Source organism: Juglans regia, chromosome 12, assembly GCF_001411555.2.
Source record: "Juglans regia cultivar Chandler chromosome 12, Walnut 2.0, whole genome shotgun sequence".
NCBI lineage: Eukaryota > Viridiplantae > Streptophyta > Magnoliopsida > Fagales > Juglandaceae > Juglans > Juglans regia.
Window position 1 is genome coordinate 27625032 of NC_049912.1, and position 70557 is coordinate 27695588.

At 36.0% G+C, this 70557-nt stretch overlaps 6 protein-coding genes across 9 annotated transcripts in view; 3 read left to right on the top strand and 3 right to left on the bottom strand.

The window, feature by feature from the left end:
• Nucleotides 1–215: 215 nt before the first annotated feature.
• Nucleotides 216–7677, top strand: LOC109011016 (aromatic aminotransferase ISS1). Its single transcript, XM_018992026.2, has 10 exons — nt 216–409; nt 494–623; nt 798–845; nt 1804–1932; nt 2189–2248; nt 3189–3345; nt 4345–4451; nt 4700–4758; nt 5993–6101; nt 6808–7677. Exons 2-10 carry the CDS (start codon nt 561–563, stop codon nt 7258–7260), a joined length of 1185 nt encoding a protein of 394 aa, XP_018847571.1. The 5' UTR covers nt 216–409; nt 494–560; the 3' UTR covers nt 7261–7677.
• Nucleotides 7678–8776: 1099 nt separating this feature from the next.
• LOC109011013 (katanin p60 ATPase-containing subunit A1) lies at nt 8777–15306 on the top strand. 3 transcript variants are annotated; one of them, XR_001999292.2, is made up of 10 exons: nt 8777–9092; nt 9394–9862; nt 10933–11130; nt 11588–11832; nt 12472–12630; nt 12774–12861; nt 13257–13560; nt 14219–14333; nt 14446–14522; nt 15005–15306. XR_001999292.2 is itself a non-coding variant. In XM_018992019.2 (8 exons), exons 1-7 carry the CDS (start codon nt 8971–8973, stop codon nt 13536–13538), a joined length of 1563 nt encoding a protein of 520 aa, XP_018847564.1. In that variant the 5' UTR covers nt 8777–8970; the 3' UTR covers nt 13539–13560; nt 14219–14430. The 3 variants fall into 3 exon arrangements, 2 of the variants coding, with proteins under 2 accessions (XP_018847564.1, XP_018847563.1); XM_018992019.2 differs by lacking the exons at nt 14446–14522; nt 15005–15306 and having other exon boundaries at nt 14219–14430; XM_018992018.2 differs by lacking the exons at nt 14219–14333; nt 14446–14522; nt 15005–15306 and having other exon boundaries at nt 8778–9092; nt 13257–13898.
• Nucleotides 15307–34294: 18988 nt separating this feature from the next.
• Nucleotides 34295–36087, top strand: LOC109011018 (gibberellin 3-beta-dioxygenase 1-like). Its single transcript, XM_018992028.2, has 2 exons — nt 34295–34991; nt 35305–36087. Exons 1-2 carry the CDS (start codon nt 34303–34305, stop codon nt 35954–35956), a joined length of 1341 nt encoding a protein of 446 aa, XP_018847573.2. The 5' UTR covers nt 34295–34302; the 3' UTR covers nt 35957–36087.
• Nucleotides 36088–45952: 9865 nt separating this feature from the next.
• LOC109011017 (probable 2-oxoglutarate-dependent dioxygenase AOP1) lies at nt 45953–47714 on the bottom strand. The gene is made up of 3 exons (XM_018992027.2): nt 47243–47714; nt 46830–47154; nt 45953–46346 (listed from the first exon to the last, which is right to left on the bottom strand). Exons 1-3 carry the CDS (start codon nt 47614–47616, stop codon nt 46104–46106), a joined length of 942 nt encoding a protein of 313 aa, XP_018847572.1. The 5' UTR covers nt 47617–47714; the 3' UTR covers nt 45953–46103.
• Nucleotides 47715–51689: 3975 nt separating this feature from the next.
• Nucleotides 51690–59521, bottom strand: LOC109011012 (pleiotropic drug resistance protein 1-like). The gene is made up of 24 exons (XM_035683505.1): nt 59000–59521; nt 58782–58902; nt 58611–58699; nt 58421–58505; nt 58144–58303; nt 57977–58053; nt 57640–57693; nt 57457–57547; nt 57070–57371; nt 56635–56913; nt 56231–56547; nt 55997–56157; nt 55770–55873; nt 55527–55683; nt 55349–55447; nt 55126–55274; nt 54530–54862; nt 53624–53914; nt 53351–53434; nt 53122–53255; nt 52801–53028; nt 52523–52694; nt 52177–52431; nt 51690–52054 (listed from the first exon to the last, which is right to left on the bottom strand). The coding sequence occupies exons 1-24, from the start codon at nt 59323–59325 to the stop codon at nt 51797–51799; spliced, it is 4326 nt and encodes a 1441-aa protein (XP_035539398.1). The 5' UTR covers nt 59326–59521; the 3' UTR covers nt 51690–51796.
• A 3898-nt stretch (nt 59522–63419) lies between these two features.
• Nucleotides 63420–70557, bottom strand: part of LOC108983866 (pleiotropic drug resistance protein 1-like) — a 7799-nt gene continuing 661 nt past the window's right edge. Inside the window, exons 2-23 of one of the 2 annotated variants that reach the window (XM_018955641.2) lie at nt 70397–70517; nt 70207–70295; nt 70028–70112; nt 69638–69797; nt 69446–69522; nt 69084–69137; nt 68882–68972; nt 68499–68800; nt 68041–68322; nt 67635–67951; nt 67396–67556; nt 67186–67289; nt 66944–67100; nt 66636–66865; nt 66197–66529; nt 65373–65663; nt 65201–65284; nt 64965–65098; nt 64589–64816; nt 64305–64476; nt 63965–64219; nt 63420–63844 (exon numbers count right to left, since the gene is read on the bottom strand). In XM_018955641.2, coding sequence (XP_018811186.1) covers nt 63575–63844; nt 63965–64219; nt 64305–64476; nt 64589–64816; nt 64965–65098; nt 65201–65284; nt 65373–65663; nt 66197–66529; nt 66636–66865; nt 66944–67100; nt 67186–67289; nt 67396–67556; nt 67635–67951; nt 68041–68322; nt 68499–68800; nt 68882–68972; nt 69084–69137; nt 69446–69522; nt 69638–69797; nt 70028–70112; nt 70207–70295; nt 70397–70517 — 3997 coding nt within the window. In that variant the 3' untranslated portion in view covers nt 63420–63574. Of the gene's footprint in view, nt 63845–63964; nt 64220–64304; nt 64477–64588; nt 64817–64964; nt 65099–65200; nt 65285–65372; nt 65664–66196; nt 66530–66635; nt 66866–66943; nt 67101–67185; nt 67290–67395; nt 67557–67634; nt 67952–68040; nt 68323–68498; nt 68973–69083; nt 69138–69445; nt 69523–69637; nt 69798–70027; nt 70113–70206; nt 70296–70396; nt 70518–70557 lie in introns of both variants that reach the window. The other variant, XM_035683503.1, reaches the window with a different exon arrangement.

Here is a 70557-nt window from a genome sequence, read left to right on the forward strand (position 1 = left end):
TTTATATTTAAATAATGATTAAATAATAATTAAATTTAAAATTTAAAAAATAAAAATTATTTTATATTTAAATAAAATTTGAGAATGAAATATTTAAAAATATATAATAATACCTCGGGGATCGCGTCAAAACGAAAAAGGCAACAGAAAAAAAAAAAAAGAAAGCAAAAAAAAAAACAAAAGCAAATGGCTTCGTGTTGTTTGGCTTATCTTTTAAAACATTGCGAGTGTAGTGTTGTGAAAGTGACGATTTTTGTTTATAAGAAGTCATCTAGTAATGGATACCCGTGGGTGTTGATGTGTTGTTGAAAGCGTGCGGAACTTGAGCTTTGTAGCTAAGAAAGCAGACGAGCTATCCTCTTGCTCCATTAATTTCTCTGAAAGGCACACAAGTTGGATGCTTGATCAGGTGGATCTTGATCTTTTAACTCAGATAATTTGTATATTACTTGATTTCCGGGCAAGCTTTAGCATTTTGCTTTGGGACTTTTAGGTAGGCGGGTCGTATAAAAACTTGGCATTTGAAGGATTGTAGCTGGTTGATTTGAGAAAAGGGTAAGATGGGTTCATATGGAAAGCTTGCAAGGAGGGCGTTGGAGACTGATGTGCCGGTCATGGTTCAGGTATTCAGGCTAGAATCCCAAATGGTCTTGACTTCTTGTTTTTCTCTCCTTCTTTGAATCCATTTGTATTCAGCTTCAATTTGTATTTGGATTTATGTATCATTTCATTTTCGGGTGCGGAACAAAGTTTTTGTTTATGGTGGTGATCGAGGTGGGAGTTTTTGGTTTTCGCAGATACAGGAACTGATCCGAGGAGCCAAAAATGCGGTGTCTTTGGCTCAGGTTTGTTTTTCTAATTCCAATGCTATGTTATGTTATTAAGGCGTTATCATGAAAGTTTTGAGAATTGAGATGAAGCACAGTATTTTAGTATTCCAACTTCCAATGTCTACTTGTTACTATATTGGTTTGGTGTTGATTTTGATGACCATGGAGGTACCGAGATCATTTTTATTTATTCTCGGAAAATTAGGGCGCGTCTGATGCTGGTTTTGAAAGGGCGTTCTTTGTTTGGTAAAGTGAAGACTACGAAAGGGCAAGAAAAACTTACTTGACATTGTATATATAGAAACTGTTTTTCCAAGTTGATCTAGAAAATTGGCTCTTTCAGCGACTTCACTTTTGTTTTGGGTTTTCCTCACTAAAGTTTGTTGGATAACCTCGAAGAAAATGGCATTTATTTTTTTATTTACTTCCAAATTAGTTTTTGTCACATAAAAAGCAGTTTGTAGAGAATGATAAGAAAAATTAGGAACCTTTTAATTTTTCCTAAACTGAAAACATAAAGCGGTAGAAGTGGCGTTACCTAAAAACAGGTTGTTTCAAAACTATTTTTAGAATGTGTTTCGTACGTCCTCTTCTATTATTTAAGGAGAAGAATACCAAACAGGCTCTAACAGTGCATATCCCAGTGTGAAGCCCCTTCAGAGAACCAAACAACAGAATTCTTTTTTGAACTTGAGAGACAATAGCTGCAAAATCATGTGTGGTGTTTTAAGCCACTTCTTCTTACACAAAAACTTGAGCCACTTCTTGGAGCTTTCATATTTAAGGTTCCAATTATGTATGCAGATTTGTTCATTGGTTGTAGAGTGTTGTATTTATTTTTATTTTTATACATTTAGTTTATTTTCTTTTCAGAGTGTATACAATCTTTTGAGAGCTGTAATTTTCGGTGGTTTTTGTCCCTCAGTTGCATCTTTATGTAACTCCTTATGCTTTTGGTTGAAATATGCTCTAGGGTGTAGTTTTTTGGCAACCACCCAAAAGGGCATTGGATAAGGTCAAAGAACTTGTATGGGAGCCATCAATTAGTCGATATGGTGCTGATGAAGGTATCCCTGAACTCAGGGAAGCATTAATAAAAAAGGTATCTATCTTCAAGAGTTATACATGACTTAACCTTTCAGCTAACTCTCCCTTGTTGCAAATGATGCTGCCCAACTTCTTGGAAATGAAATAATTTGAATTCTGTAGCTACTGCCATCTCAAGCAACCCTTCCAACGTTTCAACTTATGGCATTTCTCCCATCTTAAATTTGTTGTCAGAAATGGAAATCGATAGACGGCCAATATGACTGTCCAACTAAAAGTTGTAAGTTAATTCTTTTATCTCTGTTTTGCAGTTGCACAATGAAAATAAACTGTACAGATCTTCTGTGATGGTTACTGCTGGAGCAAATCAGGTAGCCACAAATGGTTTCTATTATTTTATTTTCTCTTCTTAAAAATTCTATCGAAAAAGACAAAATTATCTGGGTTTTGGAAGATACCAACGTTAAGTTGAGAGCCAATTGTTTCCTTTATATGTTGTTTTATTACTCAGCCGATGGGATGAGGGGGAGAGTCCATTTGATGGAACCCAATTCTTAGTTCCGCATAAATGCAAGCCTTCTATTGGTTCCTTGTGGTTACTAGTCTCGGTCACTTTATTCTTTAGTGTATTTTGCTTGCTTTCTTTTTACAACCTCATAATTGATGTTTCAATATTTGCTTGTAATTCTCACATCATTGACTACATCCTGCTTTTGGATATAATTTTGCTGGATTAGTTAATGAAAAAACTTCTTCATATGATGGAAGATGGAAATAGAATAATTAATTCTTCCCTCCAAAGAAACGAGTTGAGAAATTTTCCTCAACAGAAGGTGTGTGCATCTGTGGTTGTGTTTTCCCCTTGATTGGTATATCTGCAATTTTTTTTATCCAATACTGAAGTTCATGTGTTGAAAGTTATGATCTTTACTCCTTTAACAAAGTTTTACTTTCTAGTATGTTCAGGTGTCAGAAATAATGTATTGGTATCATATTTTGTGTTACTCATATGAAACGAGTTGAGAAATTTTCCTCAACAGAAGGTGTGTGCATCTGTGGTTGTGTTTTCCCCTTGATTGGTATATCTGCAATTTTTTTATCCAATACTGAAGTTCATGTGTTGAAAGTTATGATCTTTACTCCTGTAACAAAGTTTTACTTTCTAGTATGTTCAGGTGTCAGAAATAATGTATTGGTATCATATTTTGTGTTACTCATTCCATTGGCTTAAAACAAAACGATGTGATTTCCAACAGTCCCATAGGACTCATTTCGTGAATCTGAAGCAATTTTCTACCTATTGCAATGCAGGCATTTGTAAATCTTGTTCTTACATTGTGTGATGCTGGCGATTCTGTAGTTATGTTTGCACCATACTATTTCAATGCCTACATGTCCTTCCAGATGACTGGCATCACTAATATACTGGTGGGTCCTGGTAACCCCATGACACTTTATCCAGATATAGGTGAGAAGCTTATGACCTGCTCATTTTAGATTAGACGTGCAACCGTCCACATGATTGGACTTCCTCTTAATGATTGTGCTGCTCATTGTATGAGATTGGATACCATTGATGTTCAGGACTTAATCAGACAGGGCAATATGGGTATGTAAGGTCTCTAAGAATTATAAGTAGTATAATGGAATCAAGTCTAGACATGTGATTCTCCATTGCCATTACATAACAGACAAGAACCGTTTTCAGGCTCTCAATACTTTGTTCTCACGTCTCATGACACACCTTGAGGTTTACTAGGGGTTTAGTTATTTGTTTTACTAAGTGGGTTTAGTCGTTGGAAGGGTTGTGGTTTTGCTGTGGAGAATGAGTTTAGGCGGTGTTCTTGTAGTAGCGATTATATTTTAGGGGTAGATTAATTAAATTTCTTAATTGTGACCCAAAGTCGAACTTCTAGAAGGGTGGAATGTTGAACGGCCCCATCTTAATCTCCATCTTTTCAGTAGTTCCAAGAATTTTCAAATTCCTCACAAAGACACCCTTGAAGTGGCTGGTGGCTCTTATATGGTGCTTTTCTGGTCTCTACTTTATTTATGTGTTTTGTAATTTGCATTGAGATTAAGATATTTAAAGGAAAATAATTCCGGTAAACTTTCTTTGGCAGGATATATTTGCATGAGATTAAAAAAAAGCACGAGTTGAACTTAATTATTTTATGGAAAACTACTCCAGTGAGGTTTCATTGGCAGTATCATTATCTTCTTAGAAATGTTGGTTTAAATTTTTATTATTCACGATTTTATTTTATTTATTCACACAATGCTTATTGAAGAAATATATAATTCAATGCTTTCTGTGAATTATATCTAGATATAAAATAGTTTGTTCTTTTAAAAGAAGAATATTGGAGGATTGGTGTTTATTTAACATAAGGCATGCGGCAGTTCAGTTTTCCCCTCAATATTATAACTTTGTTTGGACCATTTGTCTAACTATATTGATCCTCAGACTGGTTAGAAAGAACCTTACTGGAAACTAAACCAGCTCCAAAGCTTGTTACTGTTGTTAATCCTGGCAACCCAAGTGGGACTTACATTCCAGAGCCTCTTCTTAAGGTCTCTCTCTCTCTCTCTCTCTCTCTCTCTCTCTATATATATATATATATATATCTATGTACATAGATACACACGGACGCTGGACTCACACACGAGTGGTCATGCATGTTTATGCCTGTATCCTTATCAGACGTATGTTGCAATGAATACAGTTGATCAAGCCTAAAAATCTTTTTGAAAACATAATGTTTTCTTGCATTTCATTTGTCATGAATATTCTTACAATGTGCTTTCTCTTCTTTATGTAGAGGATTTCTGATCTCTGCAGAGATGCTGGATCTTGGCTTGTGGTAGATAATACATACGAGTAAGTTTCTTCATATGTTTTTCCAGTAAATGTTTTAGGTATAACGATTATTTCTCAAATCATTCTCTCTTTCTGTTTCATATTTTTCTCTTTATTTGGGGTGTGAAATCCTAAAAATTGTCATAGGGGGCATAAAAATATTGTTGTGACATGAATTATTTGGTTCTCATCTAGAAATGGATATATAAAAGTTGTGACATGAATTATTTGGTTCTCATCTAGAAATGGATATATAAAAGCAGGCTTCGAGCTATGATATTGTGTGTGTGTGTATATACATATTTATAAATGTGTGTGTATGGCAATGACTATTTTCTTGTATTTCAACAACAAAGAATAAAAACCAGAATTTTATGAAAATAGAAAACGTTGAACTTTGAAAGGAATAACTTGCAATGCTTATCATTAAGAGAAGCACTATACTTTCGGAAGGAACAATGGTATCAATGATACCAAGCTAGCAGTTTTCCTATACTTGTCCACAGTTCAGCTGATACGGAGCTTTGCCCAAAGGAAGTTATTTCTAATAAATTGGTTCCCAGGTGCGAGATAATTAAGATATTTGGCTTTTATGGTTAGCTAACGTGTAGAAGTTAAAAAAAGTCATTACTCTGTTGGTGATAAAAATGAATTTATGGATGGAGATAAAGAAAAAATTGAGACGTACTTTCCTAAAATTTATGTCATGTATATAAACTTAAATATGTAAAAATCTTTCTTGGCTTGGCTTTTGTAGCTGCCATTATGCTTTCTTTAAATATTTTTTCAGTTAGATAATTAGGCCTGTAAACCCATAAATGTTGTCTCAATTCATCATATTTCATTAGATGCAGGATTTGATATGTTTCAAAGATTGAACTGGATATGGATAGTGTTCCAATATAATTTCAATCTTGGACAAAAAGCCACCTTTTTATCTATTTCGTTTATTTTGTTACTGGGACAAGGGAATGTGCATTATATAGTTTTTCCTATACATATATGTTATATTTTATGTGCACCTATCTTAGACTACTGCATTGATAGGTTATCTACTGCATTCGACTTGTGCCCCTACATGGTGTAAGGTGGGCAATGATGTAGTCGCTTGATATGTTGTTTAGTCTGGGAAATCTTATTGTTTCCATTTCATAGATTTTTCTCCAATTGTATCTGATCATATCGATTTGTCATTTGAGTAGGTTTCAATTTTTTTGGAGTACTGGCTCATGGTTTGTCTGGATTTTATTTTCAGATACTTCATGTATGATGGTCTAAAACACTCTTGTGTGGAGGGAGATCACATAGTCAACATATTTTCCTTCTCAAAAGCATATGGGATGATGGGATGGCGGGTGGGATATGTAAGTAATGCTATGGTCTCTGCTTTTGCCAAACTTAGAATGGAGCATTGGCTTACTTATCCAAAAAAAAAAGAAAAGAAAAAGAAAAAAGAAAAGAATGGAGCATTAGCTTGTGCAGAACAAATTGTGCATTTGCTATAACTATAAAGGGTGAGCAACATGTATCTCTCACTTGATTGGCAGTAGTTACTTTTATTTCCTAGTGTCAATTAATTGTCTTTCAAAAAACTTTCATCTCAATTTACTTATTATCCTCTGTGGCAACATCTTCTTCCTGTTTAGACAAAAAACCTTCAAAACTGGGGCTGGTACCTTACCTTCATTTTTCTTCATGTGTTATGATTATACTATTTTAAGCACGGATTAAGCTTGAAACCGTTGAGAGAGAAGCAATATGATATTCCAAAATGAAATCATAATCATTTTATTTTGGCGACTAAACAGTTATGAGACAGCAAGCTAACCTCCTTTCATAGGTTTATGCTGGATGTTTTGTTATGAATAAAGATTTTATTAATATCAATAGAGGAATAGGCAAAGTCCAAGTACATGGGAGCTATACAAGAGAAAAGACCTAGTTGGGACGAAGAAATAGATACAAGCAAATCATGAACGTTGAGCCCATTTATGCTGGATTTTAATTTGTTTTGGTTGATGAATAATGTCTTCCATCTGCTAGTCCGGGCTAATGATTGAGTGCATACAGATAGCATACCCATCAGAAGTAGACGGCTTTGCAGCTCAACTCCTCAAAGTTCAAGACAACATTCCCATCTGTGCTTCAATAATTTCACAACACCTTGCCCTTTACTCCTTGGAATCGGGACCTGAATGGGTCACTGATCAAGTAAAAGATCTTGTCAAGAACAGAGAAATTGTTTTAGAAGCGTTGTCTCCCCTTGGAAAAGATGCTGTTAAAGGAGGAGAAGGTGCTATATACCTGTGGGCAAAGCTTCCGGAGAATTATGTCGATGACTTCAAAGTTGTTCGGTGGCTCGCTCATAGGCACGGGGTGGTGGTGATCCCAGGAAGTGCTTGTGGGTGTCCAGGGAATATTAGGATCTCCTTTGGAGGCTTGATAGAGAGCGATTGTAAAGCTGCAGCAGAGAGGCTGAAGAAAGGGCTAGAAGAATTAAACAGAGATGGAATGGTGGAGTAACCCAAAAATTACAAGGTTAATTAAAAACCTTGACATTGGAAGTACATATGCTTTTGAACAATGAGCAATTGAAACCTTCATGATATTAGAGCATACTTCCGGTTACGTATATTCAGAACTGTAATTTCCAAAAAATACATTCCCGTACTTTTCTACAATGATGTCTGATACATGCAAAATGTTTATTGGTTTAACAAGGTTCACATCATAGAAATATATACGTGAACCAGTTTTTTGTTTTTACCCAGAAATTTGAAGTTGTGATATTGGAATTGAGAATGATCATCATGATCAAAACCCTCAAAGATAAGAGAGATGAAGGTGGGACATATACAGCCAGCTCTGGTTATGCCAGATGATACATCTTGGTTGTCTCATAAATGATGAATGATGAATGATAACATGAGTTTCAACCAACTCACTTGATGCCTTTCACAGAGAGTTGATCAGGTTTTTTGGTAGGGTGCAGCATCTGTAAAAAAAACTCAAAAAAGTTTGATGCATTGGCTCTTTATCTTTCTTGTTCCCCATCATCACCACTGCTGTAACAAGCTTCAGCCCAAAAGGAGCTTCTGTAATTGCTCACAATTGTGTAATTTGGTCTGTAGAAATATAGAAAATTACAGATTAGTTTCTCAGCTATTTTGTCCAAACTTTTGAATACCGTTTCGGATAAGGTACTGAAATGAAATATTTCGATACCGATACCGTTTTGAGATAGTTTATATATAGAGATAAATTAATTATTTATGTATAAATTATATTTCAAAATAAAATCAATGCAAGTCTTAAAAAGTTAAAACATATTTATAAAACTCAACAATACTTCTAAGTTCTCAATCCAACTATTAAAAAAAATAATCACTCATTTTTATCATGAAAAGGGGAGTAGGGATTTGATTTTTAGTTCTCGAGCAAATGAGATTAAAAAAAGTTAAAAAAATAGTCTTTAAACATGAGAATTGGAGTGAAAATTGTGAAAATACACTTAAAATATAAAAATATAAAATTTCAACTGGTACACTGAAAACTGACCGATACACCAAAAATTGGCCGGTATTGACCAAAATGCACCAGTATGATTGGTATTTGATCCGGTATGAAACACATACATTCCCTGTATTGGTGACTACCCTGGCACAGTAAATACGGTACAGCCGGTATGATATGGTATTTAAAACTTTGATTTTGCCGCGGAGAATGCCACCCCCCAAAAGAAAAAGAAAAAGAAAAAAAGTAAAGGAAATGACTTTAGGCTGAAATGGGTCCACTTATTTTGGGCCAGACTTTAATTGTCAAAATTCAATCTACAAAATGGGCCCTACATTTCCAACGGCAGCCGACAATCCATCCCAGACACAATCAAAACACCTTAAACGGCCAAACCCAAAAAGAAGCCCACCCATAAAAAGCACCCACTATTGCGGAAAATTTACATCTTAAAGGAGCCAGCTCAAGGACAATCTCGTCATTTCGTAACCTCTCCATCCTCTCCGTCCCTCGCCGTTTAAACGTCGCCCATGGGCCATCAAGCCCACTGCTCCATCAAGCTGACTGAGCGAGAAACTAGTGAAGAGGGAGAGAGTTCTAAAGAGTGAAGCTTTCGGACACGGCGAGCTTGCTTCTTCTTCTTCTTCTTGGGAAGGAAACTGTAAACTCTTCGGATTTGGTTTCTCTGCGGAAACCTAGAGAGAGGGATAGTGAGAGGGAATGGGAGGGTCTTCACTGTCGGGTTTGCAGGAACACCTGAAATTGGCGAGGGAGTACGCTCTGGAAGGAGTCTATGACACCTCCATTATCTTCTTCGACGGCGCCATTGCTCAGATCAACAAGTGAGTTTTCACTTTTCGAAACTCTGTCATTTTCTAGGGTTTCGGTTTGGCAATCTTTGAAGTTTCTGGACCAGTGTTACGAAATCTTGGGCATATTGGGTTCTGCTGCGCTCTCGTTGCTTTTGGGTTATCTTTTTCTTACTCATGGTTTAGTTTAATGCATTTCGATTTAGGAATTTTCTTTCTTTTTTATTTCCTCGAAGGAAAACGTTTTGATAGCAAAATTTCCCTGTTTCTTTCTGGTTTGTGCCTGAGTTCACTTAAAACCTTTTGAATTTTCTATTCTGATTCAACTTTCCAGGCACCTAAACACTCTTGATGACCCTTTAATTCGTGCAAAATGGATGAATGTCAAAAAAGCCCTTTCCGAGGAAACGGAAGTTGTAAAGCAATTAGATGCAGAGAGGAAGGCATTCAAGGAAAGTCCCGCGGGCCGACGCACTTCTTCACCGCCAATAAATGCTAAATCCTCATTTGTTTTTCAACCGTTGGATGAGTACCCAACTTCCTCAGGCGGTGCTATGGATGATCCTGATGTATGGCAGCCACCTAATCGGGATCCTACGAGTAGAAGACCAGCAAGGGCTGGTCAAGTGGGCATGAGGAAGTCGCCACAAGATGGGACTTGGGCTCGCGGTTCTACTAAAACTAATACAACTGGCCGAGCTCCAAAGGCTGGTGGTTCAAGCAGGGTAAATTCAGGTGTTCGAGCATCAACTACTGGAAAGAAAGGCCCTGGTTCTGGCAAATCTAGTAAGGGAGATGCGGCGGTAAGTTGCAGTTGGCAAAATACTTTAGGCAATACTTTTGGTTAACTACGGTTTAGAATTACTATAACTCAGCATATTTTTAGAGGACCCAATGGTTGTTATAAATAGGCGGGTAGTTTTTTATTTTCTGAGCACGTTTACAGTCATATAATTGGCTTTTACAGTCCTTGCATGAAGAAATGCTGATCCCAAGAGTTATAATACGCCTTACATTTTGTGTGGTACTTTACTCTGTGATTGCTGTTACCAAACTTTGAATTCTAGGTTTTTTATCTGTGTATCCTGGTTTCAAATGAAGTTGAATTCCAAGTGTCAAGGTTTTACTCGGAAGTTTACCTCTGATGTGGAAGTTTTATGGAGGCTTTAGATTCCAAGGCTGGAATTATTGACGTTGAAATATGTAATTGTCAAGGTTTTCCTTTGAGATGTGACCATATCAACTTATGAGGTGTTTTGGATTAAAAGTTTGGATCTGTTTTTCTAAGGAAGCTATTAGCTGGTTCCATTTTGTAATCAGGTTAAAGTAGACAAGGCCACGATTACCAAACTTCATCTTAACGAAGGTGTACTTTCCCATCTAAGTGCATTAAGTTGGTTTTACTGAAGTCCAACACTTCAGAGTATGGTGTTCCTCTGAGATTCTAATCGTTAGTCTTATCCTTGAGGTTTGTGAAGATATTTGCAAGCCTCGTTGTATTCAGGATTTTGCTTACCTTATAGGCAAGTTAATGGTGTATGCAGGTATTGTCTTTTTCATTTGTTTTCATTTATGATATTAAAACTATGAATGGGATCGATGACTTGATTTATATGTTATTGATATTTTTCCTTTACCTTTTTACTCTTATCATGTGAATTCTTTGGGTATAAAAAAGTTTGTAAATTTCAGCAATTTTTGGTTATATAAGGAAACCGCAGTCCCTACTCTACTCTACTTCAGTTTTTGGTCATAATTAAATTATGCAGCCCCTACTCTACTTCTGACTTCCTTTCTGAACTATGATTAATTATATAAGACTCAGGTTATCTATATCATGCTAAATGATGCATGTCTATGTGTGTGTTATTAGAATGGTGATGCTGAAGATGGAAAGTCAAAGAAGGGACAATATGAGGGGCCTGATCCCGACTTGGCTGCAATGCTTGAAAGGGACGTGTTGGAAACCAGTCCCGGAGTAAGATGGGATGATGTTGCTGGGCTTAGTGAAGCAAAAAGACTACTAGAAGAAGCTGTTGTGCTTCCTCTATGGATGCCTGAGTATTTCCAGGTACTCTTGATTGGTTAAAGCTTAGCTAGCATAAAAGCATATCGCATCTTCTTTTTAATGAAATTCAATAATACTTACAATCGGAGGTAATTATAGCGTTGGGACCTGATATCAGTCCATCTCTCACTTTGATTATACATAGGCCTATTAAGCCCATAGTATGTGCTCAGAAGCAGATTTCTTTATGCTCTACCACTGTTTTAACCTTTAACATTTTACATGCTGGGTTAATATTGAGTCCATTTGAATGAAGGACATCTCAACATAACAGTTGTATTGGATGTGACCACTCAAATTCAATCCTCACACTTCAATTGGGGTGGGAGGCTTTTACTATTTCTCTATCCCGCACTGCTGCATCTCCATGAGTTGAGCAATTTTCTCTCATGCAATTAGATGTAGTTTTTGCAGGCATAGATCATTGGTTGGGTTAAGCTTGCTGCTTCTTTAATTGTAGGGAATTAGAAGACCCTGGAAAGGTGTCCTCATGTTTGGTCCTCCTGGAACTGGGAAGACACTACTAGCTAAGGCGGTGGCTACAGAGTGTGGCACCACATTTTTCAATGTTTCCTCAGCTACTTTAGCTTCTAAGTGGCGTGGGGAGAGTGAGCGCATGGTGCGGTGCTTGTTTGATCTTGCTAGAGCATATGCGCCGAGTACTATTTTTATTGATGAGATTGATTCTCTCTGCAATGCTCGAGGGTAACTCTTTCACCATTGCTTGTGGATATTTGAAAAGCCTTTTGATTTTTGCTTCACTTCTTCTACTGTAAGATCTAAGTAATCTTAATTTTTTTTCTCAGAATCATTTTTCTCATGTGTTATCCCATCTTTTTGTTGTGTTACTGCTCGTATAAATTTGAGCATTTGTGGACATATACTTGGCACATATATCCTGTTGTTTTTAACCTATTTTTGACAGGTAAGCAAGAACTTTTATTGATAGCAATAGGAATAACCCATGCATGGTCGTATACAAGAGAAACACCTAGTCATGATCAACAATTGATACAAGACAGTTATGGATGCTCAGTCATTGAATTCTATTACAATTGACCATTGTAATAAAGTATTGAAAAAGAAATGGTCTGCGCACGATCTTCAGAACTTCAATCATTTATTTCCCTCCAAAACCATGTTGTTTTTAACCTCTCAGTTGAATGTTTAAATATGCATGTCTCTGTTTATTGTATGAATTTCCTTTCACTGTACATGTGCAAACTAGAACCAGATTCATGAATATGTTTGTTCTGCTTTAAAATTTATATCAGTTGAAACATTATTATTGACCATGTTTTGTATTTTTATTGAACCCAAATTCAAATAATTTATTTTCTTCAGGGCATCAGGGGAGCATGAATCATCCAGAAGAGTAAAATCTGAACTCCTAGTTCAGGTGGATGGCGTCAACAATAGTTCCACGGGTGAAGATGGTGCCCGAAAAATAGTGATGGTTTTGGCAGCTACTAACTTTCCATGGGACATAGATGAGGCGTTGAGGTTGGTCTTCTATTTGTTGCTTTTTTCTGTTGGTGTTGTTTACCCAATGAGTTGTCAACTATAATTACTCTCTTTTATATGTAGACATATTTCAAATCTTACCATTTGGAGTTTCTTATCTAATTTGGTGTAATCTAATGCAGGAGGCGGCTGGAAAAGCGTATTTACATTCCTCTTCCAAATTTTGAGAGCCGGAAGGAACTTATTCGGATTAATTTGAAAACTGTAGAGGTAAATTAGTTTACACCTGTATTTTTGCCATGTACTGGATTACAATGTTATGAAGAATTGAAGATCTTGCTTGTTTTTTGTACCATGTTTGATTTCGAATTTCCGTGTAGTATTACTCATAAAAAAAATTGTGGTGTTATATGAATTTCTTGGCTTATTTTACCTGGATTGATAAGATCAATGTAACTTGATTGGCATAGAATCGTATATACATGTTTACTAAAGAAGCCTACACTTTCAACAAGTCTGTCTTCTTGCTTGTGCCTTCACTCTGCATTTATGCTACTGTTATTGTCTTGATAAAGTAGTTCTGTCATGGAAGATAATTCTATTTTGAAGCATCAATATATTTTACGGTTTATTTTTTTCATTGAATCATATTTATCATATACCAGGTCGCTCCTGATGTAAATATTGATGAAGTGGCTCACCGAACAGACGGTTACAGTGGAGATGATCTAACAAACGTTTGTCGGGATGCTTCCTTGAATGGCATGAGGCGAAAAATAGCTGGAAAAACACGTGATGAGATTAAGAACATGCCGAAGGACGAGATTTCAAATGACCCTGTTGCCATGTGTGACTTTGAAGAGGCCTTAGGGAAGGTCCAACGAAGTGTTTCTGCAGCTGACATAGAAAAGCATGAGAAATGGTTTACAGAATTTGGGTCAGCATAAACAGGATCATGCCATACTGAAGGTAATAGATCGTCTTCCTAACCAGTCAGTTTACTTAATTGGCGATTGTCTTCCAAGTGTTCCAAGTGTTCCATGTTGTTTTATTGTTTCTCCGGCAGCCGATAAATTGTAGTCCCGAGTGTTGGAAATGTATCCAATCGTTGTGTTAATTTTGTGTCTGTAATCTCTCAACCTAATGTAATGTGAACATTATCGCAGAAGCCTTGTTTATTCACTTGACTTGTGGCAATCTCGAATTCCATCAAATCAGTTCTGAATCATGTAACAAGCTGTGGATGGAATGAATTATTATATTAGAAAGAAATGCTACCCACCAATATCTCGTTGCTTCCATGGCAATAGGGCCAGATAATTTAACATCTCTCATAAGAGTTTTTCAACATTTTTGTTGTTGATGGTATCCTATTGAGCTAAGAGAAGGCTCTAAAATGTCCAATTTTGGCTATTTTATTTTATTTATAGAAGATTACATTATCGACAACCACGTTCCTTGATCTTTATAACCGTCTACATGATCGTTTGTTCTGGTTTAACTTTTGACATAATTTTGTGACATTATCACTGATCACATGCTCATATATCTAAATCCCACTTAGGTTAATGTCTATTCATTATACGCTTTTGATATGCTTGGCCAAGTCATTATGTTGCTGCGACAGGATCTTGTGAAGCACCAAATTGCAGATTGCTTGAGGAGTCTCCACGCACTAACAACGATAATGTTGGCAGTGATCTCTGTCACTTTGGATTAAAGCGGGTGGGAGCACAGGAGAGGTCAAGACGATGATCCAACCCAATAGATTGTGATAACAATTATTTGATTCTTAGACCCATTAACGAACACTCTTTTTACATTATAACACAATTCTAGCTATTATATATGCAGTTCTATACAAAATCTTTTCTTGTCTCTCTGGAAGATGTTTTGGAATTGCACCTACCTTCTCCACCCAAGTTAGAAAAGTAAGTGATCACCCTTTGCTTCTTCCTGTATTATTAATTATCTGGTCAGAACTTTCCATTGGTTAAGAAGACCAGATGGGCTATTTTTAATATGACCTACCGAATGAGATGAGATGAAATGAGATGATTTATGAATATTAGTGAGATTACTGAAATATTCTCATAATATCTCACTATTATTTATTATTTTATTATTAATTTTTACATACTTTTTATTACTATTTAATATTCTATTATTTCTTTTTTATTACTATTTATAGAATATTTAAGAATATCTTACTATCTAAATGCAACTGATTTCTGCATCCAAATGAATCTTAAAGGGTTAGAAATTAGAATTTAGTCTAATATAGGTTAAAACAAGTCGACCTAATTAATTAGACATGCTTGGTAAAGGACTCACTTTCAGCTCAACCTGCTCGATTCATATACTTTAATTACCCCTAATACCAAGTAAAACGTTTATTAAATTAATTATGCAGATGATACAAAATAACCAGCATCAAGTGTACTCAAGATCGAGGAACTTCAGAAATTTGCAGTTCTCGTGCTTTTCACGGATTCCACAGTGAGACTGGTATTTTTTAACTCAAAAGGACATGTACTTTTAGGTTCACAGTTCATACTGTCATGCCTGATAAACTAGGTTGGAGTTTTGCATGCTTCCTATATTCAAACTGACAATGAAAAGATAGTAAAACTGAGAGCACAAGTACAGCTAGGGAATAGTAACAGATTGAATGATGTACATTTTGTTGTTATCTTGGGACGAGTTTTCAAGTATCCTTGCCCTGCCTAGTTTTTCATTTTTGTTCTTTCTATATTGTCTCATTCTCTGCTTCCTTCACTCTGCAGTCTGCAGGCCTCTTCTCTGTGCTATGATGCTACTTACTCATTATTTTGGTGTTTTTTTGTTCATTTTGTTGCCTTCTTTTCACGAACTTCGTCTCATGCATGCTTCATTTTCTTTTTACGTACGTTGGGATGTATCGATAAGTTCAACTGAAGCATCCTAACAAATCAAGATAGATATTGAAGTACACAATATTTCTTTATATAAATAATATTCTTTTTACTGTATCTGCAATTGCCCATTAACGTTCGAAATGCAGTAAAATAAACCCTAGTAGTCACATCCCATTTTTTAAATGAAAAATATTTTAGGAATAAAATGATTACGTAAAAATAAATTTATAAATTAATATGACTTGATGTGATACATCAGATTATAAAATTATTTTTATTATATAATAGATCTAACAAATTCTATAAAATCACATCAATTTATAAGTTTATTTTATATAATTCCTTTACGTCTATTACAATTTTATTTTCAAATTGAATTTTTCTTCAAATTTTGACAAACTAGCACTACTACCTCAAACTTCTCTAGGTCCCATTTCTTTAGGTTCTTCGCTTGGGGAAGAATCATGCTACTGTAGAACTACCATAACATGATTCTTCAACCAGCTTTTTATCTAAATTTTTGTAAGTGATTCTAGATCTAAAATATACTTCAATAATTCAATTAATTAAGAAAAAATTTAAGAACCCGATCATAAGAACATTGATAAAGTAGAAAGCAAAAGCTGCTATTTGCACCAAGAAATTAGAAGGATTAATAATTTAGGCAAAGAGAAGTGATACTCTACCTGAGTAATACTGCTCCATTTGACCGTTAGGTCAAATAGGTATTTTTTTCATTTTTTAAACATTTTAAAGCATTTTTTAAAAATATAAAAAAATATCAATACACTAATAGCCAATTCCTTAATTATTAAATAAAGAAAAAAAATATAAAGTGTCAAAATAAAGGAACAAATTGAATGGATAAAATAACATGAGTCGGTCTACTCTGCCGCTCAGAATAGTCACTCATTTTGACCGATAGTACTTTTTCAATCTTTTTTTTTTAATTTTTAATTTATATTTTTTAATATATTTAAATATTTTTAAAAAATAAAAAAATACATCAATACACTTAAAAATTATTTTCTTTATCACTAATTAAAAAAAAATTTTTTTATCAAACGATCAATTTGAACGGTCAAATTAAAAGACAAAATAGTTTTGTCCAAATAACATTTCTCTTTAGGTAAAAATTCCTCGTTGCTGCCCTACTCCTCAGTACTACTCCACCATGGATAGCCTCGATCCCTACCCCAAACTCACAAGTACTGTGTTTAAAAATACTGGCCTATGTTTTATTCTCTGAACATTTTTATATTATATATGCATGCCTCGTACTGTATACTGTTGAGTATTCCTTGAGCTGCCAAAACAAAATATTTTTATAGATTTGTGTGTACTTCAGCCACTTTGATTTGTCGGACATGACTCAACCATGGCTAGCTGATAGCTTTGCCTTCCATTAGAGAGAAGCGTGGGGGATTTGAACAAAGAAAAAGATCATAAATTGGAAGAAAAAGTACAAGATCAGTGCTGCAACCAATGTCATGGGTGTTGCTTCCCGAGCAAAAGGACAAGCATATGTAGCCAAAATCCCCATTTTTCTCATTGATGGATCAAAGTAGTTTAAATTAAATGACGTGCTTTCTGCAATTATTGTTCCTTCTATTGTCCATAATTACCATGGTTCCGAGAACTTTTCTTTCATCTATGACCAGGAATTGATCAGTACAACCCATCCAGCTAGATGATCAGGTTGTCGAACGGAAAAGAAATTAAAGAAAAAAAAAGTTAATTTGTCTATTCAATTTGTTCTCTTATTTTAATACCTCATATATTTTAATTTTTTTTTCTTTTACTTAATAGTTAAGAAAATGATAATTAGTGTATTGATATTTTTTTATATTTTTTTAAAATATTTTTAAATGATAAAAAAATTGAAAAAAATAAAAAGTTTAAATTTGACCAAATGGTCACTTGGAGAGCGAGCTACTTTAAGCAGCAGAACAGCACCGCTCATTAAAGAACCAAAGATATGCTATTTGGTTGATCTCTTGGCATCCTACTAAGGATTTGGGATTGAATCTGTTATTCTTGTTTGGAAGGTTAATAATTTATTTATGCTCATGATGAGTCATACTTATAACAGCACGGTTCACTTTGACTTCACGTTTAAAGCATTTACAATTACATGTGTAAGGTGATTTTTCTCTCCTATCGGCCCTTAAAAGCAAGTCCATGAGAGACTGTTGGAAAAGTAAGATAGAGAGCCCGACTAAGCCCAACGACCTTCCTCTAAAAGGAGTCAGTGGGCCTCGACAGAGCACTTGGCCCACGGGCAAAACCCACCCTCAAAGTAGCCCACGCACAGGAAAAGCGGACTGTAGGGGTAGATAGGACTCACCGTCCTGACACCACCCCGAGGACACCCTACCCTCGAGAACCTGCACAAGCAGGTGGACGGAAAATATGGAGAATCTTTAATCTCCTGACAGCAGGTATGGAAAGGCTTAACAGGGAGGGAATGCCCGCAGGGTAAAGTGAGTCAGGGAGTCACACTCATTAATGACGTCACTCTTCGAACTCCATGCCGCATTAATGATGTCGTCCTAAAAGCCACGCTGCATTAAGTGATTCTGACTAAATGAATAGTGGAAAGGACATAGGCTCCTCAAAGTCAGGGATGAGTTGTCCCCTCCAGAAACCTAGTATAAAAGTTGATCTCTAGGTACGAAGAACTTTTTCTGATTTCCTATAAGTTTACGCACGAACTACTAAAGAGATATATTGACTTTAGCGTAGGAGACTCCCCAGCCACCATCAACGCCCCCCACTTTTCGTGTTTGCTTAAGTGTGCATATGAAAGACCAAAGATCCGAGTTGCTAGAACCCGGCCCCCAAAGGCATGCGAAACACGATGTTAACAGTGGCGCCGTCTATGAGATCTCTATAGAGTTTACATGTCCTTCGTATGCTTGCGACAACCTGTTCTCAGACAACTTAGGAACAAGAAGAAGTGACATCAACAAACATGGAAGCGAGACTCGCCGTGATGGAACAATTGGTAGAAAAGTTAACTACCGAGGTGGAGACCCTCCGAAAAGAGAATGAGACGCTCAGAGTAGCCACCAACGAGCCGGAAAATGAAGCAGAACCAAGTAACAGCGAGCACGTAGGATCTAGAAATGCAGGAGGGGGAGGCGACACATAGGAAGAAATAAAAAACATGCAAGACGAGCTTCGTAACCTCAAAGGGAAATACGAAGAAATGACAAGAAAGATGGGCACATCGTCATTAGTGGACCAATTGCTCACAAGTACGGGCCTACCCTACAACGAGAATGTGATGACTGTGCCCCTACCACCAAAGTTCCGGATTCCCCTCATGGACATGTACGATGGGGCTAGAGATCCCCATAAACACTTGGAAATCTTCAGGGCTCATAAGACCCTGCATGGTTTCCAGGAAGAAATGGCCTACATAGCTTTCTTGCTGACTTTGAGGGGGCTGACGAGAGTATGGCTTGAGTCTTTGGCACTTGGGTCCATAGACGGCTTTGGGGAGCTGACCCGCTTGTTCCTCACACAATTTATGGCAAGCCGGAGAAGAAGACGTCCCACGGAGTACCTCCTTACCATCAAGCAGGGGGAAGATGAAAGCATGAAGACATAACTATCTAGGTTCAACAAAGAACGAATGGCAATAGACGACCAAGACGAGAAGATAACTTTAGTAGTGCTTTTAGGAGGAGTGTGGCCCCGATCCCAGTTCAAGGTAGAATTGGCAAGGAGAACTCTCGCCACGCTATGAGCATTCATGGACTAGGTTGACAACTTTATTAATGCCAAGGATACACTTTGGACCCTGACCGAGCCAAGGATGAAAGAATTGGAACAGGCAGAAAATAAAGGGAAAGCACCGGCCAGAGGCAAGGCTCGCGAGAAGCTGGAAAAGGGCTACGCAACAACAAGAGATAAGAAGCCCCTACGAAGGGCCTGAGGCTTCGATTTGACTGGTCGGCGCTTGCCATCCAGAAAGATGACTGCCAACCCGCCCAATAAGACGACTACAAGAGGACTAGCCGCCTCTATTGCACCTACCATTAGCCCAACACCCATAAAACAGAAGATTGCCTTTCATTGAAAGATGAAAAAGAACAAGCTAGACGGCCGAGGCCGTGGTACCCTCCCACCCGGAGGCCAGAGCAGTAGTGGAGGAGGAGGTCACAAGAAAGAAGTGCAAAGAGAGTCAGAAGGCTAAGAAGGGAAGGGAGCCCGAGGCAAAGGGTAGTTGTGCAAGGACCTCCGCGTGATCGCCCCCACACACCACATCAAGAAGGGTTGCCGCTGGGAGACATTAGAACCATCGCAGGAGGGTTCACTGGCGGGGGCGTAACCTCATCCAGGAGGAAGACGCATGCCAGGCGAGCGAGATACCAAGAAGTGTATTAGGCTGAGTGCCGCCCCACTAAGTACAGGAGAAACGACCCAGCCCCCATCATTTCCTTTGGATGGAGGAGGGGGTCCTCTATCCGCACGACGGTGCCCTAGTGGTGACCATATTGATCACCAACTTCACCACTAGGAGGATCCTTATCGACAACGACAACTCAACAGATATCCTATTATGGGAAACCTTTACATGGATGGGGATATATGCCTTCTCCCTCCAACTAGCCCCCATGCCACTGAAAGGTTTTTCAGGGACATGGTCAAGCTAGTCGAAACCATCACACTATCCGTCTTGGCAGGAAGGGCCACCTCGATGATCTCTGTCATGGTCGACTTTTTGGTGGTAAAGATTCTTTCATCATACAAAGCCATAATTGGCATACCCACCCTTAATAGTCTAAGGGCGGTAACATCTACCTACCATTTGAAGATGAAGTTTCCAACCTCCTAGGGCTGGAAAAAATTCGAGGAGAACATATCCTGACGCGGGAATGTTACACACAAGAATTGAAGTCGAGGGATGGCGGGATGCATATGGTCCACACGCCTAGAATGCCAAGCATCTGCGGAAGTGTTATTGCAAAATAACTCTATGACTTATAATTTATATTTTCGTGTCGATAATGTAAATTCTGTTAATGAAAATGTGGTTTCTTAGGCAAAAAATACGTCTCGCCTATCTTAGCTCCTTACTCCATCAATCTACATCAACGTAATCTCCATCAATGTAATCTACATCAACGAAATCTAAATTGAAGATTACTTATCTCCCCGTGAGGCACCAAAAGGATGAGTTACTCCTAAAGCTACTTTATCCCTCTTGTGGCGGAGAATGGACCAGTCTTCAGCCACCCGACATTTACCTTCCTCGTGAGCGTCAACAAGCGGGAGCGGGTCTAATCCTAAACTACCTGGTAACTTACCTCCCCACGAGAGGTAAAGGGCGAGATGTGCCTTAAGACCATCTTGTCCCTCCCGTGATGGAGAGCGGGTCCAACCCTCGGCTGCTCGACAACTTACCCTGACTTCCGCCACGACAAATAGTGGGATCAGTGCCAGCCTGACCCAACACTTACATTCTATGTGATGTCAACAGGCAGAAGTGGATCCAGTCCCAAATTGCCCGACTACTTACCTCCCCATGAGGGCTAAAGGTGGGCAGGTGACCCAAATTCCTTCACGAAGAGAGCGGGTCCAGCTTCTCCACTCCCCAACAACATACCCTGCCTCCATCACGGTGAAGAGCGGACCGACTGCTCAGCTGTCCGGCATTTACCTCCTCGCGGGGTACCAAAGGGATGAATTACGCCTAAGGCTGCTTTATCCCTCTTGTGGTGGAAAGCGGGCTAGCTCTCGACTGTCTGACACTTACCTTCATCGTGAGCGTCAACAGGCATGAGCGGGTCTAGCCCCAAACTGTCTGGTAACTTACCTCCCTAAGGGAGGTAAAGGGAGAGATATGCCTCAAGGCCATCTTGTCCCTCCCGCGACGGAGAGTGGGTCCATCCCCTTGGCTGCCTAACAACTTACTCCGACCTTTCCTGTGATGTGAATGGGTGGGAGCGAGTCCAGTCCCAAACTGTCCAGGAACTTACCTCCTCGTGAGGATCAATAGGTGGGCAAGCGGCCCAACCTCCCTCACGTGAAAGAGTAGGTCCTACCTCTTGGCTGTCCGACAACTTACCCCACCCCCCATCATGACGAAGAGCGGACTAGTTTCTCAACCGACCAACAAATTACCTCATTGGGAGATCAAATGGACGGGCTTAGCCTAAGGCATCCCAACCTCTCCCCCGGTAGAGAGTGGGTTTAGTCATTTGATTACCCAACATTATGCTATCTCCAACAACGGAATGCCAAACGAGCAACGCCTCAAATTCCTCACCATGCTCATTCTCTACCAAATGGAATGCTAACCGACTAGTGCCTCACGGCTCCGGCAAAACAACCCAGGTTTTCATACTTCACACTCATAATTGTGGGTGAGTTATATATTAACCTGTTAGTTTCTCCTGCACTATTAAACGTCTCCACTACACTGCGACGCCTTAGCGTAAGGAATCCCAGTTTCTCTCTATGGAAATATGGACCCGTTCTCTCCACTACATAGTGTAGGCTCCCGAGGAGACCCTTTCCCCTCGAATCGACGGTAGCAAATCGAGACAACCCAAACAGCATCACCCCTACACTCCTCACTTGGTGCACTCCCCGAAGCATGCGAATGAAAAGCTGAAAACGAATAAGAAAAAGAATAACCCAAGAAAAAAGAAAAATATGTCCATAGAACTTCATCAATATTATTGCAAAGTACGTTACAAACTGAAGAAAAAAAAAAGAATACATTGATATAAGAGGGAAAAGTAGTTAGTTTGTGGGGTTGACACTGGTGGGGTTACCTAAGGGTGCGCTCGGGATCAACTTCTTCCCTATCAAGGCCCCACACCTCAACACTGCCAGGTTTCGAGGGAGTCCTCACACTCTCAGTGCCCTCAAATTGTTTCGGGGATTCAGGAGCACGTGATCCCTCACTCTATCCAAACCTTACAGTAAATGTGTCTCCATGGACTTGCTTCCACCCTTACCTTAGTCTACGAGGCTGACAAGAATATTAGGGGAGCCAAGTGCCATGTATCCACAGACTTGCTTCCACCCTCGCCTCAAATATATGAGGCCGACGAGTAGATCAGGGGAGCCAAGTGTAGTGTCTCCATGGACTTGTTTCAACCATTGTCTCAGTCTACGAAACCAACGAGAGGATCGAGGGAGCTAAATGCTGTGTCTCCACAAACTTGACTTATCCCTCGCATCAAGTCCGCCAGGTCGACAGAAGAAGAAAAAAAAAGAAAGGAAAAAGAACATTAAGGGAGAAACAAACATCCAAGGCCAAGCAACAAAGGAACAAGACAATTGTGTTGATAGTTAAGCGTATACAAAGCGCGAGCAAATGGCCGCAAGGATGTCTAAAGATACTTGGTCGAAGATCTTTACAAGGAAAGGAAATAATGTATACAACTTTACAAACATAGTAACATGAACAAAAACTAAGGCGTGAGAGCATCATGATCCATCTTAGGAGCATTAGGGTCTGGTGCAATTGCATTAGGATCTAGGTCAGGAGCATCGGAATTGGGAGGGAAGGCGTTAGGAATCATGTCTCTGCCCAGGGTGCAACCATTCTCGAGCACGTCAACGTCTAGAGGGAGGTCGTGGGATCAATGGCTCTTAAGTGTGCCTCAAGGGCTCTTGAGTCTGCCTAAGGGTTCTCCAAAATGTGGTCTTGCATCCTCTTGAGGCCTTCAATATATTTGTACGACCAAGTCTTGCTGCAGACAAACACAACGGACCTTAGCTGCCCCTTTAGGAGGGGAACAATCTCTTGAACTTGAGACAGGTCGCTCTGCATATCTTCAATGACCACCCTCTGGGCGGCTAACATTTTCTCGGCTCCCTCTAACTCCTCATAAATTTGTTCGGCCCTTCTATTCTTTTGGTCATTAGCGGCCTGGGCAACCGGTAGAGAATCTTCTCGTCCTTTCAAGGGTTCAGAAAATGGATTGGCAATCATTGTCCTACTACTTCAAGCTGCTGAGCCTTAGAGTCTCGACGGCCCCTTAAGTCAGCATTCTCCCCCTGCAACTAGCTCAATGACTCCTCAAGGGCCGCCACCTTCGTAGTCAGTTTATCAGCTAACTCCACAGTTGAGATCCTCACCACCGACTTAGTCAAGATGTCATTGCTAGCCAACTTGGCCTGCTACCGACTCTTTTTGAGAGCAATCTGAGCTTTCACTAGCTCTGCCCTCAGATGCTCCTTCTCCTCCCTCTCCCATTGGGTGCATAGTAGGGCCTATCATGCCAGCAACAGAGGGCGTAGCTCTCCCCTTCAACGCTTCTTGGTCATCTACAATGAAAGCGACCAGTCGAGATGCGCCCTATAGCAAAAAAAAAAAAAAAAAAAAACAAACGTGAGAATAGTTAGTATAGGATTCCTAATCAATAAGGTAGCAGAAAAGAATAAACCAATGTGAGAGATCTTGGAGAAGAAGTCCATCAAAGACTTGGTCACCCGTTCAAGGGACTCTACTCGAGCTCCTCCCTGATTCGATCGAGGAATGGCCTCCACTGGGCTCTCTTTGAGGGATGACTGGGTAGCCGCCTCCACATCTTCAACTGCGCATGCAACCCTCTCTGCAGGGTTGAGGAAGGGCTGTGAAAGAAGGTGGCCCTCGATGGCAGAAAAAAGTTCCTCACCAGGACTTTGAGGCTCCCCTCTCTCACTGTGGCTCCGTAGATTCTCTCTCTCGGTCTTTGCCTCCATGACCATCTTAATTTTCGTAGTAGGCGACCTTGCAACAAACATGGGGGAGATAGCATCAGTCATCTTCTCAGCAGTAAGGTCAACCAACCTTGGTTCTACCCGTTCCCCTCCAGAAGCTCTCCCAACAAGTTCCTCTGCTGAGGCCACTGTGAGCTTGACAATGGTGGTGGCAGAAACAGGTCCCTCTCGTGACAGCTGGGCACAAGGAGACTCGGGGGAAGACGTCCTTTTCACCAGCACCCTCGGGGCACAAGAGACTTGGAGCCTCTTGTGCAATCCTCAACAGCACCCTCGAAGACTTGACCTTCAATGCCTGATTGCACTGTGGATGAAGAGTAGGGGATCATCTCCACGTTGAACTCAGGAGGAGATTCTACCAGAGTTGACCTACGAGAAGCAGGTTCCGAGAGGGCCCTATAGAAGTGTGTTAAGAGCATGTTAGCCCCCGGTGAAAACCTACTCGGGCCCTTTGGCATGACGGGTACTGCATGGACCGCAATCACGACAGGCTTTAAAATCAAAGCAGCCGTGGAAAGAGGAGCCGTCGGTGCGTCTGGGACTGCAGGACTCTCCGCCCTTGCCTTTTTGGTGGATTTGAGGAATGGATAGATAGGGCTGGCTGTGCAGCTGGCACAAATGGAGGGGGCGTCGTACCTCAATCAGTGCCGAGGACTGCCCCAAAGGAAATTTAGGAGGAGACACTGGGCTGCTGTCGGCCCTGGCCACTTCTATGCAGAGTTTCTTCCCCTTGCCTGCAAAAGGAGGACTTAGGGAATGCTTCCGAGTCGGGGTGGCTTTGGGCTGCATGTGAATGATGCAATTGTAAGAAACAATGTGGTCAAGGGGAGGTAAAAAGGCCCTTATATTTTCCTCCCCAAGGAGAACCTCCGAGAAGACATCGGATGGGTGATTATGTACCCATTGTTTGACCAGAGCAATGCGACGTAGCTTATTGTGAGAGGCCTTTGGCCGTATCACTTTGTCATCAGGAACCACCCCCATATGGTCCAAACGGGGAACTCATGGACCCATGATGATTCACCTGCTTGACCAACTCCCACCCTCGACGGGACAGAAAGAAAGATTTGGGGGTCCAATATTTGACTTTGAGATAGTGCGGTCCCAAAGAAATGAGGGCGTGCATCGCCTTGAAACTAGAAATGTTCCCCTCACATTTTATAAGGTTGTGGGTCAGGAGAAACTCGCGGCCAGTAAGGTCAGTATGCTCTAGGTTTTACTTCAACAAAACTCGTGACGGTCTATAGGTCATGGATAGGACGAAGGGAGGCCAACCTCAGCCTACAAGAGAACATGTTGGGGAAAAGGGAAACCTTCGAGGCATAACCATCATCGTTAACAGCCCCCTCCCGTGGTCCAAAAACCTAAAAAACCACATTCTCTGGGACATGGAAGGTGGAAACCAGTGATGGCAAGAACTCAGAGGTGAGGTTCGAATGTCGATTGTGGTCGATATAGAATTGCTTTGTGGTGCAAACCTTGGGTTGGTCCAGTTCTCTAGAAATCTTGGGTTGAACGGTCTTCTTGGAAGCCATAGAAATTGAAGTTGAGAAAAACAATGGTGAGGAAGAGGAGCTGAGCAAAAGGAATGAGAGGATTAGAACAGAAAGAGACGAGGATGTGGAAAATGGGGGAAAAAGGGAGCAGAGCCATGTTTATATAAAGGGGAAGTGACAATTGGCCTTCAGTACCCATGTGGTAGACGGGGGATGCAAAAGGGTTGGAATCTTGTAAAACCTGTGACACGACGCAACGTGAAAAACCAAATGGTGCCTCCAGACAGGTTTGAGGAGTCTAGTCGTTAGACTAGGAAGGGTAGAAATGCAAAAGAAGGAAAGAGAAGGGCAAACAAGAAGGCTCCAACAATGAAATAGAGAATTTAAATAAATGACAGCAGCAGTTAGCATCCCAAAGTCGTAGAAACGCACGCGCCCAACGAAGTTGGCAAGACGTGGATGCATCCCAAAACACGTACTGTATGATGCGACATGGAGAAAAGGAGCCGTCTAACACCATCAATACTGAGAGAACTAGAATGATGCAATCAAGTGCAAAATCCAACTGTCAGAAAATGTGCCAATAAAGTCGGGAGGAGAATTGTCTCCCGTCATCATTAAAATAATGAAAAAGACATACGGGCACAATCTTGTACCCGAAATCCTAAAAAAAGAAGAGTCGAGAGAGTAATAGTTGCCCACTTCTAGGGAAGATGATCTCGACAACGGTGTCAGCGGGAAAGCATATAGCATGCAGACGAAAGCAACAAAGAATTCTCATCGGGCTAGTCTGATAAGAATTGACGGGATAACTATAAGGGGGAGTTTTTCCCCTTATCGGCCCTTAAAACAAGCTTACGAGGGACCGCTAGAGAAGTAAGACAGAGAGCCCAGCCAAGCCCAACGACCCTCCTATAAAAGGATTCAGTGGGCCTTGGCAGAACACTCGGCCCACGAGTAAAACTCACCCCTGAAGTAGCCCACATGCAGGGAAAGCGAATGATAGGGGCAGATGAGACTCGTAGCCTTGACATCACCCTGAGGATACCTTACCCTCAGGAACCTACTAGGCAGGTGGAAGGAAAATATGGAGAATCATTGATCTCCTGACAACAGGCATGGTGAGACTTAACAGAGAGCCACACCGCATTAATGGCGCTACTCTCCGGAGTCCACGCCGCATTAATGATGCCACCCTAGAAGTCATGCTGCATTAAAGGATTCTGACTAAATGAACAGTGGAAAGGACATAGGCTTCTCAAAGTTAGGGACAAGTTGTCCCCTCTAGAAACCTAGTATAAAAGTCGATCTCCAAGTACAAAGAACTCTTTTTGATTTTTCTGATCTAAGCTTACGCATGAACTACTAAGGAAATATGCTAACTTTAGCATTAGAGACTTACATGCCACCACCAAGACCTTTCACTCTCTACTCTTCGTGTTTATTTAAGTGTATATGTGAAAGACCGAAAACTCAAGTTGCTCAACTCGGTCCAACAAAACACGACTTTAACAACATGCGTAATAGGGGGAACGTAAGAGGTGATGCAGATAATGACAAAAACAAGAAAGAAAGAACAACAAAAAGTTTACCATATCGTTCAAAAAGGATCTCGTGGAAGAAAATTGTTGTGAAAAGTAATAGGCCTAACGACGGTACTCTGCTCTTGATCACAAAGTTTGATAACTGGTGTAGTTTATTTTGAGTGAAATGATATTTATAATTTTATAACGCGTAAATTTTATATATTGATTTTTTTTAAAAAAAGGATAAATCTAATGCCTATATGAAAAAATTAGTTTTTTTTTTTTATGGTGGATTACAATTTTTTTCAAGTGGAATATATGAGATTTATGATGCTTTATAATTATATCTAGCATTACTCTTACTTAAATAATAATCTTGAAATTTGATAATCCACAATGTATTTTAAAATAAACGTATCATTAATTCGTATAACTAAAATTTGTGCATTTATGGGTTCAATGAGTCTTCTAACAATATCAATTTTTTGCATTTTTTTACTAACGTCATTTAGGAAAGAAAAACTTTATTTTTAAATTGGTGTATGGAGTACACTATTTATATCACTTAAATATTGATAATATTTAATTTATAAGATTCAAATTTTAAAATTTATCTTTTAAATTAAATTATACTACGTAAATACTTGATTATATATACTCTACGTCAATTTAAGAATAAAATAACTATTGTGATTGACCGATTGTCGATATTAGCAATGTAGAAATTACTCTATTGCCAAAATTATGAAATAGAGATGAAAAGAAACAACAATTTAAAAACAGTCGTGCTAAACCCACTGACGGTGTAGCCCGACAAATTCTTTCGATAAGGTCATTTGATCTTTTTTTTTTTTTTATATCTTAAATATTTTAAAAAAATTTATAATATTATTAAAAAAAATACTTTCTTAATTATTAAGTAAAAAAAATTGCATCGGGACCCATTATTGGTAAGGAATCTCTCAAATAGTTTTATTTGAAAGTCTTTATATAATATATTATTCATATAATTTAATTTAATTTAAAAGATAAATTGTAAAGTACATATAGATGATATATAATGTAAAGTGTAGTTAATAGTGTACAAGCGCCGTGCATTCATTTTGAAAAAAATAAATAAATATGATACTCACATAAAAAAAAATAATTTCTTTAATAAGAAATTTATTAGATATAAGCGATTTGATGTACCAAACTGCATACTAACTAGCACTCACGATCGATCGAGCAGATTATAGTAGTGGTGGGGAAGACAGAAGAAGATAATGTCTGATGTGTTGGTATATATAGTACTGCAATTATAGTAATGAAGTATATGATCGATCGAGCAATATTTTTGTCTTTATAACTTTTATATATCCTCTCTTGTAGGAACTCATGCAACCGAAGAATAAACGCAGAGCTATATATATAATCATGATCATTTGAAGTGCTTTGAACAGTATTGGAGATGGATTAGTATGTTTAGGACTGGGATGAGATACAAAATTTTCATCTTATCTTATTATTATAATTTTTTTAAACTCTCACATAAAATATATAAAACAATTTAAATTTTTTAAATCTCAATTCAATATTTTCAAATTTTAAAATAATAATAATATTTTAAAATAATATTTTAAATTTTTATCTAAAATAAAAAATTATCATCCCATCCCAAAATGTTAGGTCTGTTGCATTCATTCATCATATATTAATATATATATATATATATATATATAGATAATACTAAAACTACTGCTTGGGGCTCCCACTGACTCTAATACTAGAACCACCGCCGCTGGGGGCTCCCACTGGCTCTAGTATGCATGTGTTTTTTAATGTGTTTTTTTAAGTTATTTTTTACACAAAATTTTTTAATACTTTTAAATATTTTAAAAAAATAAAATAAATTTAGAACATTATTAAGGAAATATTTTTAAATAATATTATGAATTTTTTTATTTTTTCAAAACATTTAAAATTTTAAAAAATATATATATAAAAAGTATTATAAAAAACACATACTGAAATCCAACAGTGGCTCTAGAATTATTCTATATATATAGCCACCTGCCACCCTATACTTTATTCCAGATTTATTATCGGCCACCGATCTCGACTGCCTATAGCTCTTGACCATTTTTTTTATTGGCGCGTACGTGTACTGAAAAAATATGAATTATTTTTTATGTTTTATTTAAAAATTTATAAAAATTAAATAATTAGATTAAAAATTAAAAATTTAAAATTAAAAAATATATATTTAAATAATATTTAAATATAAATCAGATATAATAATAAAATAAAATGAGATAGGATGATACATCTCCAACGTCCAAACAAACCCTAAGATCAGCTCCATGTGACACTCATTTTGATGAAGTTCGATCTTCATGTCCATTTCCTTTGAATGAACTTGAATTCATCCTAGCTGTATCTATTCTTTTGGAGTGTTAATAATTCATTATATATATATATATATATTTATATATTGTTAGCAGTAGATAGCTAGCTAGCTAGCTAGTGTGACATGTGGCATGATTGTTATGTATCAAGATCATGATGTGCCTGATGATCTGTTGCATGTGGAGTGTGGACTTTTCCGTTGGTTCGCTGCTACACATCATGTATATGAAAAAGATAAAAGGAAATTCTTAAGTGCAAGAAACTATATATTCTCAAAAATAATGATCAGTCCAAAAGGTCTCAAACTTTAATCTATTTTTTAATATTTATTTTTCGCCTTTATGGACCCCGGCCAACAACAAAAAAATGAAAAGATACAGCTATATATATATATATCACGTACATGTACGTACGTATTAAAAATAAATTAATGCAATTTAGTTGTAAAAGAATCGTAAGTATATTGTTACTCATCGTCATCTTAATATTTTGAAGATATAATCAAGCGATGCAAGTAATTTATAAAATCTTCTTAGAAAACAAGGATTTATAATGTCCTTTTTTTATTTTTGAGTTTTTAGCCTACTTTGATATGAAAAATTCTATTCATCATCTTTACATATCATATTTTTTTTTCTTACCAAATGTGTGATATATAGATAATGAGTAGAAGAATTTAATTAATTTAAAAAGAATAAAAATTAAAAATTAAAAATAAATAAAAATAAATATAACATATAGTATGTACGTAGAATGATGAGTACTAACAAAACTTTTTTGACATATAAGCCTGGATCGGAGAGAAGCTCATGCCAAAGTACGTACTAGCCGGCCACTTGATAGATCGAACAAATGATCAGGGTTTTGTAGCAAAATACATCAAGCATATAATATATATACATATATCATAACTTAATTGCCTGATTGATTAGTGAAGGACGGCCAATTCCTTTGGTTGATTTAAATCTCTAGCTAGCTAGCTAGCAGTGAAATGAACCGATGAGAATAAGGAATTAGAAATAAAGATATAAATAAAATAAAATGCTAAATGTACTTAAAAAAAATTTATAAATTTTTTTTTATAAAAAATGAAAAAAAAAAATCTTTGCTAAATACGTAATATTTAACGTCCTTAATTAATTCAAATTTATTGCCTGAAATTAATAATCCTACGTACTGGGCTGCATGCGCGCACCTTGTGAATATTCTCGAAATTACTATGACATGTTCTGTACTGTTTATAACTTAGAGCTAGCTGATCAGGAATTCCACCATTTTAAACCAAAATGCACGATGAGAATACAAGTATATATATATATATATATATATATATATATATATATATTTATATGCATGATTACCATGGCTTTTTTCTTCCTTTTTTTTTCCGCCCATTTTTGAAGCAACTGTGGTCTTAATTATATATTGTCTATATATAAATATATATATATATATATATATATATATATCTTGGAGCTGGTTGATGATTTCCACTGAAACCTTATCTCGTGTCATTTTTTTAATACCAAAAATTTTGAATAATTTGATCACCATTAAAGTTTATTTATTAAAAGCAATTAAATGTCTGCATCCATTTAAAGATGCTAAAGAATAGCATACGCATTTTATGAATGAAAATGATCATGCCATCCAATAAGGTTGAAACCAAATTAATTTATAATAATCTTTTATCTTTTCTCATGCAAATATTCATTGTTTCTCCAACTAGAAAATTAAAAGAAAAGTTAAACTAAGTGGGATATTCCAAATTTAGTATAAAAGAGTTGAAAATTATGAACAAAGTGGGATGTTCCAAATTTAGTTATGTCTACCACATTCAATATTTTAAACACTTATGTTTATATTTATTGCTTGATCTTTTGTATACACCTCTAAATCAAACATGGAGGCTCATCTAGATAAGACTCAAATCAAAATTCCAAACGACACTAGTGCAAATATATTTTATGTGGAGCGTGAATCAATTTTCCCACGCAAACCACATGCATTTAGAACATTAATAATGCATGTGGACTCCCCCCCCCCTCTCTCTCTCTCTGATCTCTCTCATCAATATAGAATAAGAGTTTTGTTATGAACAAATAAATTTGCGTACCAATCTGCATATTAATACTGTTGTCTTCATATTCTAAATTCAAATTAGTACTGTTTTTAATAAAATCTACTTTATGACCAATCATATTTAATGAGTGCGCGTATTAGTGTGCAGAATCACTTACAATTAAATTTTTCCATAGAATAAAAGGATGCATGTGGCTAGCTCATGTGATCCATGTACATGACTGAGAGCGAGTGATCTCTCTAAGGACTTGGGTTTTGAGATCATTTGCCATGATCATCTCATATAAATATATATGAGATATATATATATATATTTATATGTGTGTGTATAGTCGACATGCCTAGTCTTGGACACTTGCAACATCAATAATGCATGCGTGCATGCATACGTACACGACCCCCCAACGCGCGCCATGCATGATAGGTATGTGAAAACAAAACAAAGCAGCCTGCAGCCCTAGTTTGGCGTACTCCTGGCCACTAATGCCAAAACAAAAGCTTTTTAATAAAAGTCATGGCAGGCATGGCCTTTACGAAAAATTAACTTTCTATTAATTTCTTAGAGGAAATGAGAATGTTTTCGCTCTTTACAAAAACCATGATTTTTTTGGGCTTTAACTAAATTAAATATAGTATATTTTTTTTATATATACTTCAATAAACTAATTTGCACATAATATGAAGAAATATCTCAAGCTGTGGGCTCATCATGAGGTATTCCACCATATATATATATATAGAGAGAGAATAATATTCAGCATGCATGCAGTGTGGCAAAGAAATAAAAGAAAGCTGAAAATGAATGCAGCATACTGAGCAGCTGACCAAATTGATCACCCCAAAATCATTGTTTCTAACTTTCTGCTGCAGCGAGCTAGGTAACTGGCAACCGTCTTTAACGGCCCGACCTCCCCATGTGTCGTGCCACGTGAACTGCATATTCATGTAGATTGATATTATTAGCTAGCTAGGCATGTATATATGTGCATGCGCTCGTGCTCACGGGCCAATGTCTCATGTATGCGGGTCATCTCGTCGTGGAAGGGGCAGCCCATGTCTCATCATGATGTGTGTGTGTGTGTTATATATACATACACACATATATATATATATATATATATATATATGATGGTCATCATGTATCGTATGATCGATGATGCATTAATGGAGGCGAATGATCAGTAAATTTATGATCATATCCTTGCTTATTATTGGTGTGTGACATTGGCAATTACCACAAACAGAAGAAATAAAATTTGAACGTACATGATTCTAATTACTTATTGTCCAAGGATAAAAAGGAGAAATTTCAGGGGACAGTGGAAGGATCGATATGCGTTGAGTTAATCAAAAGAACAAAATGACGCATTGAGCAGTGTTTTTCATTTTATAAACACAACACCTGAAAATGATGAGTAACGAAAGGTTGATCGGTGGCTTTTGGGACCCCATGCACTTGGCCGGTTCATATGGGATCGACAACTAATGATCAAAACAAATCTAGCCGCAAAATACCAAAATAAACTTTACTACTTTTTTTTTTTCCTTGGAAATGACCAAATGTATTGAGTGAAAAGCGTAGGATCATGAGTTCTACTCATCCCACTTTTATTCTTGAGGAGCTGTTGGACAAAAGTGCCCTTCAACATGATCTACGGATCCCATGCATTGATCACAAAAACATACCTCCTAACAAGTTGCAATGAATCATGTACGTACAGCTCCCGGCCCCCAAGCTGCTAGCTAGCTAGGCATCAAATTAATAGATTCAAGAGAAGGCATCCATGCACCGTGAATTTAGCGCATGCAACTTGTGTAATTGGGAAGTCGGTTTTCGTCGTCAATTTACTTTTACGTGAAGGCAGGCCAGCATTGTCCCTATTTGATAAAAGATTAGGACCCAAATTAGTAAAGTTGGATATTGTCCTATAGCTCAGAAAGATTAGGAGAAAAAGGAAAGGGAGGGGGAGGTAGTGGGGGGGTCTAGTGATTTAGGTGTCTCTCTACTTGAGGACAAGACACAGGCACATGGAGATCGAGAGCAAGGGCCCTTCCCTTTCATGTAATACCTTTTAGGGTTTTTGAGAGGTTGCATCTCTCTTTGGTTCAGTTATATGTTGCATAATGTCTGTAAGGGACAGGATAGTCCTTTCTTATTTTGTTCTTTTCCCTGTCCAATACAAAAACACTTGCTCCCCTTTCATATCTTGTCCCCTTCTGTCAACACCACTCAACCCTCTTTTAAGAAACTACCAATCCCTCCAACACACTAATAATCTCATCCCACCTTTCTAAAAATCCAACCGGTCTTCAAAGAATTAGACATTGAAATGGAAAAAAAAAAAAAAAATCTAGAAAAAAATAAATAAATTATGACTGCTGAATGGATACAAAGTAGTATTGATAATTATTAATTATATAAAAATAAATATAATAAATATCTTGATATTATGAAAATGAAATCACTTAGATTTTATATTTTTATAATTAAATTAAGTTCGTGATTTGATATTATCCGCCAAAAAAGCACTCTTGCTGTCTCTCTATATAATAAACTCAGCTTCGATCATAGTTATCATCTCAGCTTCATTCATGTTATCCCATGTGTTCTCGACCACAGCTAGCCCAAGTACTTGTGCCACTGTACGTTCCCCACTACTTCCAACTTCTTTCAAACTAGTTTCTATAGTTGATTGCGACACCCATTTCTTCTACATACAAACATCTCTCTCTCTCTCTCTCTCTCTCTCTTGTTATCTTCCTCGATCTGGCACAACTTTCACGATGCCTTCAAGACTAATATCAGATGCCTTCAGAGCCCATCCTGTCCCCCTATACCACAAACACCCGGACATCAACTCTCTACAAGAATTACCTGACTCCTACGCATGGGGACAGCTAGATCACGAGCCCCCTAATTCCAGCAGTGATCAGTCATTTGGCTCCTCAGAAAATTCCGTGCCAGTTATCGATCTTACTGATCCGAATGCCCTCGCCCTTATCGGCCATGCATGCAAAACTTGGGGTGTCTTCCAAGTTACAAACCATGGCATCTCCAACAACTTGCTTGATGACATTGAGAGCACTGCTCGGAGCCTTTTCTCTCTTCCCGTCCATCAAAAGCTCAAAGCAGCTCGTTCCCCCGATGGTGTCTCCGGCTATGGCCACGCTCGGATCTCTTCCTTCTTCCCAAAGCTCATGTGGTCCGAGGGTTATACTATCGTAGGCTCGCCATTCGAACAATTCCGCCAACTTTGGCCCCAAGATCACGGCAAATTCTGGTACCATCTTATAACATGCTCATCATGCACGCGTAAAAGCGCATTCTTGTTTGCTTTTTTCATGGTCGGATTCTTCCTTCTTTCTTCTGTTTTTGGGTGTGTATGTGGGGAAGTACTAAAAGCTAGCTAATTAAATACAAAACCCATTTCTTCTGATCTTAATGCAATTAATTAGCAAAGCTGCTTACAATTATAAGAGCCATAATTGCTACTGTTTGCCTAGTTTCATATCCATAATGTTTGTTAGGATCTTAATTAATTTCCTATCATAAATGGTGTTTCTGATCGATATTTCCTTTTTCTTTCATTTCAGCGACATAATTGAAGAGTACGAGAGAGAGATGAAGAAGCTTGCAGTGAGGCTTATGTGGCTAATTCTAGGCTCGTTGGGCATATCTAAGGAAGATGTCAAATGGGCTGGCCCAAAAGGTGACTTCAAAGACGCATCAGGTGCCTTGCAATTGAATTCATATCCGGCTTGTCCGGACCCAAACCGAGCCATGGGTCTAGCGGCGCACACAGACTCGACCCTGCTCACCATTCTCCACCAAAACAACACAAGTGGATTGCAGGTACACCGGGAAGGGACCGGGTGGTTCACGGTTCCACCACTTCCCAGTGCACTGGTCATCAACGTCGGCGACCTCCTCCACATACTATCAAACGGTTCGTACCCGAGCGTCCTCCACCGGGCAGTAGTGAACCGGACCCGGCATCGTCTCTCGGTTGCTTACCTGTACGGCCCACCGGCCAGTGAGGAAATCTCACCATTCTCAAAGCTTTTAGGACCAAGTCAACCACCACTTTATAGGCCAGTCACTTGGAGTGACTACCTTGGTACCAAGGCAAAGCATTTCAACATGGCACTTTCCTGTGTCCGGCTTTGTTCCCCTCAAAATGGAGGAATATTGGTTGATGCAAATGATCATCATAAGATCAGACTACAAGCATGGCTAGAAAATTAATTTGCTTTGATTTGATTTGAATTTTTTTTTTTTTTAGGGTTTATACATTTTTCATGTCTACCCTTTTGTTTTTAATGCTAGCTGTTTTTATTTGGACATGTTATCATTGGTAATCAATCTCATTTTGTTAAGGATTCTGGGGGGTTTAACAACATTGGTAGATAGATTATCAAAAAAGACCCATAGAGGATAAAGTTAAAAGACTAAATTGCATACAAACATGCAAACAAAACAATCGTTTGGCATCTTTTGCATGCTTACTTTGTAATGGAAAAGATAGATCAATTATAAAGTTGTTCAATTTGAATATTCAAGCCGACAGAATTTGTCATTAATTAAGTGAACAAACGATGGAGATTGATTGTGATGAATAAATTTAAAAAAAAAAAAAAAAAGGCTACAATCACCGAGTGTTTGGTTCTTAATTTTTTATTTATTTAATAATTAAGTAAATATTTTTTAATCGTATTTTTTTTAAATATAAAAAAATAATAAATAATTTTTTTTTTTGTTTTTATCAAACTGACATATTCTATAGATGCAGCATTATTCATAAATAAATAGTTAGTTTTTTTTTTATGAAAACAAAAATGAATGATAGACCATCTTTTCAAGGTTTTCCATCGTCATGACTCCGGTCATCTCCGGCCTTCAGCTATATATTTTTGCCTTTTATATAAAATTTCCCCTACACGACAACTGAAAAGAAAAAGCGCAAGCAAATTAACCCATATTACAATACGATTACAATACGAGAGAGTACTGTAAACTATGTATGATTGTTCCATTGATTTGACTTCCGAACTTGGATTGATTCGGTTTCGGCGTCATTGTAAAGGGCCAAAGGCACAAGAAGTGTCAGTCATTTCAATGCTTTTTAACAATTGTATGTCCTCTATAATCCGAAGATGTGTTGGCTTCTGCAACCACGTGCACCTTGACATTGGCCGGCCGGCCTAAGCTCCTACATTCAGGCTACGATTTTAAATATAATAATAATAATAACAATAAGATAATAAATAGTACTTAAAAATAATAATAAAATAATCTCACTCGTCATCAAACACAGCCTCAAACTCGAGTCTCTACCTTTGCTTTGCTTTGCTTTTATCTATGATTTAACGCTTCCTTTTCCTGACAATTACAGGCTTAATTTCATTCAATTTATTAAGCTTCGTTTGTATTCATCGACGAGTTGAGATTATGATTTCTTATTATTATTTATAAATTTTATTATTATTCTCATCTCAATTTATCTCTAAATTCAATCGAAGCTTAACAATATTTTCTTTCGATCTATTGAAAAAGTATAGAGACCTTAATCCAAAGAGATTATAATGCGTAATTTCAAGGAACACCATGAAAGCAAAATGTGTAATTTTCTTTTTCATTGATGAGCAGAAAGATGCCCATTTATCTTCTGTAGAGAGACTTGGATGGCTTCCTAATCTGTGGGGTTCTCAGAAAATAAAGAGCTCATCTATGACGTATCCAATTGATTTGTTTACCGGAATGGATGCTTCATGCTTATTACAGATTTCACATTCATTTGGACTTATAATGGCCTGATCTAGACATGATTGATCAAGTAGGACAAAATCATTCTGGATCTAGATCTTCATTTTCGTGCTGGACAATTATTACCAAAGAAATTATGAAATCACCAAAGGATTTTATAAAAATAAAAGACTTCATATAACATATTAAATTTAATTTATAATAAAAATAATTTTATAATTTAACGTATCATATCAAACTACGTCGTGAATTTATTTTTATAAAATCTCCTTGTATTTAAAAGATTTCTCTTATTATTAGCATGGACTTCAAAAATTTGGAAGAGCCACAACCCTATTTTCAGCTGTTATCTATGACTAGTGAGAAGTAGATCATCAGAGGTTGTTCTAGTAATATGATAAAACTTGGTGTTGTACTGTTCCACTATCTGCCGAAGTTTGCAGCTCTAAATCTTGCTTGTATTGACTGATTTTGTCATTATTATCTGCTAATAATGCAATGACATGCTTCATTTTCATGGTTTTGATCGATCTGTGGGTATGTTCATGAGTCATGTCTATCAAATATTAGAAATAATTAATTAGCCCCTTAATTAATTCAGGCAATATTAGAATCAATCACAATCATATCATTAGAAACTAGATTTTATTTTATTTTATTTTATTATTATTTTTTTTTTATGTCTGATCTAATTTTAGCAAGCCTATTAATTTAGGCATAGTTGCTCCTTAATACTACATATACTTACAGTTTTATTTACAAAACTTATTTTCTTAGTTTTTTTTTTCTAAATTCAAATTTTAAATTTTAGATTTTATGATTTTCAACATATCAATAACTGACACGTAGAGAAGTAAATTTTTTATAAATTTTTCTTAAGTATATTTAACATTTTTCATTCATCAAATGGCCTGGCATGCCCTAGCTAGAAATTTCTGAACACCCAAAAGAAATTTCAAGACGGTGGATCTCTGAAGTCAATTAATCATGTCTTTTCAAATTATTCAGGTACCTTTTCCATGCCCCTAGTTCCTTCCATGTAGTGCCAACTCCTATGCATATATAATCAAGGACATCAAGGGCCTCCCTCTTTACTTGCAAATCTAGATCTCCTAATATATATATATATATATATATATATGATCAATTTCTTCGTGCATATAATATATAATTACGTTAAATGCATGGGTCACACCCAACAATATTATTAGAAGCATGATTCTGATCATGACCCCACATCGCATAATGGATCCAAATTAGCTCATTTACGACCCCACTGATCTGTTTGGCCTTATAAATCCTCAACATATATATATATATATATATATATATATATATATATACACACACACACGAAACTTATTTTGTTGACACGTCAAAAGTTGTGGAGATTACGTAATAAAATCATCATACATTTTATTTTTCTTATCTTAACTCGCACTGTTTATTGTGATATATTCTAAGTGAAACTTAACTGATGATGATGATCAATTCAACTCATGTACGTATACTCGATCCCGATCGATCGAACAATGCTTTTGCCTGAGTCCAAAGTACATTTCTTTATATATATATGCAATGCAATGCATGCCTTGGTTTTTTTGAATGAGTAATTATATTTAAAAGTACTCTATCCACGTGGCATAACTTTTTGGTGATCTTCCTTTTAATCCATGATAAAACACCACACCTAGAAAATTACCACACGAGATTCTAAAGCTTAAGATGTTAATTGAATCTTGATTGTTGAAGAAGAACTTGACGGCTGGCCTCATGCATGATCTATGCATGAAATAATATTAATTATACATGGAGTGACCCTTTAATTTACAAGATCATATATTATATAGTACTTACTTGGAATGATTTGAAAGCATATATAATATGCATGCTCGATCTACAAGTTTACTTTTTTTTTTAAAAAATTTTTCTGTAGAAATAATATCTATGCTAAATCTTTGCATTAATTAAATTGCCTTTTTATCATCTCTATATGATCTGACTTGAAAGCTTGATGCAAATTCTTGGCCGTATTAAATTATATATAAGTAGCTGGCCATTGATCAAGATAACGTTCAAGTCCATCCTATCATCCTATCATTGCTCTGTTTTGAGACATGATTTTGATTGTCCTTCTTGGGCATGCCCTTTCTAATTTCTTTGACGAGTCTCGTGCATTGAAAAACTTGCGCTGCACTAAACGACAAGGGAAATTGCAAGCTGTTGATATATGATCATCATATATAACAAACCAAAGAGTGTGTCGTCTAACTGATGTAACCCGTCAATAATTTCTAAATTAATTTCAATATATATATGAAGTTACTAAAAATCTCAGTAATAAGGAATTTGAATCAAGATTAGGCACCATAAAGTTTAAAAATGAATATATTGTTCGATCTTATATAAAAGGAAGAGTACATATCAATTACAGGTGTAAAATTCTATAATATGTAAAGCTTGAAAACATAGGCCGATTGTATAAATGGAGACTTGTATAATTCTCACTACTTTCGTGAAGATAAAAGACTGTACAAAAGATCTATTTATACACTTCATTTACCCAAACATAAATGTAATAGACTTAACTAACTTAACTGTTTATTTACAATTTATAGATGAAGCTCTCTGTTTGGCTTCTAGAGATTTTAACTCTAATTTCTCTATATGATTTTCTATATTCCAACACCCCCCTCAAGATGAGAATGTATATTAATCATTTCCATCTTGTGAATAAGATGATGAAAATTGAGAAAACTGAGAACTGAGAGGCTTAGTTAATATATATGCTATTTGAAATTTGGAAGGAATGTGGATGATCTTTATAAGACCTTCCTGTAGCTTTTCTCGAACTAAATGGTAGTCCAATTGGATATACTTTGTCTTCTCGTGGTGTACTAGGTTTGATGCAATCTCAGAGACAGGTTTACTGTTTGTGTATAGCAGTGCAGCTTGAGTATGTTCAATGTTTAAATTAGACAACAGGTAACTTAACCATTGAAGTTCACAGGTAGTTGATAACTTGATGCCAATGCTCGTTACTCAGACGCTGCAGAGGACCTACTAATTGTAGGTTATTTCTTTGATTTCCAAGATATGAGAGAATCTCCTAAAAATATTGCAAAGCCAATGACACTCTTTCTGATATCAATATAGCCGCCCCAATCATTGTCTGAGTAAGCCTTTAGATGGAATGGAGACTTAGCAAATAAGAAAATTCCTTGGCATGGAATTGCCTTGATGTATTTGAGGACTCTCTCGACTGCCTTGAGATGTAAGGTGCTAGGATTAGCCATAAATTGACTCAATGTCTGTACTGAATAAGGCAAGATCATGCCTAGTAATTGTTAGATACAACAATCGACCCACTAGTCTTCTATAAGATGCCGGATCAGGTAAAGGGTCTGATTTGCAGTCAGTTTCAAGGTTGATTCCATAGGAAAAACAACTGCTTTGCATATAGTAAAACCATTATCTTGTAGAATATCAAGGGCATACTTTATTTGATATAAAGCAATGCCTTTGGCTGACCTAGCTACCTCAATCTCCAAAAAATACTTAAATTCACCCAAGTCTTTTATTGTAAAAGATTTATGCAGAAAATCCTTCACGGCAAATATAAGCTCTAAGTTGTTGGAAGCAACAATAACATCATCAACATATATCAATAGAGCAATGAAACTATTTTCAATTTGCTTGAAAAAAAGAGATGAATCTGACTTTCCTTGAGTGAAACCAAAGTGAAGTACTGAAGTGGACAGTTTTGAAAACCACTGTCTTGAGGCCTGCTTTAGGCCATATAAACTATTTTTGAGTTAACATACTCGAGGGTCATTAGGTGTAGAGAAACCAGGTGATAGCTGTATATATACTTCTTCATTTAAGTCTCCATGCAAAAAAGTATTATTTACATCAAGTTGATGTAAAAACCAATTGTTTATGCGGCTATAACTAGCAAAATTCTCACTGTTGTCATTCTAGCAACTGGTGAAAAAGTGTCAAAAAAATCAAGTCTCTCTTGTTGAGTGTAGTCATTTGCTACCAACCTAGCTTTATATCTATCCAATGTGCAATCAGCCTTAAAGTTTATGCAATAAACCCATTTGCAACCTATTTCTGTTTTGTTAGGAGGCAAAATTACAAGTTCCCAAGTTTTATTTGTTTCAAGGGCTTTAATCTCATCTGCCATAGCTTGTTGCCATTGAGGTTGTGAGATGACTTGTTTGAAAGTTCCAGGTTCAAATATAGAGGAGACAACATGTACAAAAACTTTGTGATTATTGGAAAGTTTAGAATCATAAATGAAAGACAGAATTGAGTAAGGTTTACCTAAAGAAGGACATCCAGGAGGTTCATGAGCTGCTGAAGATCTTTTAGTCAAGTTACCACAATAATAGTTCTGCAAGTATTGAGGAGAATGCCTAATTCTTTCAGATCTTCTCAGATTTGTAGGTAATAGATTTGTAATATTAGAAGATGGTAATGAAGCAAAATTTTATGTAGAAGGTGAAGGCGAATTTTCTATAGTAGGACAGTTATATATTTGGGGAAAATTAGGAAAGACAAATGGGGTATGAATAGAATTAGGAATAGATGGAAAAATGGATTCATGAAATATGACGTTTGGTTACCAAACTCACTTCAACTCATTTCAACTCATCATTACAATTTTTTCAAATTTCAACACAAAATATAATAAACAATTCAACTTTTTCAAATCCCAAAATAATAATAATATTCTAACAATATTTTATTATCTGAACTCAACTCAACTCAACTCAGTTTAACATCTAAACACAGAGTATATCAAGTACTTTGTATCCTTTAACATTTGGTGGAAAACCAAGAAAGATGCATTTCGAAGCTTTAAATGAAAACTTCCCTCAATTATTTTTAAGTGTGCTTGCAAAACACAAACATCCAAATACTTTGAGGTATTTGTAACTTGGCTGTCTGTGGAATAAGAGATAATATGGTGATTGATTATTTAAGATTGAAGAAGGAGTACGATTAATAAGATGGGTAGCTTTTAGAACACAATATGTCCACTAAGATAAAGGTAAATTGCTTTGAAATATAAGGGCTCTAGCAACATTTAGTAGGTGTTGATGCTTTCTTTCAACCCTACCATTCTGCTATGGAGATTCAACACATGATAATTTATGTATTATTCCATGCTCTTGATAGAAAAGATGCATGTTAAACTCCTAACCATTATCTGTTCGAAGAGTTTAAATAATTGTGTTGAATTGAGTTTGAGCATATTTGATGAAGCTGATAAGTATAGATCTTGTATCAAATTTTGCTTTCATGAGATATAGCCAAGTAAAACGAGTATGGTCATCTATGATTGTAAGAAAATAGCTATATCCAGAATAAGAATAAGAAACTGTAGAAAAGGGATCCCAGATGTCAACATGAACTAACTGAAAAATTTTATTTGATTGATTGTTTAATACAAGATAGGGAAGCTTATTTTGTCTAGCTAAGGAGGATATTTCACATACATGATTTTGAAAAGCTTTTACAGAAGAATTAAGATTACTAATTATCTGTAATCTTGCATATGGAACATGTCCTAATCTAAGATGCCATATATGAGGATTGCTATTACATGATTGAACTAAGGCAGTAGAAGAAGAACCAATCAGATCAGGCATTTCACTCTTATTTAAGGCAGGAAAAGATAAGTGGTATAAATCATATTTGACATTAGCAAGCCCAATCATCCTCCATTTGCTCAAGTCCAGCAAAATGCATTTGGATTGAATGAAGAACAATCTAATAGAATTATCTTTAGTCAATCTTGAAGCATAAATCAAATTAATATTGAAAGAAGGAACAAACAGTGCATTTTGTAGGGTTATGTCAGGAGAAAGTGTGACATTTCTAGAGAAAATGATAGGAACAAATTGTCCATTTGGTAAATGGACTTTAGAAGGTTTGCTAAGTAAGCTTTTGAAATAAAAAAGATGAGGAGAACGAATCATATGATCTGTTGCTCCCATGTCAAGAATCCAAGTGTATGAATTATTTGAAAATGAAACAGTATTACATGAAGAAAATATACCTGAAGTGGAGACAACATTACCTGTGGAATCAATATTGAGATTGGAGTTGGATAAGTTATTTGCTAGAGTAAGCAGGTTTTTTATTTGCTCTTGAGAAAATATCATATTGGGAATACTTAAATTTTATTCCAATGAAGATACATTATTTGTAATGGGTTGTGCATATGATGAATTACCAGATTTTACATTGAGAGATCTTTTCCCTTTATGACCTTTCCATCCAGGAGGGTATCCAATGAGTTGAAAACATTTGTTAGCAAGATGGCCATAATAGCCACAATGAGAACATACCAAATCTGTTTTTCCTTTCTACTTTGTGTATCTAGCACCAGTAGATGATTGTCTTTGTGGTTGAGCAGTAACCATAGCATGAGAATCCAGGGAAATTCCAACACTGTTAGACATAGATCTTTGACTTTCTTCTTATAGTAGCAAAGAAAATACTTTGCTCATTGATGTTAGAGGGGATTGAAGGAGTAATTGACTTCTGATGGCCTAGTATGAATCATGTAATCCAACCAAGAATTTGATACATAATTAGACTGTTGTCGATCTGTGAGATGTTTGAGAATATTGCATGTGCACCTACCAAGATTTCCATATTTACAACTTGGAATAGGTTGATAGCTGATATATTCATCCCATAAGGCTTTAAACTCATTGAAATACTCAGTAACAATTTTAGAACCTTGAGAAATAGAACTAAGGGATTTTTGTAGAGAGAAGACTCTTGAACTGTCACTTCTAAGATATCTTGTCTTTAGCTCCTCCCAAATATCTAAAGCATTTGTAAAATAAAGAAAGCTGCCCCGAATTTCTTTGGAAATTGAGTTCATTAACCATGATAGCACCAGACTATTGGCTCTTAGCCAAGCAATTCGAAGCCTAGGATCAGTATCAATTCTAGGTTGAAGTAGAGTTCCATCAATGAAGGAGATTTTATTCTTGACAGTGAGTGCAATTGAAATCTATCGACTCTATGCAATATAGTTCTCACTTGTAAAGATCTCAGATACAAGAAGTGCTCCTGGATTGTTAGAAGGATGAAGATAGTACTAGCTCGAGGAATCATCACAGGGATTGGCCATAGAAGGATTCGCCATAAAAGCTCTCTTAGAAGAATTTTCAGAAGGTGTTTCAGAGGTTGCCATAGAAACAAGAGAAAAAAAAAATCAAGAACAAAAGAATGAAAGAGTTCAGCGGAAGACTTTTTTTTACTCTTCTAATACCATGTAAAATTCTATAATATGTAAAGCTTGAAAACAAAGGATTGTATGAATGGAGACTTGTATAATTCTCATTACTTTCATGAAGATAAAAGATTGTACAAAAGGTCTATTTATATACTTCATTTACCCAAGCATATATGTAACAAACTTAACAAATTTAACTGTTTATTTACAATTTACAGATGAAGCTCTCTGTTCGGCTTATAGAGATTTTAACTCTAATTTCTCTATATGATTTTCTATATTCCAACAAAAGGCGTGCACTACAAAAAACTCAAAAGAAAAAAAAAGATTAATTGGATTAGAAATACCGCGAAATTAAATTGGACGATTAATTCATGTAGACGCATCGAATGATTATTAATGAAGTCCTTGAAAAAGTCTTTAAAATATATGCTATTTTTTAAAACCAAAAATACATTTGGTTTTTTCGTAAAAAACTTGAACATGTAGCCGCAGCATAAAGTGAAAATATTGCATGTGTACCTTCAATCGTATTTGTATTCTAATCTGAGTTATTATATTTCAAGTTGGTGGGTAAATTAGAACACCATTTACATCATTTAAACTGTAAGATCTGATTAATTTAACTTTTAGGCCCGACCGTTTGGATAGTGAGATGATATGAGATGATTTTAGATAAAAGTTAAAATTTAAATAAAATATTGTTAGAATATGACTTTTTAATATTATTATTATTTTAGAATTTGAAAAAATTAAATTATTTATTATATTTTGTGTAAAAATTTAAAAAAATTGTAATTATAAGATCATAAGATGAAATAATTTTTGTATCCAAACGGTCCCTAATTTGTCTTTTAAATTATGTCATGTCATGTAAGTAATTACTAGATATGTTATCCAACAGACTTATAAATATGATAATTTTTCAACCTAAATATGATAGGAAAGTTTATCCACTTTCATCAGATAAGAGTACATAGATTTGTAATATTACAAATCAACAGCCAACACAACCTTAATTTTTTGAGCAGTTATATATCCTTGTCTCTTACGTACCCATAATTTAATATTTTATCTGCATATATGCATGGGTACTCACGTTTAGTCTATTAATATAAATATATATATATATATATATAATAGGTCGTCATGTTTCTTACATTGTTTCTAATTTAATTTAATATGTTTCTTAGTCATGTGTATTGCGTAAACGATTTCTTTCTTCAAATATATATATATATTGATATTATTAGCCATGTAATTAGTACATGGCAACAAACCATACAAACAGCAAATTAAACTGCAACGTACACAAACTTGACGGATAGAGTTGATCATGATCAACATGCAGAAAATTAAAAAATTTCAAACACCACAGAAAACTTTGAGAGGACTCTCGGCATTCCGGCCTTCCTCCGTCTCAAAGAAACGAAGGAACTTTTGATGATGAAAGGACTTGAAACGTACTGGATGTTGTTCATCGACAAGCTCCTCAGGAACTTGTATCATTCCTGCACTGAACGAAAAGAGCCCCATTGAGTATCTCACTTCTTTTGTGTCGAGAACCACTCTATGTTTTGCTGAACGTATTCTGCCATTGCTCCATCCCTGCATGCAAGCGCGCGTACATCAAACACATTAATGCTCTTCTCCGGTACTCTAAGTTATATACGTATACTATACCATGCATAGATGATCATCAAAACAAGATGCTGAAACATTTTCCAGGCTGCCAACTCCCCCAAAGAACTATTAGATTTTAGCCCTTAGAGTCCCACTACCAGCATGCGTCATGCCCATCTCTGCTTCTTGGCGATGAAAAAATACTCATTAACAAAACCTAAAGCTAATCAAATCGATGAAAAGATGTAAATTTATTAGTTTAATTTAATTAAATGGGAACAAATCATGTGGAGCGTTATGCTCTTATATATACCATATAATTAAATCATCAATTAGTAGTGCTCAATTAATTATCACAAAAAGTTTGATTGATAGGCAAGAGGGATAAATTATTTCTTTCATTCATGATTATATATATATATATATATATATATATATAGAAAGAGCTATATAGCTAGGATGGCATACCATGAGTACATCTCCAGCCAAGAAAACAAAGGAATGTGGCAATAAATCACAAGCAATCCACTTGCCGTCCTTTGTTTCTATCTCCAATCCGTCAATATAAAGTTGCTGGATTATTGCTGCGAAGCTCTTGTCCGTATGAGCACGAAAACCCATATTATTCTCATTCGTCTCAGGTACTTTATATTTCATGAGCCGCAGAAGATAATATTTGGACGCTTCGTGAGATTCAAAGTGCTTATCCAGTACTCCATAACTTTCGAAAATCATTCTCTGTATCATTTCATCTAATTCTGCTACCAGCTTTGAGTATGTTAACACGGTTTCACTGGCAAATTAGTAGAAATATCATTAATATATACATCTATAATCCTAGAGTGAGATATATATGACTAGATCAAAACCTGAGATTTTACCTGAAATTCTCATTCCCGTTGGGCCACATGAGATTTGTAAATTTCTGGGTCCCTTCTAGGGTTGTTGCGTTATCGATTCCTGTGCTTTCATGCAAAGGGATGACGGGGATATCGCCCACATAGCCATGGTAAGTCCTCTCCGCAGTGTTTTTCATTTTGGTTTCTATTGGAAGATCGAAGAACTCTTTTCCTGCATCGTGAATGGCTTTTTCAAGCACTTTTGTAACTTTATCGTACACTGCTATGAAACTGCCATACTCTTCTAGTGCGCGCCTAACATCCTTGCATGTCGAGGACCAAGAATTGGTTCCAGGCTTCAATTTCTCGTTGGAGAAGTCAATGATGGGAACCTTTGGAAGTGTTTCAGAGCTCATGATGTAGTCCTATTACTTTTTTTTCTTCTTCTAAGGTCTCCCTGAAAGTCGGATCGATGCTACGTATATATATAGAGATCAGGTCGACTAGATCTGCGTTTGAGTTTCAGATGGAAGTACGACGAACGAGTAATTAAGGTGCGGTTTAGATAGTCAATAAGATGAGATTGATGAAAATAATTAAAAATTAAATAAAATATTGTTAAAATATTATTTTTTAATATTATTATTATTTTAAAATTTGAAATAGTTGAAATATTATTTATTATATTTTGTATAAAAATTTAAAAAAATTATAATATTAAGATAAAATAAAACGTAACTTTTAGTACCATCTAAACGGAGTCTGCAATATAATATACTAATAATCATAAATCAATATATCATCAATCGTTTGTGTATGCGTGTGTAATTTTACTCCACGATATTAATTTATCCGTATAAATATTTGAGCAGTATTAAATAATTAATAAATATTGTAGAGTTTATTTTATTTGTATGTCTAGATCTCTCACTTAAGACATTAAGTTCGAATAAAAATTTAGAGATCTTAATATATATATATATATAGAGTTTTTATTGATAAAAATGGTATATATGTCGTTTGCATTAAATCACTATTTATATTAATTATTTATCAATCTCAGCCACAAAAAATAAGAAAAATAAAATGAGAAACCTCGATGGGGGCTTGGCTCTTCTTCGGTTCAAAATACTCCACGTGCGTACGTAGCTAGCGGCAAAAATTAAAATGAATGCTTTAATTTCCCAAGTCGGATTGTGAAATAAAGTAATATTGATATACACGCAAATTTTTTTTTTACAATTTTTTTTTATATAATTATATTTTAAATAAAAGTATTTATAAAAAATAATATTAATTTTATTAATTATTTTATAAAATATCTCTTATTTAAAATATAATTGTATAAATTAAGATTATAAATAAAAATGATTATGCACGTTATATTATTTTCTATTGCCATGTTGTAATTGGCCCTTTGATCTGAATCGATTGACTTACGTATGATAGCTAGAGCGCTAGCTTTCGATCAATAATATTGATCGAATGAAAGGGGTTCGATCCGATTCTAGAGAGCGGAAAATAAGGGTTCTAACTCATGAATTAAACCTTACGACACGTCATATATATATATATATAATATGGATAGATATGTTTTTTAATTATGCATGCAGTTCCACGCATGAATATATAGTTTAATTCCTTGATCTGTACGTTATATATATTGAATAAATATCAAATTAAATTGTTAAGAATAAGATGTTTGTCCTAACTAGCAAATTAATGTCCTTGATCTTCTCGATCGGCCGATATCTCTGGTACGTACTACAAAACTAGTATGACATTGAGAGGTTCATTCAATATATTTAATATTGTTGTGTCGTCATCACTAAAGCTAGCATGACATTGAGAGGTTCATTCAATATATTTAAATTTTGCTTAAATTATTGCCATCCATGATATCATAATAGATGTACGGCCATTAAAAAAACAAGAAAAAGATCGAGTATATATATATGCATGAGTATTTAGATATGTCTTAATATTGATAATGCATAGAGTAAATCTATACATCAGTCATTGTTTACTAACACCACACATCTAATGTCACTTTTTTTTTTTTTTGCATTCACCCTCCCTCAGCCCAATGACTAGCCTCCCCCTCTACGTGGGGTGTGGAGTGTAAGATAAAAAAATCGATTATGAATAGATTTTTTCTTATATATAATACCTGGCCTTAAGAGTCAGGATGATATATAATATACATATATGTACATATATATGTATATATATATAGCTCCGTTATCTCCTAGAGCTCTTAAAAATGTGAATAATTTCAATGGTAATTTCTACCCCAACTCTAGACCTTTTAGAGACCGAAGTTCTATGTGATCCTGATCTTTTTTTTTTTTAATAAGGTTTTTGTTCTTATATGTGGGAAAAATATGAATTTCTCAAATTGACTGAAAATAAATGAAGGTTTTCGAGTAGAAATTAATAAATGTCTAAGAATATGAACTACATCCAAAGAAAAAACAAAATGAAAATACAGGTCTTATATATGGAACAGGATAAAGCTGGGTGCATGACTGGCTAGGCCTAGCTGTTCCGACAATATCTCAGGCTCTCGACATATAAAAATTAGAAAAATTATTACCAAAATTAGTCTGAGGCTTGAGCCAGGCCAATTACATTATATCAATCATCGGTCTTTATAACTATTTTATTTTTCACGTGGGATTTAAAAATTCGTCTTGATAAATATATATATATATAAAAGAAATGATAGTTATAATCGTGAGTATACAAGTACCGTATAATTATTTTTAAAAAATAAATAAATATGAGATCTTAATTAAAAAAATAATAATTTTTTAATACCCACTTTTTTTTAGCGATTATATCGTGCTTGTATACTTCATGACTGCATGTAGCATTATTCATATATATATATATAATAGGTGTATATAGTAATATACTTGAACGTTAATATTATATTAATATCTGATCTCATGTGTTCCCTTAAAGAATTAGATCGTACGTATTTCAAATAAGAAATAATTGTTGCGCTTTCGTTTGATATCATAATCATAATATATAAGAACTATCAACTATATATTATTTATGAAAAAATTGGAGGAACAAGACATACATACATATATGTATGTATGCATGCATGCATGCTAGATAGGATTGAGGGAGTAGTCAAAGTTAAAGGCATATATTTACATATATGGCAACAAAGAGAGTATGGATTTTATGTTTGGTTTATAGACCATGCATCCATGGATGGGTAGCTGAAGCTCTATATGAATCAAGATCGATCCTATATATGTAATCTTCTTCTCTCAAGATTGACGCAATTTCGTACAGCTGATTGTTAAAATATTTGTATTAATTAGGACCACTACTTTAAGTACGTAATATATATATATATATATATATATATATATATATATAAATTAATTCTAGGACCACTCCTTACGTACGTTAAAAAAGTATTTTCTTTCGTTTTCACTGGTTTTATTTCTAATCTTTTGTTCTTTTGCGTGTCATCAATTTGACTTTTACATGCCTATCAAGGATTTAGACCCCGTTAAGGGATTTAGCATATTTTAATATATTTGTGAATAGTAATTAGTAAAAATGTTTGAATTAAGATATTTTATTTGATTTTAAAAAATAAGAGAGAAAATTTTAAATAAAAATATTATTTGAATATAATTTTTGTTGTGAAACTTGAAAAAATTGGATTTTTTTTTTTTTTGAGAGTTTAGAAAAGTTATAATGATTATGCAATGGTTAAATGAAAATTTTAAAAATCTAAAATTAAAAAGTGTTTTGAGTTTTAGTGATATTTGGTAAAGGAATATCAGATGTGAAATTCTTGAGAATAGTTGTATTACCAAACTAGTATCTAGAATTGGACACAAAAGATACATTGTAATCCCAATTGCAGATATCTAATTAATTTATAATAATAATAATTAAAAAAAAAAGGTTGGAAAATACTATTTTGGGATTTAGATCACATAAAAAAGAGATCATAAAAAGGATCAAATGACATGATTTAGAATTTGGACAAAAAAACTGAGGAGATCTGAGGCCAGGCCACCGGCCAGGACCACAAGTTTCATAAACAGCCGCTGCCGAATCTTTTGAAATCTTCTATCTTGTGAGTTAATGTTTATATATACTTTGTTTAATTGGCATTATATGTCAATTTAGAAGACTTTGTGCCCTGCTAAATCATTATAAAATAATTCATCACATGACCAACCCAATTTTGTATATCTTATATGAATATCCTTTTGCTTACATCTTAGAGGAGTAGTAATATCATTTTTTTATTAAGCGACTTGCACATCTTAAGACTGTAAATATTATTTTTCTATATATGTTGGTACCCGAACTTTAAAAAAAAAAACGATATAGCATATTGAAAAGAAAATGAAAGTGTATAATTGATGATGTGTGGGCTGGTCCGGTTCAGTCTAAAATCAATGACTCTTATTTTAAAATTCATTACAATTATATTTAGTATGTCAAGCTTGCAAATAAATTTTTTTCTTAGAGAAATTTAATTTCCACCAATCTTGCAGGAAGTGAAAAGCATACAGTCCCCACAAATCATCAGTCTAGTTAAACGCATGTTGATCAGCGCTTTTGGAAGTTCAAAGTCTTAATAGAAATGGCGAAGATGAACGCAAAGAGCACGGGAAACCCAACGATTGCAACTGCAACCACTCCTACAAAATCATGTTTGAAACCAAAAAAATCTCTAAAAAACTCTTCGACTGTTTCACCTGTATCAAGCGTGTCTTTTACATCACCAAACTGTGTCGCAGCCAATCCATACAAGGTCCATGATAATGGACAACCCCAATAGTACCATCTCCACCACACAGGAATCCTCTGTTATTGAGCAGGGTGAAAAAAAAGAAAAAAAAAAGACATCAAAGAAGAAGTTAGTTGTCGGGATATCTTCAAAGAGATCGGGAATTCAGGACACAAATTATGGAAAAGCCAAAACTTACAGTTCTTGGGACCACAAATCCGCAAAAGAGGCTCCAAATTCCATAAAAAAAGGTGGAAACAATGGAAGCAATGAGGTAATTGGGTGTCAAGCCCACAAGCATCATCCCATAGAAGGTGCAATACAATAAGGTGAAGTACATGAAGAAAAGATACCAAAAGAACTTAGCAGCACTCCTTTCAAATCCCATACATGCATAAACTATGACACCATAGACCACAGCTTGTGAAAAGATATATGGGAGTTCAACCATGACCTGTGATGAAAGACAGAAAGGTTATGAAGGAGCCATTGTTAAATGAATTGCATCAATGGTAAAAAGCTTGTAGCATGTGAAAACTAGTTACCTGTGCTAAGGCATATGGCAAGGCTGAATACATTCCTGCAGCTCTTTCTCTGTAGTAGACTGTTCTTTCAATGGAAACTACCGGCTGAACACCCCCAGAATTTTGAACCCCAAGGAAGAGAGCGGCAGTGAACATTGAACCCAATGAATTAAGCAGATCTAATTGGTTTGACCTGCAAGTAAAATGTTTAGAACTTGAACATATGCTGATAAAATAGTGTAACATGTATATATAACTACTTTTGTTCTGTAAATTGTTTTCGTGATCTAATGACTCACTTTTTGGAGCCAAGGTCCCAAAACATTGTCCCAAACATTATGGCTACGACGGCTGTGGAAAGAAATCTTATGGCAGTATATTGTGGATTGCGCCAGTACGACCAACGTTGTTTCCATAAGCATGCAACGCATTGGGTGAAGAATGGTTGTGAGAATTTAGTCGAAAAATGGAGGTCAGTGGAACCAGGAGCAGGTTCGCTCATTTCTTGAATGAGTACTTTGGTTCTCCTGAAACACATGCCACAAAGTCGTATTATTCTTTACCAGTCTTTAATTATTTCAGTCTCCTAATGCTATCATGTGTTTTGAAATGAAAACAACCTGTAGAGTTCTGAATTTTTGTACAATTCGGCAAAATCAACTCCCAAAGCACTTTCTTGGGCTGGCGTGGTTACTTCCAACATCCAAGTTGCTGGATTATAACCTTCTTTGATTTTACTCACTCCTTCGATTCCCTGGATCAAATTTCAATGATACATGTTCTTACAGGTATAATACATATATTAACAGCTCAGATTAAATGTTCAATAGATTGTCCATCACATCGTACCTCAAAATACTCGATAAGACAAGAAGAGTGCCAACCCAGGGGTCCCACATATATTTCTCCTCCTCCTCTCTTCAACAGAAATAGCTGCAATCCATGTTCATTGAGTTATACTAGTACATGAAGAAAACTGAAACAAATTGCTATCTGTTTTATATTTCTCCTCCTCCTCTCTTCAACAGAAATAGCTGCAATCCATGTTCATTGAGTTATACTAGTACATGAAGAAAACTGAAACAAATTGCTATCTGTTTTAAACGAATGAATAATTATCACCTCATCAAAAGCTTCAAAAATGTCCATGCTAGGCTGATGGATGGTACAAACAACTGTTCTTCCAGTGTCAACGGTGTTCCTAACAGTTCTCATGACAATTGCAGCAGCTCTTGCATCTAGCCCTGAAGTTGGCTCATCCATGAATATTACAGAAGGGTTTGCTACTAGCTCCACCGCAATGGTTAACCTCTTGCGCTGCTCAATGGAAAGACCGTTCACACCTGGCAACCCAACAATTGCTTGCTTCAATGTGTTCAATTCCACCAGCTCCATGACTTCGTCAACGAAGATCTGCAAAAATAAATTTCACGACTGATAAGATGTTTTAAGTGGTTGTGTTTGATTCAACCTCTGTTCAGTATCAGACTGTTAAGTACTTACACAAGCTGAGCTCTAGCTTTCTAGTATAACCTGTTAAGGAGCTCAGCTTTAGCATTATCATGCCTGGGTACCAAGAATCAGATCTCTCATAACATTTATGGAGATAGTATATTTTACACCCTACCATCACAGTTTTTGAAGTTCAACCATAAATTTGCATCTCAAGCTACCACTTTAAGCAATTTGCACTCTCAATCAAGATCTTTCCATCTAGATTGTAACATGTCCTATTTAGTGCAAGTTATAAAAAAAGCAATGCTTTGGAGGGCAAAATGTGCTTTCTCCGACAATTCACGAGCTTTAGTAAACAATGCAAAAGGCTTCACTGAGCTCGAAAGTACTCGTTAACTTGTCAAGTTGTCAGCTTGGCTTGAACTCTGTGTAGCAGCCAAGCCAGGAGAAGACAAATGCAAGTATGACAGAATTCAATTTAGCCCAACAACTATTATCACAACCAAGGTTTCCCAACCAATTCTGTTATCATCTTAGTTTTCTGCTTGACATGAATTGGGTTTAGGAAGCAACCTTTCTGGTTTCAGTGTCAATTTCACTGGATAGACGGAGCCAAGCCGAGTAGAGCAAGGACTCATAGACAGTAACATGAGGAGAGTGAATATCATTTTGCTCGCAATACCCTGAAATTCGAGCAAATGTTTCTTGCTTTTTTGGGTAACCAGAAATCTTTATGTTCCCCTCAATATAGCCACCAGTTTTCCGTCCGGCTAGCACATCCATCAAAGTGGTTTTACCAGCACCACTAACACCCATGAGAGCTGTGAGAATCCCAGGCCTAAAAGCACCACTAACGCCATTCAAAAGCACCAATCTATCCTCATTGACACCCTGATTCTTCATTTCCTGCACGTTTAATTTAACAAATTTGGTCTTTTAAGTTGAAAGTCGAAACAGAGGCTTTGAATTCCAAAAACTTAGATCATATCATTAATGAGAAGTACTACAGCCACAAAGAGATTTTACAAACTTACATGGCTCTATGTCATGCATTAGATTTACTTTATAATAAAAGTAACTTTACAATATGACATGCCACATCAAACCACGTCAATCTGTGATTACTTTTGTGAAATTCTTTTGTGGCCAAAGCATTTTTCATATGTTACCTGTGGCATGTCAACAGAGTAGACAATGTTATCAAAGGCGAGAGAGTATGGTTCAAATGGAAGAGCCATTCCCTTTTTCTTATCATGAGTGGCCTTTGCAGCAGCATCTCTTTTTGCAGATGAACTTCTCCTAAATTCATCTTCCTCACCTACATGACGGTTAAATTTAATTTAATTGACTTATCCAAAAAATAGTGAAAGAGAGTTGGTTGAGATTTATCACCAGCATTGGTGCTTTGGCTGGAGCTGTTCCCAGTTCCACCATCATCTTCACTGCTCTGCTCAGGATCTTCGTAGTTGACAGCCTGAGGCTTGTCAACAGCTGCACAATTTTTTCATAAAATTTTAACAGAAAGCTCACTTTAAAGGTCTTTATTGAAGTGAAGGTAACAGTTACCCACGGTTGAGATAAGTAAGAGACAGAGTATAGAGGAAGTTGAATAGCAATGTGAATCCAGTCAGTGCCCCAACTGATATCCAATACCAGTATGCGTGAGGAAAGAACTCTCGAGTTTTCAAAATTAAAAGCCCTAGTGGTTCCTTTAGTAAGGGGACATCCTGCAACATCAAAGTAAAACTAGAATTGACTTCTCTCATTACAAGACAAATGCACAAATGCTAAAAGGGTGAATTCAAGAATTTACATGTCTCCAACTCTTCCCAAGGAATTCGTTCACTGCTATTGCATTCTGACCGTACATTAATGGTGATATCCAGTAACCCCATTTCCACCATTTTTTAATGCTGTCTGCAGCGAAGAACAAAGACAAAGACGATCAATTGGACCGAGAATCGAACATATTCACGATTCTTATAGGTTTGGTCATTAGAAAGTGCTGACGTTTAAGAAAAACATGAGTACTTATTGTACCTCGTGACAAGACATAGCCACCATTTGCAAAAAGCAGCAGCAGCACAAATGACCCAAGTGTGGAACTAACAATCAAGTTCCTACCTACAGCCGCAATACATCGGAATAATGCAGAAGCCACTTGGTTAAGAAGAACAAGTACGAGATATTGTTTGAACAACCTGCAGCAAGTAGATTTCTTCAGATATCATTTAAAGCTGAAAAAAGTATGCGAGAAAATGTTTACAATCCTACCTTTTGACGTCTGGGTCATATCCAATGGCATAGTAGCTCATTAAAACCCAAATGGCAACTTCGATCAATGTAATAGGGATCCTGATGATCCATGTAGGAAGAGCATATGCCCATGCAGGAAAGAACTGGAAGTCCCTTTGCTTGTAAAAGACAGGAAGCTTGAAAATGGTCAGGCCAAGCTCTGACATTCCATTGAACATGACAATAAACAGTGTGTAAAACAGAGAACCCGTGTAAACTGCCCCATCAATTGCTGTGTCCCGGTGCATTTCGGTCCGAAAGAAGAGTGTTATTGAAAGAAGAGCCATTACGGAAAGCTAATAGGAGAAAGAAAGACATATATAAGAAACTATAACTGCAAAACTCAATACCTAAATAAAATAAGTACCAAGTTGGTTACCCACTTGGACGAGCTTGAATATGTAGACGAATGAGTTCCTCTTCATTAGCAAGAATTCTCTTGAGAAGCAGGCCTTCCATAGTTCTTTCTTTGTAACACCATATCTTTTGTTTGGTAAAATAGATGGGTTGCTGCCCTTGTCGAATGGAGTTGCAAGCTCTTCTTCAAGTTGCCTTCCCAGATGGAATGAGTGGAATGCAGCAGTGAATTCCTTTACCGTGATAAACCTGTAAGGCTCATCTTTACGTGCCCAATATTGCTTCTGATCTTTGCTTGATGTTACCTTCATGTTTACAGAAATTAAACATTAGACAATGAGTATCATATTTCAAAAGTTCAACTTTCATTTATCACATAATTGATTAATTAGAAGAAAAGTTACAACGTGCTAAATCATCCATTGTCTCAAAAGTTCGGATGGGAAGTACATTGTTCTTACCTCTTGCAAAAAATCAGCTACACCTTTTCTTTCAGGACATTTGAAGCCCATGGATTCGAAAAACTCGAGTATTTGCTCACGGGGACCCTGGTACACAATCTGGCCATCAGAGAGGAGAATGATGTCATCAAAAAGTTCAAAAGTCTCTGGTGCTGGCTGGAGGAGCGAGATGGCAGCAGTTCCATTTAGAATGTGAATGTATTGCCTGAGTGAGTTCACAATTTGAAAAGTTGTCGAGCTGTCCAACCCATTAGATATCTCATCCATGAGCAGCACTTTTGCTGGTCCAACCAGCATTTCACCTATAATATAAAATATAGATATTTCTTACAATTATTCAGATAGAGTGAAAAAGAATGTTGATATCAAAATTTGTTTTTATTTTACCTGTTGTGACACGCTTCTTTTGTCCTCCAGAGATGCCTCTTAACATCTCATCCCCTACCAAGGTGTCTGCACAAACTTCTATTCCCAAAATCTTCAAGTAAAAAGGCAATTATTTGATTAATGGATCTTAGTGGCTGACAATTGAGAAAATTAAAAAACTGATTGCTACATTAGTGATGATACCTTTATAATATAATCTGTGACCACATTTGTCTTCTGGCCTTCTATTGATGCTGCCTGAAATAGCAAGGACTAATTCAGATATTTGTGTACTGAGAAATCCTTACCGTTTCTCATAACGGATTTCGGTGAATACTCAAGCATAATTCACAGCTGCAATTACATTGATATGCATGCATAGAAAGATCAGTGTAAGAAACTCTATCTTGATCCAGCCATATGACAATATTGAAATCATCTACACAAGAGAGACTACTTTTTTTCATGTTCTCGGAAAATAGTTAAAGGTTTCAATGCTTCTAATCCCTAAAGTTTTCTTATTTCACAATACTTTGCTCACCTTCATGAAGACATCAATATCAGGATCAGGCTTGATATTGGCTTCTTTCTCTCTCCTCGACAAGTCTGCTAACCACTCTGTAGATTGTCAAAATAATTTACTGTGTCAAACTTGAAAATCTAAATGTGCGGGAAAACAAAAGGAGAGAAGCAATATATTTAGCCAACCATGACGAGATCCGACTCCTTGGCATCTTGCAGAAAAGGCCAAGGTTTCTCTCACAGTCATTTCTGGCATATGGAGATCGTGTTGACTAATATAGGCTGCCGTCCTCTGGGGCACAAACTCATGCATGTCATATCCGTTGTAAGTCACCCTCCCAGAGAACTTGAAGAAAAATAAAAGTTTGCCTTTCAGTTTACGGATAAAGTTGGGACCTAAAATACAGATTTTAATGCAGATAACTCATGGAGAAGAACTAAAACTGCATTGAAATTTCTTAACCTTGAGATCCGGATCAAGCTTCCCTGCCAAAGCCAACAGAAGAGTGGTCTTTCCAGAACTTGGAGGACCTAAAATCAATGTTAGTCTGCCAAATTCAAATAAAATCAGGACGGCTGAGACAAAAATAAATATAGAAATAATTCAATAATATGAATCCAATTCAAGATTAGAACAGAGCCAGCCATCTAACCTGCAAGGCCTAATGATTCCGCTAACATCACGAAGGATAGACAGATGTTTCTTTCTACTTGGAAGTAGATGAAGATAAGTCAAGAAGCCCTTCAAAAACAAAGGATAAAGCAAATTGTAAGCATACGATCTTAGCAAAGCATTAAAGAAAACAGATATCGCAGGTTATTACCTCCACCAAATTGATAGAGTAGTTGAAAAATGAAGGCAATGCTCTGCTTCCTACATAAACATCTGCTTCGACTTTTAAATGCTCGAATCTAACTTCAAGTGTGGGAATCTGAATTCCAACTCTGAGAAATATCAAACAAGGATAATACTCATTATAATCAAGAAAAACAAACATGAAAAAGAAGACGTGAAAAGGCCAGAAAAATTGTCTTCTTTTACTTGTCAATGCGTTCCTTGAGCTTCAACAGAAATTTCTCATTATCCACCTCGGCGTCTCTGACTAATCTCTCAACAAGATCCTTTCTTTCTTGAAACCCAAGCTTTTCAACATCGATTTCAGAGGCCTGACCACTGGACATAGTCAGTAAACCTTTCCTCAAACGTGTGTAAGTGGGGAGTCTCTCGAGTGCAGCCCATTTCAGAGCTTCCTCGTCATCTTCTCGTCGAAATGATGTTGAGAAAACTTGCACACCCTTGTCCCTCCATATGGAAGAACTGTCTACCCGGAAACTGTTTCTTACTTCGTAAAGATCACTTCCCTCCATTAAGAAATAGAAAAAGGTTCAAACAACAATAATAATCAAAACCCAGTAGGAACCCCGGAAGTTTTCACTGATATACGTGAAGAAACTTATGGGCGTTTCTTTTACTCAACAAGGGACGTTATCTAAGCTCTTTCCGTCTCCCCTTCACTTCGTCTCACATATACAACAAGTAGAGATTGCCACTGACGTTTTATCAATTGCCTTAAGTTTGGCACAGACGAGTTTCTTCACTCGTGGCTTGAAGAACGCGCGCTATAAATGTCATTCGTTGATTTTTTTTTTTTTTTTTTAACAGTACTTTTTCTTGAATATTGTGATCCTTCCGCACTATTGCTTTTGTAACTAAAATTTCAAATTAAAATTTTTTAGCTAATTAAAATGCTGGTCGTTTATATAAAATTTAGTTATATTTTAAATTTTACTGACACATTTAATTAATCCAATACTAATACTCTTAAAAGATGATGATAGCATGCCTATTACGTTAATAATAAGAGACGTGACATAGTCACAAAAAATTTATTATAAAAATAAATTTATAAATTAACGTAATTTTATATGATACATTAAATTTATACTATAATAAAAATAATTTTACAATTAAAATAACAGATACATAATACGTTCATCTTATCATATATAGTGTCAATTAAAATTAGTTTCTAAATTGAGTAGCCTTGTATTTCTTACACAATCTCTTCCTTTTTCTTTTTTTTTTTTCCTATTAAAATCTTGACCAAAAAGTAAACCCACATTAAAGGAATTTTGTCAATTTGTTACCAAACTCCTCCTCTTCAAGTTGTGCAGTAATCGTACATGCGATTGACGGAATTTTCTACGTCTTGTGCTTCAATTGTAATGAATTAAGCATACTTAATTAATTTAGCACAATTAAGTTCCTATTCTATAATCTATAGGTGTGATTTTCCGCTACATTTAATTTACTTTTTCTTGAAAATAATTAATTTCTTAGATTGAATAGTCCCACCTTAGATCTTGATTATAGTATGGCCTATTTTATAAGGTTTAAATGAAGGTAATATTAACATATTTTCCTCTCAAACTAACATTTTATTGTCCATTATTTCCCAAATATTATATTATTAAAAAAATGATTTTGTAAAAAATAAAATTATTGCAACGGGATGCCTAATGAGGGTGGGCCTCAACTACCCCTCTTAGAGGGTGGGGTGGACTTGGGCCTAAGGCTCGCATATAGGTGGATCTGAATTCATTAATTCAATCTATGCAGGGAGGCGAGGCCCACCTCTGCTCTCGAGAGTTTAAAGAACTAGGGACATACTTTTTTTTTTAAAAAAAAAAACTGAATTTTATTCATAATTGCACATTACAAAAGGAACGTTGAAGAAATAAAGACGCAAACGCACAAGTTATCAATACTTTAGTAACAAAAGAAATTACATAAAAATAAATTTATAAATTGATATAGTTTAATGTAACACGTTAAATTATAAAATTATTTTTATTATAAAATAGATCTAATAAATCTCATAAAATCACGTTAGTTTATAAATTTATATTTATGTAATCTCTTTGTGTTTATTACAGTTTTCTATCCTTTTTATTGCTTGTATTTATTTAGTACATTATGATGCTATACACCACATTCTTATCTTATTATTTAATCATACTAAGTGATATGTAGTACGCTCATCACCATTAGATGATAAAGAAATATATAATAAATAATTATTTAATAGTGATAAATATATCATATCATGCTTAATGAGATGATAGTATTGTGTATAGAATTTTTCATTTATTTATGACTGGGCACCGACTTCAACTTGTCACCAGACCCTCCCCTTCGTGCATTTGCGTCGTAGAGAGGGAACCTGTAGGTACTATAAGTTTAGAACTAGTCTTCAAAGGTAGCGAGCTATAAAAATATTTTGTAGAGTTTATTCTACAATATTTATTGATTTTGAATAAATTCATATTCATATAAAAGTCAAAACTTTACAACTTTCTGTAGCTCATATTCATACCTTGCTGCTATTAAATACATCCTAAGGCATTTTGGCAGCCTCCACAGTTGGGGCATCTAAACCTATTGTTTGGTTGTTGAATTAGACTCATTTCATTTCAAATTATTTTAAATTAATTATTAATAGGATTCAATATTTTTTCAATTTTTCATAAAAAAAAATAAATAAATAAATTCATCTCAATTTACTTTATATATTTTAACTTAAAAAATTAAAATTATCTCAACCTAAAAAAAGTTAAACACATCTCAATAAGATTTATAAAATATTATTATTCACAATTCAATTCAACTCATCTCAATATCCAGCCAAACGCAACCTAAAAAGGTGTGGATGATTGCCTAGTTGAAAACGATGGTTACAACTTACACACCAAAAAAGACATACTTTTCACAGTTTTATAATGGAATATTTAGCATATGTTTGGCTCGTAAAAACTATTGAGTGATCTTTTACGAAGTCCATCTTTTATTCTTGTATATAAGTTGGTTTATTAAATTTCATGTAAAATCTAAATATCTTGGTATATCATTAAGCATATAATACTATAATTGAAATCTTAAAAACATTTCTTGCTCAATTAAGTCTATAGAGGATAGAACTTTTAAACTATTTTTTATATAGATCATCAGCCTTAAATGATTTTTCTTATATTTTCACTTTGAATTTAATATTAAGAAGTCTAATATTATATAATAAAAAACTTTGAGATTCATATTAATAAGTTTATTATTTCTCCAAAACTTAGCTTTAATTTAATTTTGACGGCACCAAATCCTTGAAAATAGATCATATATGAAAATTATACAAAATATTAAGGCAATAGGGGAAAAATGGAGATAGACATTTTCATGTATATTGAAATTTTGGGGAACCATTTTCTATATTTATATAATAATGAACAAAAACTAAGGGAAATTGCGGTTTCTCAAAAAAAAAAAAAATCTGGGGGAGCTTGTGGGGAAGATCAACATAGTTTCGCCACTGGTGTTGGGTTCATGATTTTTAGAGCAATGATATATACAATTTTAAAATTGAGGAGTTTCAAGCAGGTTTTTTTTTATTAAACAGTGGATCCTATTGTGAAAAGTGTGAAAAAATTTATTTTTTTTGTGGGATCTACTTTTTTACAAAAGGTTGATGTATTTGAAACTTATTTATATTATTACTCTTATTTTTTATGAGTCAGGCTCCCATGCCTCCCAAAGTAGCCCGTTTTACTTGTCCACTAGTTGGTTTTCAATTTTTTTATTTTTATTTTTCTATTCACATTTTTTTAATATTTAAAAAAAATAAAAAATATATCAATATACGTAAAATCATTTTCTTAATCATTAAGTAAAAAAAAACTAAAAAAAATTACCGAGCTGTCAAGTAGAGTGGTACAACTTGAGAGACAAAATAGTTTTTTCTAATTTTTATGTGAGAATGATAATGATAGGTATACAATTATTTATGCGATCATGTTTTATAATGAAAATATTTTGAAAAATAATTATGTTACTTATGAAAATATCATTATTTCTTTTATAATTATAAAAATGTATAATTAAATAAAAGAAAATGATAATATGACTACCAAATATGTCCATCAAATGTGCAAACTCATATATATATATATATATATTTTTAATAATTAAGGAAGTGAATATTAGTGAATTTATATATATTTTTTATTTTTTTAATAGTTAAGGCTGTTTAAAAAATACTTAAAGAAAAAAAAAAACTCATTTGTACGTATATTTGGTAGACACATTTAAATTTTTAATAGACATCCTAGCATTGTCTTTAAGTAAAAGGTCGCGGGTACTTATCCATTTCCATTTAGTAATTAAAATAAAATAAATTGCCTTTGGAAATTCAACATTATAACGGGCGCGGCATAGATGAAGGCACTGACCAAATGCACAAAACTGACACTAGCACAACTGCGATTGACAAAGCCAGAACTCTGAAAAGGACAACATCGAAGATTGGAACAAAGGTAGCTCATTCCCCGTTGTTGTTGTTGTTGTTGTTCTTCAAACTTCATACAAACAGTACAGAAAAACTACTACACCGGAGGCCTGCTCGGCTCAAAATTGATTCAACCTTAAATGCAACAACTTTTGCTTATTAAGAGTGTCACGAATACATACATATTGCATCTCTCTTTCTCTCAGGCCTGCTTGTCTCCCTACCCAACACTGTCACTTAAATCCCCAACATGATCCGATACAACTAATCAAATACAAATCTGTCTACCGCCTTTGGAAATTAAAGACCTTGATCGAAAACGCAAAGATAAATCCAAAGAGCACGGCAAACCCAGCAACCACAACTGCCACAACTGCCAGAAAATCATGCTTGAATCCAAAATACCTTCTCATGTATGCTTCTACGGTTTCATCAAAAATTTCACTGTCTGTAAGTACTTCCTTAATATCTCCAAATTGTGAAACCAAAAGTCCATACAATGTCCAGGCAACAGGGCATGCCCAGGTGTACCATCTCCACCAAATGGGAATCCTCTGTTGTTGACCAAGTAGATAAATGAAAAGAAGGGAAAGGAAAAACGAGAGTTAGCAAATGTTATGAATACCTGTCTGTACAATTAAAAACAATGCACGTCTAAAGTAGCAAATACTTACAGGTCGAGGGATTATGAATCCAGAAAATAGGTTCCAGACACCATAAAATGCGGAGGATATGATGGCAGCAATATGGTGGTTTGGTGTTGCAGCCACACTCATCATGCCATAAAAGGTGAAGTACAACAATGTGAAAAACATGAAAAATAGGTACCAAAAGAATTTGGCTGCAGTCCATTCAAATCCAATCATTGCGTAAACTATAAGGCCATATACTGCAGCTTGCACGAAAATGTATGGGATCTCAATTGCAACCTGATACAAAAGATGAAAATTGCATTAACATATCCAGTTATTGAACCATATATATATTAAGTGTGCAATATGTGAACCTAGTTACCTGTCCAAATGCATATGGCAAAGCAGAATACATTCCAGCAGCTCTCTCTCTGTAGAAGACTGTTCGTTCAACAGCCACAACAGGTTGCACAGACGAAGCATTTTGGACGCCAAGGAAGAGAACAGCAGCATACATGGAACCCATGGCATTAGTTAAATCTTGAATCCTCTTCCTGCAATAGAAAATTAAAGGAAAAATTAAAATGTAGCTGTAAACCATGAAAGTCTATATATGTACATATGCATAAATACACACATGATGTGAATTTTCTGGTAGTTACTTACGTCTTGGAGCCAAGGTCCCAGAACATTGTCCCAAATGCCAAGGCTATGAATACAGTGAAGAGAAATCTGACAGCAGTATATAGTGGGTTGCGCCAATACGACCAGCGTTGTTTCCATAGGCAAGCCATGCATTGAGTCCAAAAAGGCTGCGAATATTGTGTCAAGAAATAGAGATCCTTTGAACCAGGAGCAGGTTTGCTCAACTCCTTAATCAATGCTTTGTTCCTCCTAATGCACATGCCACACGGCAGTAGAAAATTCAGCCATAAAAAAATTGAAGTTCTTAACAATGACAAGGATCTATACATACATCGTCAAGATGGTAGATTTTCTTATTTTCCAATCAGATGTAGTCAATCATTTAACATGAACATACCTGTATAGTTCTGAGTTTCTATACACATCAGTAAAATCTACACCCAAAGCAATTTCTTCCCCCTGACTTGTAACTTCCAACATCCAAGTTGCTGGATTATAACCATCTGTAATTTTTTTGACTCCTTCAGTGCTCTAGAAGCCAGGGAAACAGTAAAGGTATTAGGAAATTTTCAACATAGAAAATGATTTATTGATGTTTGGAAGTTGGTATTTCTGATTTCTATAGCATCCTACCTCAAAATACTGGACAAGATGGTTAGAGTGGTGACCCAATGGCCCAACATATATCTCTTGTCCTCCACGCTTCATTAGGAAAAGCTGCAATACATGTTTTATATGTCATGTTCAAATCTACAAGAGAACCAACAAATTTTCACCTGGTATGTAGATAATTAAGAGTTCTCACCTCATCAAAAGCTTCAAATATGTCAATGCTTGGCTGATGGATTGTGCACACAACCGTTCTTCCAGTGTCCACTGTGTTCCTAACTGTTCTCATGACAATTGCGGCAGCTCTTGCATCTAGACCTGAAGTTGGTTCATCCATGAATATTATGGAGGGGTTTGCCACAAGCTCGACAGCAATAGTGAGCCTCTTGCGCTGCTCGGTAGAGAGACCATTTACACCAGGCAACCCAACAAGGGCATTCCTCAATGGGTTCAGCTCCACAAGCTCCATGACTTCCTCAATGAACATCTGCAACAATTAGATAGAATCATGAATCAGGATTTCTGGTAGTGGTATTCAAACTCATCATGGCAATTCAATCATCTTTCATCATCATATCACGCTTAAGTATAGAGAACAAGCTTTGTAAACTCAACCTGAAGAACGACAAATTACAGCTTATAAGTGGATTTATTGAGATTATTTTTCACGGCGCAGGGTTGCAAAAACCCAAAAGCATTAATCACAGTTAAGCTCCTTGTAATCGCTTATATAGCCCAGATAACCCAGGTACAGCCTAATGTGGAAATCAATACATGACAATGCCATGTAGTTTTGTAATCAAAGTACACACACACATGACAGTGTATAAAATTCATTGCAGTTTTGTTGTCATAGTCCACTGCCATGCCAAGAGAAGACAAGCTCAGATTTGACAACATTCAAGTAAGCTAAACTTAAGCAAGAATTTCCAGACTCCAGGCGTGAGCGCAAGCCAGATTGCCAATTCACAAGGAGAAATAGGAACATAAAAGTGAGAGAGTTGTCTTTTAAATACTGACCTTTCTTGTTTCAGAATCAACCCCAGAGGATAAGCGGAGCCATGCTGAATAGACCAAGGACTCGTACACGGTAACATGAGGAGAATGAATGTCATTTTGCTCACAGTACCCAGAAATTCGAGCAAACGTTTCTTGCTTCTTTGGGTAACCCGAAATTGTGATGTTCCCCTCTATATATCCACCAGTTTTCCTACCAGCCAGCACATCCATCAATGTTGTTTTACCCGCACCACTAACACCCATCAAAGCTGTGAGAACACCGGGCCTGAAAGCACCGCTCACACCCTTCAGAAGCTCCAGTTTATCCTCAAGGACACCCTGCTCCTTCATTTCCTGCAAGTTCAATTGAAAAAACTCAGGTCCGAGTTTCTGGGTAATACTTATTTTGAAAATCAATACAGAGAAATTCTTCTGTTCCAAAATCTTTCGTTTAAGTTACCTGTGGCATGTCAACAGAATATATAATCTCATCAAAAGTGATGGAATGTTGTTCAAATGGAAGGACCATTCCTCTTTTCCCATTACGACTGGCCTCAATTGCTGATGAGGTACTTCCCCTCTGACTTGAGCTGTTTTCTCTCTGTGTTAACTGTATGCCTCCCCCCGTCCTCTTGCCCTGTTCATTGCTTTCCGGTTCGTCTGATGTTGTAGACTGTGACTTTCCAAATGCTGCACAAAATTTCCATTATTTTCAACAAATCTGATTTGTTTAGAATGATTAAAGTGAAAAAAGGAGGGGATACCCACGGTTAAGATAAGCAAGAGCGATGGGGAAACCGATGTTGAAAAGCAAGATGAATCCAACAGTTGCACCTGCACCAATCCAATACCAATTGGCGTCGGTGACGAAATCACGACTCTTCAACACTGTAACTCCCAGTGTTTCGTTTGTGTTTGGGAGAACCTTTATTGTTAAATATAATCATGCATTAGCTTTTTAATAAGAGGCAGACATCACAAATTTTCAAAAGTATAGTTCGAGAAATTACTTTTTTCCAATTGTTTCCCAGGAACTCATTAACTACAAGTGCATTTTGCCCATACATCAAAGGTGATATCCAGTAACCCCATATCCACCATTTCTTTATATCCTCTGTAGAAGCAAGCAAACAGAGCAAAGAAGCATTATTTAATGTATATTGTAGTTAATGGGGAAAGAAAAATGAGTAAACCAAATTCTCAGTTTAATTTGTTGTTACCTTTGGCGAGGATAAAGCCACCCAAGGCAAAAAGCAAGAGGAATGCAAAAGTCCCAAAGGTATTAGCAACAATCATGCTCCTCCCCAATCCTGCCATAAATCGGAATAGTCCAGAGGCCATTTGGTTTACAAGTACTAGCAGCAGGTATTGCTTAAACAACCTGTAATATGGACATTGGCAAAATATTAGGAAGCGGCTAAAACATTGGCTAAATGTGCAGCAAATTCATTGTAAGTACCTTCCGACATTCGGATCAAATCCAATGACATAGTAGGTCATGAATACCCAAACAGCAACTTCTAAAAATGTTATCGGGATTTTGAGGATCCATTGAGGAATAGCATACACCCATGAGGGATAGAAGAGGAGGTCCCTTTGCTTGTAAAAGACAGGAAGCTTTATAATGGTCATAGACAACTCTGCCATTCCATTAAACATAATCATAATCACAGTGAAGAACAAAGCACTGGTGTAAATTCCTCCATCAGTTGTATCTTCACGTGGCATTTTCGTTCGTAGGAAAATTGTCATTGAAATCAGGGCCATAAAGAAAAGCTAAAAGCAGAGAAGAAAACCTAGTCAAGATCCTGTTTGTAGAAAATGAAAGCAACAAGAAAAAAAAAATAAACAAACTTTAAACTTACTTGTGATAACTTGAAGACATAAACAAACGAATTCCTTTTCATCAGCAAGTATTCTCTTGAAAAGGAAGCTTTTAATAGCTCCTTCTGACTAACACCGTACTTTTTGGTGGTCAATGCAGCTGGGTGACTTTTTGTCTTGTCATAGGGAGTTGCAAGTTCATCTCCTATTCTTCTTCCCACATGGAATGATTGGAATGCCTCGGCAAATTCCTGGGTCGTGACAAAACTGTAAGGCTCATCTTTGCGTGCCCAATACTGCTCTTGATCTTTCCTTGACGTCACCTGTGACCAATTTACCATAAAGAAAATAATAAACGTGAGACTCCACATTTAAAGCTCATCTCCTTTATCTACATGTCGAGGCTATTCTGCCAGCACCACACTTTTTGGCTTGCCAAAATGTATGCATGGCCATTATTAGTATGAATGAGGTCAACGAAGTCTAGATTTACACTAACCTCTTGCAGAAAGTCAGCCACGCCTTTCCTGTCAGGACATTTAAAGCCCATGCATTCAAAAAACTCGAGAACGTCTTCACGGGGTCCCTGGTACACAATGTAGCCATCCGAGAGGAGAATGATATCATCGAAAAGATTGTATGTCTCTGGTGCAGGCTGCAGTAGAGAAATGACTGCTGTTCCATCGAGAATATGAACATATTGCCTGAGCGAATTCACAATTTGGAAAGTTGTCGAGCTGTCCAATCCTGTAGATATTTCGTCCATAAACAATGCCTTTGCTGGTCCGACCATCATTTCTCCTGTAATTTGGGTTACATAGATTATCAGATAGGAAACTCTATCAAGAAAAGTGAGTTTTATTTTCCATGTAACTCGTGTACCTGTTGTGACACGCTTTCTTTGTCCTCCAGAAATACCCCTCAACATTTCATCTCCAACCATGGTATCAGCACACGCTTCTAAACCCAAAACCTATGAGTTCAGGGTGAAGCAAATTAAAGAAACTGATGGATATGATGCAAATGCTTCCTAAATCTTATTGGTCATCCACATGCAGAACTTTATTGGAAATAAGAAAATTACCTTCAATATATAATCTGTCGCCACATCAGCCTCTTGGCCTTCAGTTGTTGCTGCCTGATATATCAGAAGCCAATAAACAGACGAAAGCCATTATCACTAACTGTAAAACTATATCATGTTTAAAAAATACCAAGATTAATGACTCTATTCAATCCAAATTTGACCGTAATTCTTGCTCATACTATGAATCATGCTAAAGATTATAGTTGCAAGCATTGTTACTCTTAATAGTACCCGAATCTCAATTTTCTTGTGAGGTCCAGAATAAGTTAAAAACTAGTTACATAAAAATCCCTCATGCTAAGTTAAATGATAGAGAACTCCCAATGATAATAATTACTGGGCAATAATTTCTGTCTCACCTTCATGTAGATATCAACATCTTGATCAGGTTTGATATTTGCCTCTTTTTCCCTTCTAGACAACTCTGCTAGCATATCTGCAAATTTTAAAAATATTAGTCATTCTTTCATTTACAGATTACTCGTCCGGAAAAGTTTAATTGAAGTAAAGGAGAAAATGGAAAAAGTGATGCCAAAAAGTAATAATCTAACCATAGCGTGATCCGATCCCTTGGCACCTTGCTGAGAAGGCCAAGGTTTCCCTTACAGTCATTTCTCCAATATGGAGATCAAACTGGCTGATATAGGCTGCAGTTCTTTGAGGCACGAACTCATTCATGTCATGGCCATTATAAGTCACCCTCCCAGAGAACTGAAATTAGAAGTTACAGTTTCCGAATTAGATATGATATTAAAAATCCAAAACAGAGAATAATAGATTTAATTATTATTATTATTATTATGTTACTAGATTATATTAATATTTTTTAAAAAATAAATTTTTGAATCTATATTATTCAAATATTGATTAGAATAAAATGACAATAGTTTACAAATAATAGAGAATTGAAAGGATTGAAGCTGAAATGAATTTATATTCACCTTCAGATCTGGGTCAAGCTTTCCAGCCAAAGCCAATAACAGTGTTGTCTTCCCAGAACTTGGAGGACCCAATAGCAAAGTCATTCTGTCAAATAGATAGGCACAACATGAAACGTGGGTCTCAGAAGTTCATTACAAATATCAGAATCTCATGATTATAGATAAGCCTTTTCTCTCACCTCCTTGGCTTGATCACTCCACTGGCATCTTTAAGGATAGACAAGTGTTTCTTCTTATTTGATAGAATATGGGCAAAATTCAAAAACCCCTGCGATGTGTAAATTCGAGAACAACTTAACAAAAACACTCATAAAGAATTAAACTTTTTTAACTGAAGTTATAGTATATATGATGCAGATATATAGTTACCTCTACGATACTGATACAGAAGTTAAAGCATGAAGGCAAAGCTCTGCTTCCTACAAAAACTTCTGCATCGATATTAACGTGCTCAAATCGGACTTCGATTGCTGGAAGATCGATCCCAACTCTGGGAAAATTCCAATAAACGAAGAAATTCTTTTAAATGA

What these genes read in the sequence shown, in the direction of transcription:
- LOC109011016 (XM_018992026.2), top strand. Translation starts at nt 561, where the DNA reads ATGGGTTCATATGGAAAGCTTGCAAGGAGGGCGTTGGAGACTGATGTG. An exon ending in ATGTGCCGGTCATGGTTCAG is followed by an intron (nt 624 to 797) that starts GTATTCAGGCTA and finishes TGGTTTTCGCAG; the next exon opens with ATACAGGAACTGATCCGAGG. An exon ending in GTGGTAGATAATACATACGA is followed by an intron (nt 4,759 to 5,992) that starts GTAAGTTTCTTC and finishes TTTTATTTTCAG; the next exon opens with ATACTTCATGTATGATGGTC.
- LOC109011013 (XM_018992019.2), top strand. Translation starts at nt 8,971, where the DNA reads ATGGGAGGGTCTTCACTGTCGGGTTTGCAGGAACACCTGAAATTGGCG. An exon ending in CTAGTAAGGGAGATGCGGCG is followed by an intron (nt 9,863 to 10,932) that starts GTAAGTTGCAGT and finishes GTGTGTTATTAG; the next exon opens with AATGGTGATGCTGAAGATGG. An exon ending in TCTCTCTGCAATGCTCGAGG is followed by an intron (nt 11,833 to 12,471) that starts GTAACTCTTTCA and finishes TATTTTCTTCAG; the next exon opens with GGCATCAGGGGAGCATGAAT.
- LOC109011018 (XM_018992028.2), top strand. Translation starts at nt 34,303, where the DNA reads ATGTTATCCCATGTGTTCTCGACCACAGCTAGCCCAAGTACTTGTGCC. An exon ending in CAAGATCACGGCAAATTCTG is followed by an intron (nt 34,992 to 35,304) that starts GTACCATCTTAT and finishes CTTTCATTTCAG; the next exon opens with CGACATAATTGAAGAGTACG.
- LOC109011017 (XM_018992027.2), bottom strand. Translation starts at nt 47,616, where the DNA reads ATGAGCTCTGAAACACTTCCAAAGGTTCCCATCATTGACTTCTCCAAC. An exon ending in AACGGGAATGAGAATTTCAG is followed by an intron (nt 47,155 to 47,242) that starts GTAAAATCTCAG and finishes CTAATTTGCCAG; the next exon opens with TGAAACCGTGTTAACATACT. An exon ending in TGGCTGGAGATGTACTCATG is followed by an intron (nt 46,347 to 46,829) that starts GTATGCCATCCT and finishes GCTTGCATGCAG; the next exon opens with GGATGGAGCAATGGCAGAAT.
- LOC109011012 (XM_035683505.1), bottom strand. Translation starts at nt 59,325, where the DNA reads ATGGAGGGAAGTGATCTTTACGAAGTAAGAAACAGTTTCCGGGTAGAC. An exon ending in ACATATTCAAGCTCGTCCAA is followed by an intron (nt 56,548 to 56,634) that starts GTGGGTAACCAA and finishes TTCTCCTATTAG; the next exon opens with CTTTCCGTAATGGCTCTTCT. An exon ending in AAAAATTCAGAACTCTACAG is followed by an intron (nt 53,029 to 53,121) that starts GTTGTTTTCATT and finishes CATGTGTTTCAG; the next exon opens with GAGAACCAAAGTACTCATTC.